The 72,089-nt window shown below is 40.2% G+C and overlaps 2 protein-coding genes and 2 pseudogenes across 2 annotated transcripts; 1 reads left to right on the forward strand and 3 right to left on the reverse strand.

Moving 5' to 3' along the window:
* Positions 1-4,789: 4,789 nt before the first annotated feature.
* On the reverse strand, positions 4,790-6,623 carry LOC131329218 (anthocyanidin 3-O-glucosyltransferase 5-like). Its single transcript, XM_058362305.1, has one exon. It carries the CDS (start codon positions 6,540-6,542, stop codon positions 5,115-5,117), a length of 1,428 nt encoding a protein of 475 aa, XP_058218288.1. The 5' UTR covers positions 6,543-6,623; the 3' UTR covers positions 4,790-5,114.
* A 15,352-nt stretch (positions 6,624-21,975) lies between these two features.
* On the forward strand, positions 21,976-24,741 carry LOC131329276 (G-type lectin S-receptor-like serine/threonine-protein kinase At2g19130; annotated as a pseudogene).
* Positions 24,742-33,807: 9,066 nt separating this feature from the next.
* On the reverse strand, positions 33,808-35,107 carry LOC131328621 (uncharacterized; annotated as a pseudogene).
* Positions 35,108-37,556: 2,449 nt separating this feature from the next.
* LOC131329329 (anthocyanidin 3-O-glucosyltransferase 5-like) lies at positions 37,557-39,390 on the reverse strand. Its single transcript, XM_058362419.1, has one exon. The coding sequence runs from the start codon at positions 39,297-39,299 to the stop codon at positions 37,872-37,874; it is 1,428 nt and encodes a 475-aa protein (XP_058218402.1). The 5' UTR covers positions 39,300-39,390; the 3' UTR covers positions 37,557-37,871.
* Between the last annotated feature and the right edge of the window lie 32,699 nt (positions 39,391-72,089).

Consider the following 72,089-nt stretch of genomic DNA (forward strand, 5'->3'; position numbering starts at 1 on the left):
ATGATAATTAGATTAAGATAAAAGTATAATTTTATAAATAAATACATTACGGGGCAGGTTTAGGGGTGGAGTCACCCCGAACCCGACTGGATTTTAGTATTTTTACCCCGACCCCAACTCGATTTCCGAAAAGGTGATGGAAAACCTGCTCCATTCGGAACGGGACGGATTCGGGGCAGGGCAGGGCAGGTCCGATTTTCATCTCTAAGTATAAACGAAGGCGTGAGATAGAGGATATTCCCATCCCCTTTACCTCTCTCGTTCGGGGAAAGTGGCCCTCCATTTTTTTAGGACTATACCACCTCTCATGGGAAGCCTTTTCTCGATTTTAATAAGTACTAGTTGAATATATCATTCATCAAGGTTTTAAATAATGGCAACTGTAAGTTGAAAATCATCCATCAAAAGTTCAAACCATCAACCTTTACGTATCGTACGTATGAACCGATACATACTAGTATTTTTGTACGGACTCAAAGATTTTGTATAGGTTGTAGCACGGCTTGATGGAATCCCACTAAGATTGTTGCATGCTTAGCCACATAATGGTTCAGTAAGAGTCTTCGCTCCTTCTCTCAATACTTACTTTCGGAAATTTTAGATGGTTGAGGTTAGGCCTGTCAATAGACTAGATTCGATCTGAATTCGATAAGACTCGAATCCGAAAGTGGTAATCTGAAAAATTGGATCTGAAAACTTTTTTACTTCAAAAAATTTAGCCAAAAAAAATTATTTTTTCAAAAAAAAATTTATTTTCCAAAAAAAATAAAAATAAAAATACAAGTTTAAAATAAAAATACAACATCTTAAACATTTTTTTCTCAAAATAAAAAATGTACAGTTTTTTTAAAAACTAAAAAAAATAAAATTTTAAAAAAGTTCGGATCAGATTGATAACGGATTTAATCCGATCCGATTTGAATTCAATTTGATCCATATATGAATTACTGGATTCGGATTATTGAGTTGACTTTATCGGAGTCGGATTTTTTGGATCAGATCCGATCCATTGACAGGCCTAGTTGAGGTGTTGTTGAAAGATGTTTTCACGCACATGCTTCTGCTTGCTCACGTGCATTATGTGACTTCGAATGGCATGTTATTCGTAGAAACACGAATAGACATGTCAAGTTTAGAAGTCAGGTTTTATCAAGAAATTTATTTTGATTTAAAAAAGAATAAAAGCTTGGTACAACTATCTTGTGGTATTTAAATAAAAGTCATTGATATATTATTTTTGGGATTCAGATCGTTTGTTCATAAATGGCTTTTTTAATCATGTATTTAAAAAATCAAGTTATTCCTCTCAAGGTACAACATACCTCCGCCCTTGATTTTTGTGTCTACTCTGATACCGCTACGTATAGTTCTTTGGTGATCTGAAAAATCACATGCGTACCGACTAATTCCCAATACGTATCGGTTTGTTTTCGGTTTATGGACCTACTACGATTGTTACAGTCGATTCTCTCAACGTGAATACTCTTGATACCGTCCGTAAAGTTGTGATACATTACGGATATATACTTGTCTCAGTATCGTTAACGTGTCCCGTTTCTTTTCTTTTTTTCTTTTTCTTGTTTAAAACCTTGCTTCCCATGGCTCTTGAGAAAAAAATTGCAATGATTAGGGAAGTGGGAAATAAATTTTTTTAGCATATGGTGGTTTAGGATTGTTGAAAGAAGCTTACACGAATACTGTATAAGAGAACCTATATTATAAGACCCCACATTTGTCTCATGTATTTAATTACATGCTACTCCTACATTTTTTAATATTATCACTGATTACCTAATATTCGCACGCGAAAACCTAACCTCAGAACAAGAAACGATTTTATTGGTTGGGGAAGCACCACGACACAGAAAAGTCATCACAAAGCGTCTAAAATTAAATAGTACTGTAGTAATTTAATAAGCGCGCAGTACGAAGGTCATACGTAATAAGTCACATAATTTACGCTCAGATGAGCTATACGGAATAAGAAGCGTGAAAGTGTTTTTAAAATATTTTTTTATTTTGTCAAGTGGTATAAGAGAATACGAATCGAAGAATTAAATAAACCGGAAACAACTCCATAACTCAACCCAACTACTAGTTCCATTAGGGAAGAAACAATTTCTTTCACAATTTTTCTAAGCCCAACGAAACTAGCTATAAGCTCCAATAGGGGGAGAAATAATCCAAACAAATATGAAGGGAAGAACAGTAATAAGCAGGCGGGAAAGATTCGAACTCCTGACATCCTGGTGAGACTCCTGGCCAACTAAGGTAGAATTAAGAGCGTGAGCATAGTGCGAGATTGGAGAGCGAGAGAGTTTAACTTTTGGAAGGATTCTATGTATAAGTGTCATACTCTATCATCAAAAAGTCTACCCGGACCAGTCTGTTTCATCATTTTTCACCGCAACGCTCAATTTCACTGTTCGTTTGGCAATTGGTGGTCCGAATTTTGAAAAACTCTTTCGATGAAGAGTTAAACTTAATCTCTTCTCCTTGAAAGTTTTTTTTTTTAAATTCGAACCGTCAAAATACTTTTGAATAGTAAGTGAGAGAGCGATGGAGAAAATGGTAAATGAGAGCGGTGGATGGGGATAGAGTTTCCCCATACCCCTCTATTATCGCTATACAAATGGACAAAACCTCTCCAGCAACCCATATTTTATTACACTTCAAAGTTCAAACCGTTCTCCGTTCCAGAAACCTTCTTAAAAAATAAGTAGCTTATTTCATATTTTTAAATTCAAAAATAATGTAAATAAAAAATATTTTTTTAATTTTTTTTACATCGTATAAAAGATCTCATCGAGATCTTTCAAACAAGATTCATAATGCATATTTTTAGATTTCAATAAACTCATAATTTTTAAGCTTGAAATTGCCTTCTTAAAAAATAAGAGCTTAAAACCCGTTCTGGTTAACAATTTTTAAAACTTGCACTCTCTGCAGATGCCCACCTGCGCTGTACGGTTGGGAGTTGTTCATTGCCGGCTCCATTAATGATTTATGTTTTCTTGTTTGTTATATATATATATATAGAGGAATTTTCAAGTGAGGGATCCCTCATTTTGTTAAAATGAGAGACTTTCATTTCCCGATCAAATTTTAAAAATCCGAACTGTTCAATGTGTGCAGAACGTAATTTTAAGGGTCTTCGCGAAAAATCAGCAAAAAAAATGACCGGGAAGGGCGTCATCCGAGCAGTTTTTTTTGAACCGTTCAATGAAAACTGCTCCGATGAAGCCCTCCCCGGTCATTTTTTTTGCTGATTTCTCACGGGGACCCTTAAAATCACGTTCTGATCACTTTGAGCGGCTCGGATCATCGAAATTCAATTGGGAAGGGGAGTCCCGCATTTTAATAAAATGAGGGATCCCTCACCGGAACCTAACTCTCTCTCTCTCTCTCTCTCTCTCTCTCTCTCTCTCTATATATATATATATATATATATATATATATATATATATATATATATATAAGGTTAATTTGGTGTGTAAATTATTTCTAACAAAATCAGTTTTCACTAGCTATTTATAATCTTTCTATTCGATTATTCCCCCCTCGGGCCTGGATGGTTTGATTTTAAAACAATGATTGTTATCAATTTACATTTCGTAAGTTTTGTTTAGATTTTCGTCGCAATTTTTGGAATTAATCATTTGTCTTGATGAGAGGAATCATATATGACGACATTTTGGACAAAAAAATACATTACCAGTTTTTTGGGTTTTTTTTGTCTTTATATACTACACTTCTTTTTATATTTTTGTCATAATTTTTTTAAGACTTCTTTCATCTTGACGAATCATTAATCCAGAAAATATGACACAAATTTAACCAAAATTCAAAAAAGACCAACAAAAATACAGAAAAGAACAATACCTAAAAGTTAGGGAGAACGGATTATTCAGGATCCGAGAGCCCTATAGCGATACTCACTACCGTCTAAAAGTGTTTTAAATGGTCCGAATTTAAAACAAACACTTCCCCCGCTTCCGATTGTCCACACACTAAAGCTTCCAAAGCTAACAAATCGGGAAAAAAATTTAGCGCCGAGCAGGCACTATGTAGTGCCCGAGCAATGCAACTCAGCCGTCCATTCGGATTTTGGACGGCTTAGATTTGGAGAGAGAAAAATGAGAGAGAAAGTGGTTGACAGAGAGGTGAGAGAAGGTTTTAATTTGGACCGTCCAACACAATTTTGGACGGCCCGGATGCACTGCTCGAGCACCACGTAGGCTTGCTCACGTGGTACCCACCCGGCACTGAAAATTTTCTTAACAAATCGAATCATACTCGTGATGGACGCCACAAGCCCCCAATTGGTAACTCCTGGCTCTCCCTTGTGGGAGATCAGGGTTCGAGCCCCACTATGGACAGTTTGTGGGTTCAGGACTATAGATAGCTTGTAAATCTTCTGTGGACTAACTCACTAACTTTTTCCACTAACCCCGTTAATGTATACAATATTGGAAAACAAAAACCCCATAAAGAACTTTGGATAAAGATTTACCTTTCTATTCGTGTGATGGATAGAAGAAACTGAAAAGAAAATCTGTATAGCCAGGGCCCACTATATATTACAGTGCCTCTTGCTCATACTATCTCAAGAAGCAAAATAATTTAACAAAAACACTTACAAACCCACCCCCCAAATAAATAAATAAAAACAATTTAACAAAAACATGAAATTCTTTTCACTAAAGACGATGCTCGTCAAAATGAAAACAAAAATAAAATAAATACAATGAACAAAACGAACGAAATGTAGATAGATAAGCAGAAACAATTAGATAATCAGATTTTTCCATAGTCTGTAGAGAATTTTGCCGAACAACAAATTTCAAAAGTCCATTTGTAGAAAAATAGAATGTGAAAATTATTTCTTCACTTGTGCTAGTAGGCCCTGGAAAAATTTGAAAATCCTGCGGTGCGAGCTGCACTGCAACCTGTACTGCAAGGGCTGTAAGGCTATTGATCCGGCCATTTATTTTAACGATGATGATTCCAATTTAATCTAAACATTTATTGATCCGAATCATCCATTGTTTAAATTAAAATCCAAGTCATTTCCGAAATGGCCGGTCGAATCGATTGCCCTACCGATGGCCACCTTAGAATTTTCTCGACTCCGGTCTCAGCTGGCTGTCTTTGATGACCTCACACAATGAATTGTAAGAGGACCCACCTTTGCTCAAGGCCTTCTCTCCACTGATTTTCAGCTCCTTGGCTCTCAACCTCATTCCTTTCCCCCTCTCAAACTCCATCACACTCCTCACCATCTCCTCTATCTCCTCCCTCCTCACCACCTCCTTCGTCGGCAGCACCTCCGGCCGCACCGCCACCCCCAGCTCCTCCGTCAGGAACGCAGCATTCATTCTTTGCTCGGCGTACAGCGGCCACGCAATCATTGGCACCCCATTGACTAAACACTCCAAGGTCGAGTTCCACCCACAGTGCGACAAAAATCCTCCCACAGATGGATGGTTCAGTATCTTCATCTGTGGGGCCCAGAGGGGGATGATTAGCCCCGAATTGCAGGTCCGGTCTACGAACCCATCGGGCAAGAAGTCTACAGTGCCGTTAATGGCACCGTTGCCCGAACTAAAAAATGACGCGTCCGCCTGTCCGTCGATGGGCGGGCGCACCACCCAAACAAACCTTTGCTGACTCATCTCCAAGCCCCAAGCCAACTCAGTGAGTTGCTCACCCGACAACGTTCCCCCGCTACCGAACGACACGTACAACACCGACTCGCCGGGTTGCTGATCGAGCCACTCCATCAACTCGGTGTTCGTAGCTTCCGGTTCAGCGGCCTTCGTAAGCGGACCGATAGGGTAGACCGGGACATCAACGATCGAACGCAGCGCGTTCAGCGATTGACAATCCTGATCTTCCCACGTGTTCAATAACATCCCGTGGGCAGACGAGTATTCTACGCCCATGCGAACGTACTCTTTGTACTGCTGGTCGTTCCGGTCCAACATCGGGTCAACCACGTCTTCCGGTCGAAGCGGCTTGCAACCGGGAATCCTGAGCATTTCCGTCTGGTCAACGTACTGACCGACGACCTCCCTGTCCAACACGTGGCAGTAGCAGGTGAGAGCAGCGAACCATGCATTCGATGTGATGTAAACGTACTTCGCCATGCGGAACTCGTCGGCGACCGGTAGCGACTCGGAGCCGAAGAGGTCGACGATGAGGGAGGTGGGGCGGGGGCGTAAGCTGAGGAGAGCGGAGCGGACGGAGGGTACGGCGGCGCGCATCATGACGCAGAGATGGGTGACGACGGCGGCGGCGGGGTCGAGGAGGGAGGAGACGTCGACGGGAGGGAGTTGGACGATGCGGAGGAGGTTCGGAGAGGTGGTGGCCGGGGGGTGGAGGAGGTGGGATTCGGCCGGGGAGGTGTGGGTGGTGACGACGAGGATGGTGACGGGGATGTTGTGTTGGGTGATGAGGCGTTTGGCTAGCTCTAGGACGGGGATTTGGTGGCCCATGCCGGGGCTGGAGAGGATGGCGGCATGGGGGGTTGGGGTTTCCATGGGTGGAGAGAGAGAGAGAGAGAGAGAGAGAGAGAGAGAGAGAAATGAATGTGTGCTTTGGAATACTGTTGGAGAGAGAGAGAGAGAGAGAGAGAGAGAGAGAGAGATGAATGTGTGCTTTGAAATACGGTTGAATTTATAGGCAACAGGAATAGAAAAATAATCTTTTCGTCTTTCTTTTTTTGGATAGGTATGGGGTGCATGGTTTTCTTTGTTTGGTTAGAATGGAGTATTTTGTTTTGTTTCGATATATATTAGTACTATTTTCGATAGTGCCAATACAAAAGATATACTAGGAAAAAATGTTCGGAACAAGTTCATTGAAAAACTAGCCAAATTGAGCAGTAGTACTACGTTTTCATGTCCTATTATTATTACTACTAGAAGAATCAATACTAGTGTACTTTGAAGAGTCCATATTCTTTTCTTTTTTTTCTTTTTTTTTTTTTATAGAGGATGGTTGTTCAATCTACTGTTTATAATTTGTAGGAGTTACACTTTAGACCTCATGCTCCAAAAAAGCGCAAAAAACGCTAGCTAGCTACACGATTGGGCCAAACCCCAAGATATAATAGCCTCTTTGAATGGTGACAAAATGTGAGATAAGAAAGAAGAGTCTTAATTTTTTCACCAAATCTCACCATTTTCCGTGAGATTGTGTGAAAAAGGTGAGCAGCCAATCAAAACATTTTATTTTTGTGCTTTACTCTCAATTTCTCACCAAATACTCAGTTTCTCTTTCTTTTTTGGTAGCATTAGATTGCTTCTTTTTTTTGTTTGGTCAAAATTTATTATTTTTCATGTCACATTTGAAAAAGACAAATATTTGCAAAATGCTGTATTAGTATTGAAAACGAGTGGTGGTGGGAAGAAGAAAAAGATCCAACTTTGTTTCTTGATCTTCCTACTGTTAGTGAGGTTTTCTAGAATACTGTATGTATTTTTAATGGTTAGTGATTGTGGCAAGTAGTGTCTTAGTTATACTACTAGTGTTTGTTCGTGCCTACGGCATTATGCACTCCAGTTGAAATTGTCCATCCTTAAGATACTTGCTAGCTAGTGACTCAAATACTAAATTGATTCATTAGTGTGTAGTATGTGATCCTCTTCTTAGTGACACGAAAAAGAATTACTCGTGCTTACGGCACTTACCAACTAAACTTTTAAGCTAGCTACAAAAAACTATTAATTTGCGTATAGGATTTTGGAATTGGAAGATCGGTGGCATTTATGCAATTACTACAAAGAATGTGAGTATTTACATTACATTTGCAGAGTTCCTTGGCGCAATTACTACAAAGAATGTGGGCACTTACATTATATTTGCAAAGTTCCTTGTCAACCCTTGAATCAAATAAATCTCAGTCCTTCTTTCAACTTGTGTTTATGTAGTCCCTATACCTTAGTGTTTTATTAGATAGATATATTCATTTTTTGAGAGATGCTAAAGACACATCACACTAGAAGAAAAATTGCATTGGCTGACGAATGAAAATCGTCACAAATTGTATGTTTTTCGTCACAAATAATATTGATGACGAAAAGTATTTGTCAACTAAAGGTTGTCGAGAATTTCTACCTGGTGACGAAATCTATTTTTCGTCACTTATAGTGTTTTTTGAAGACAAAATATTTCGTCACCAAAAAGTAAATAATTTGTGACGAAATTTATTTCCCCACCTATTTTGCTTTTTGACGATGAAAATTTTTGTCATCAATTATTCCTTTTGGCAACGATGGCGGCGAAAAAATTCGTCACCTATGGGTCACATTGGTGACGAAAATTTTCGTCACCAATATAAGAAATCGGTGACGAAATTTTTCGTTGCAAAAGATGTAAGTTTTCATATGGAAAAAAAAAATCTCTTTTTTGCTCCTGCTGGGTTTTGACCCCGAATCCCTCAAGTTTTTCGCACAAGCTTCGACCAAGAACAAGAGCAGGAAAAGAGACTGGAACAGGAACAGAATAGTGAAAATGTGTCGCAAACTGCTACAAATTCAGGAGTTATTATTTCTAATAATAACATACGTGCTTCTCAAGTATAAGGCATCAACCTCCTGGTTGAAAAAAGCATCACAAGTCAACAGTATGAAGACTCTTTGAGTAATGATGGGATTGATGATGAAGTTTCTGGGTACATTTTTGACTCACAAGAGCAGGAGCAGAACATGATTGATAAAGAATTGTAGAACACCATCATGGCAGGTAATACTCCTGGTATAGTTTATGATGATACTGGCGTACTAAGAATGAAAAAAATGACAGCGGAAGAGTCCAAACAATTGCAATTGATGTGGAAATATAATTCCTTTGATCCGCTGCGGAGGAATTAATAATATCAACCATAATTGCTAAGGCTTGGAGTAACTATGAAGATTATTTCATGGAACATAAGGGGACTAGGTAGCTCGGTTTAGAAGAGATTTTATCAAAACTAATAGAGGAAAAACAAAGGTGATCTAGGGCTCCCCAAGGTTGCACGTAGAGTAAAAAATTCAAATGTTTGGAAGGATATATATATGTGCTATAGATACTATGTGTGCTGTTATGGGAGATTGTGTCATCGAGGGTTTAAGTTCAAGGTCAATTCAGGAACAAAGATTAAATTTTGGAAGCATAGGGTGATGAGACTCTTCAAGCTGTTTTCCCAGGGCTTTCTATTTTATATACCCAAAAAGAAGCAATGGTAGTTGACATGGTGGATGATCAAAATCAAGATTTATGGAAGTTCCAATTCAGGAGAGTTTTGTATGATTGGGAAAGAGAACAACTACAGAATCTCGTGCAGTTGCTGAGTGGAGTACTTAGGACTTGGTGAAAATAAGAGTAATTTTTTGGGTTAAAGCATGCTGCAACATTCAAGTATAGTCTGTTAAGGATTTCAAGAGAAATCTGAGTGGGATTACTAGTGTATCCAGTTTTTGGAGGGCTAAAGAGTTGCTTTTGGATATATGCTGGTTATCCTTGATTTTGCTCCTGATGTGGCTGCTGAATAACGTGCACTCTGCTCTTGCAACTTCAACTTTAAATTTTCTGTCTAATAACTGAAATACCGGCCCTTAAACATGAATAGGTAAACTAAATAACCAAGTCATTTCTTCCTTTTCATATTTAATTCAATCGAGTTTGAAATATTAATGCAATGAAATTAGACTGATTTTATGTATGGAAAATATGTACAAGTACTTGATTGTTTAGTTCCCTCAATATCAAGGGCATGTCAGTCATTTTATACAGTAAAAACTAATGATGTTAGTGTCAACTCAACGGATTGGAGAAATCTAAACACTTGTTTGTAAATGGTGTAATTATCATAACCTTAGGAGAGGGTTTCTGCATTTGCCAGAATCCCGTAGGGAAGGGTCAGTGAAATTTATTCAAAAAGAGTTCAACACGACTCTACCACATAAGTATCGAAAATGCTACTGGTACAGCAATTTGTGCACAGATTGTGTTGTGGGATTCATCACGGGTCCCACAAAAATGATCTAAGCCATTCATTAAATGTAAAACATTTTTTCAATGTATCTAGTAAAAAATCAGCTCAATCCAATACCTATAAATGCTTGATCTAATTATCTAATTTTTCATTACCTGAAAATCTGAATGAAAATTTAGATGATTGGATCGAGTACTTATAGATATTAGATTGAGCTAATTTTCTACGGGAACTCTTGGAAAAATATTTTACATTTAATGAACGACTCGAATAATTTATGTGGGACCCGTGATGGGCCCCACCACAAAATCTGTACACAATCTATGCACATATTGCTGTACCAGTAGCATTACTCCATAAGTATACACGTACTCAAAATTCTTTTTCCTTCAAAGCACTATATATAGTGCGGTTCATAATTAGAGAGAATTGATTGACGGGATTGCATTAGTTATAGACAACAATTAACTCTAAGTGAAGCGTACACTGACTTGGTTAAAATTTGCACTAACCCTATTACGTGGGAATTTCTCATTTGCAGATACAAGTGTTAATAAGATAATGATACAAGATAAATACAACCATTATCAATCACAAGAATTATCAAGAGATAGGGATAAAACTAAGCATTATGTAACAAGCCCCCTCAAACTGATGCCAAAGGTGGTGTAGGGGTCAGTTTTTTTTTTTTTAAATCTGCGTAAGGGTCAGTTTGTTACGAAGAAATCCAAACCGGTTGAAGCAGGGATGGATGTACATGGGGCACGCGGGGGCATGTGCCCCCATTCGAAATAAAAATATTTTTTAAAAATATTTATGTATAAATTAGCATAATTATGAAAGTGTGATAATTTATAAACATACACACTTGTATATATCCCAAAAATACACATATAGAATTAGTTTTATGTCTAAATTTTATCATATGATGCGTTTATACTTATTACTTTACAAGCTGTTTGTCTATTTTGAGTTATTCTTTTTTGATTCTCTTTATTTTTTACCGTCTCGGAGAAATATTTTAAAATAAAGACATTAACAAAATTAGCTCGATCATTCTAAAATTTGTTAATGTTCATTTAAAACATACTTTAAAATTTTTTTCTGAGATTTTGTGCTCATTTTTACCTAATTTAACTTAAAGTACGCTTTATAAACTTTTGTAATTAGTAATGCATGCTTTAATTTTAAACGATCTTACTATGGTTGACTAAAAAAATAAACTTTCATCATTATAATTAACAGATACCCCCACTAGGGTACATTTTTGGATCCGTCCCTGGGTTGAAGGATAGACCCTTCACCATGATATTGACAATCTGATCTTTAGAGGAAATAAACCGGACATGTAAGTCCTTCCGATCGCGCAACTTTGTCACGAACAAAGTGGAAATCAATGCCCGCATGCATGCATGATATGCTCGGGCATGAAAAATTGGATATGAGAGTTCGGCAGCAGTACTGTCATCTATATTGGGGTGCTTAGTTATATTTTGAATGAAATTGGACAAGAGAAGTTGGTTGTAAAGAAATGAAGGGATGATTGATGCAATTAGTACAAAGGAGTCAAAGGCTTTAGGCTTACATTCATACAAGGAAAAGCACAACAATGCTTTATTTATGGGCGCTGCTATTCGCAGCCCTTTATTTTCTCCCGTAGCCCACTAAATTTCGGTAAATGGTTGTTGAAAATCATAAATAACATTTTGGTAAATTGCTGTTGAAAACAAAATTATATTTCGATAACTACATGTCGAAAATATGTTCAACTTTCGGCAAACATCTGTTGAAAAAAATATTATATTTCGGTAATTGGATGCTGAAAATATATCTCAATTTCGGTAACTAACTGTTGAGTATAATTGAAAATTTTTAACGGGCTATGGGAGTAAATAGAGGGCTCCGAATAGCAGCGCCCTTATTTATAGAGCTACACCACCGACTTTTTTTCTCTAGAAAAGTCTAGTTAAGCACATGTGCTTAATTACATAAAATCTCCCATCTTCTAGAATTATCTAATTCTATCCATGTGCATAAATACAAATATCTTCTACACACTTCTATTTATTTTAAGCTTAGATACTTATTCTATATTATTCTAGAACAAGATTAAAAATTATGTCTAACAATCTAATGCTTTGCATGCAATAGTGCATTGCTTGCAGGAGGACTAAGAGAGATGATTATTACCCAACTAAATATTGAACTCACCAGATGATCACCGATCGCCGACACACTCAGCCCAGTCGGCATCAGAGTAAGGTTGGAGAATCATTTGAGAGACTTGCGGGATAAGAGGAAACCATGCATGATCAATAGCGTGTTTGAGATACCACAGTACACATTTCGCGGCACACCAATGAACATTATCGGTGAACTACATTGGGTTGACTCACAGGTTACCAACTGGTGCGCACCCCAAGAAAAACACCAACTCAAAGAAATTAAACACCCTTTCCCTTTCAAGTGGGTATCATTTGACAAGTATATACCCTGCACACATCCAACATCTTATGACCCGGCCCCCGCATGGCAACCAAAACAACCATTTCCTTCGAAAACTCCCTTGTTTGATTCTAAAAGTGAAAAATATACACCATGTCTCTTTCACTCTCACAGAAATTGAAAACAAAAAATTTTGGTTGACTTACTAGAAGTGGAGTCAGAATTAGCCATCCCAAAATCACAAGGGAGCCAGAACTCAATTGCTCTGGTTTTGTACAAAACTGCAACCTAAACCTATAACCGGTGCATTTCTTCTGACCTTTTTCAAAAAACGCGGGCGCAGTTTCTCCTCAAAAAATGACCTCTCCAATCGGAGAATGCACGAGATATCTACCTAAACAAGTCGCCCCTCGAGGGGATCCCAAGTTAGCCCCAATGCGTTGGTCTCTAACTAGAAAAGTAAATAATTGAGCGAGAAGGCCTCGTTGCTTGTTTTATTGATCTTAATGCTTCCAGTTCAGAGGGTTTGCCTCACCACCCTTCAAGCGAAGTGTTACTATCTTCATGTTCAAAGACCAGTTTGTTCCTAATTGAGCACAAGATCGATTCCCCCCATGTAATAGCTAAATAAAGTAACCTTTTAAATGGATCTCTTTCCCTTCAAAACTTGCCCCAACTAGGCCAGCCACGATGGACCAAATTCGATCCGATTCCATAATGATCTAAGTCCAAGGATGTAAAAAGGTCTCAAGGTAATGGGTACATTACATATCTATTCATTCGTCTTGCACCACCATTCAACCTTTTTCCATCAAATGAACTCACATCACTGGGAATGGCTTTGGGACAATGGAATCTTCTTCTTTCATTCGCGAAGGCAATTCATCTTTTCGCTTTTGATAAATGCCAAAATATACATATTTTGGCCCTCCAATCTACATTTATTAGTCTTTTATTTTTGTTAATTGATTTTTATTATTTGTTTTTATGTTTATAGGTTGCTCGAGCCCATTGTCCGAGACTTTGGGTAAAAAGAAGAATTTATAGAAGTTTTGGATCAATATGCAAAGTCCTTTGAAGTTAAATGGTTAATGTCTTATAATGTGAAGTTCAAGGGCCTTTTATGTTATTAGAGATTAAAATTAAACCCTACTCCTATATTAGTCAGTGGAAGGTACTGACTTTGAAAAAGAGGTTCTGCGGCCGTGGAAAAGTTTTCGTACAGAAGAATAGGAAGAACGGGGCTGCCATTATTTAGTTTTCAAGTTTTGTTCAATTATTCGCACTCCGGTAATTAGTTTTAATTTCTGTTTTAATATAAGTTATTCAGTGATATTTTATTAATTGATATTTCTTGTTTATTTTTCATCTCGCGTAATAGAAGCATGATTCAAATTAGGGTTTATTGTGTTTCTTGTTCAATGCACAGTAAGTAGTCATACAGGTAGGGTCGAGGGGTGATTAGCACATCGTGACTAGTTTAGACATTGCTCATATTTTCAAATAATGAAAAAGACAATTTTAGATTGGTAAAATACTTCCCGCAGACCAACCAGGGCATTGTCGGAATCCATATGAACAGGAGAATGGGGGTCCAAAACTCATTATCCGCTGCGCATGGATAAACGACAACCAGAGGGTCTCGCATCTTGCGGGGTATCTTTTTCAATCGAAAGTTGGACGTTTTAAGAACACTTAATGGAGCAAGTTAATTCGAACTGGTTGCGAGTGCTATAAACCCTACGACCTTGCCTTTCTTTTAATTATTTGAAAAGAACAATCAATTTCGTAGGTTTTAGTTAATCTCAATCAATCAACAAGGAGTGGCTACCTAAGAGCCAGTTTAAATAAATAACAACCCGAATTTTTAGTCAGCACACATTACCGTTTCTGTGGATTCGACTCCGGACTTACCGGATATTGTGATACGTCGGTCTCCACCCTACGCTTGGGGCAACCCATTAATTTAGGATTAGAAAATCGTCAAGCATTTTTAGCGCCGTCGCCGGGGACGGTAACGTGTGTTAAGAATTCGAGTAGTTATTTTTTATTTATTTTCTTTTTAGTTCTTTATTATTATTTTTTTTTATTGTTGAAAAGAAAAAAAATGACTCATTTTGCTAGGTGCTATGGAGGTTATGCAAACAAATTTGATTGTTCAGTGTCACTTCCTATATTTTTATGATTTGGTCTCAGAAAATCATTTTTCGCATATTCATGACCTTGAGAAAGATTTTGCTAGCGATAGAGTGACTCTTTTATATGTATTCCCAGCATCTTTGAGTGGTAGTGCTCAAGATTGATTTAATTCTTTGAATCCAAGATTGACATGGAGTGAGATTATAATACAGTTTTTAAAAATTTTTAATCCCTCATATGAGACTCATATGCTTTTATAAGAACTATCAGATTTCTATCACCAAGATGATGAGTCTTTGTCACAGTGCTGGGAGCGATTTAAATTTTCCGTATTCTCTTGATCGAGTTTTAATTGTGAACTTGGAAGTTTTCTGGTTATCTTTTGTCGTAGTTTAAATCCTAAACCATGCCAGGTGGATTTTAGGTCTACTGATGAATTCCTGGATAAAAATGCTGAAGAGCCTTGGGATTTCTTAGATGAATTAATCCAAAAGCTCCAATTTTGTGAGTTGACTGAAAATTCTAAGGATACCAATTCTGATGCGAGGAAAAAAGAGGAAATAGAGCCGCTTCCTGAGGATACTAATTCTGATGCGAGGGAAAAAGAGGAAATAGAGCTGTTTGTCATTAGTGAAGGCTATATGCCTTTTGAGGAGTCATTGCAAATAGTTACACTGAATAATCAAGTACTCTCGGCTCTAGATTGTGCCACCCCTGCTACTGAGTCTCCACTTTTGCAAGAGTTTTTAAATGTGAAACTGATTGATTTTTGATCGAAGCCCATTCGGTAGTCGTTGAAGTTTACCAAACGGCCGTCAAATTCAATTATTTATTAACCGGACTACAACTAAAGATTTGCATAGTATAGCAAGAAAGTCCGAGTCGATCCACATGGAGCTTGAATATAGCTTGTTCGGATTGTAGATGTAAGGGTTTCCGGCGTTTAGGCGGCCAACTTTTAGTTTTCCTTTGAAAGGTGAGAATTGCCCTTATGAAAATGACTAGAAAAAGAGTTTGGACTAAGAATTAAAGGCGGCAAGGCAATGGAGTTACTTACGCCTGTAACTTAGACCATCCAACAATTCTCAATGAAAACATGGTTGAATCGCACGGCATAGGTTATCAACCGGAAGATTTAGCTATGAAAATGGTTAGACTTGATATAGAGTTTGAACAACAAGCTTAACACAAGACGTGACATAGCTCCCGGAACCATATGAGCGAGCACATGATCACCGGAGATTAACAACGCCAAGACTTGCATTCAAACTAAATATCAAGGTCAAGAACTAGAAGCAAGGTTTGGAAAGCGAGCAAGTTCTTTGGTTCTTTTGGCAAACACGAGGCGAGACACAGCTCACAGAATCATATGTGCAAGCATATGATCACCGGAGGTTAACATCGACAAGTTTTGTTACATAAAAGGCAAACCACTCACATTTTCAAACCAAACCTCAAGTCTTAAGTTGAGAAAGGCAAGATTAACCAAAGTCGCGAGGCGTTATTCACCTCATGGCCAAGCCTAAATGACTACTCACACATAAAGAAAAGACTAGAAAGCATGCTAGAATTGGAAAACATGTTAAACCGATAGAACCGAAAATAAACTTGATTTATACAAAGATCCAAAGCTTAGTTACAACATTAATACTTGAGAATTAAACATACAACCAATACCTTGAAGAGTTCTTGAAGAAATTAAAGCTTGAAAAGCTATGGATGAAATTATGAAAAAAAAAAAGACTTAAAGTAAAATGTATCTAGCTACCAAATGAGAGAGAGAGTGTATGATATTTATACAATCCAACCCTTCTCTCATAACAAATATCCTAGCACTTCCCAAAAGTAACAACTATTCCATAAATGGAAAGTTCAAAAAGCAGAAAAATCTGTCGGAAAGCCAACTGTATCCATACAACCAAAACGGTTGTATGGATACCGGGCTGTTAAGCTTGTGCTGGAAATGCTCCGTAGAAGAGCTGTATGGATACAACCAGAATGGTGTATGGATACGCAGAAATCTGTCCAAAATATAAGGCCACCGTATGGATACAACCAAAACGGTTGTATGGATACCGCCTTGTTAACTGCAGAAATGGCCCCTAGCTTCAAAACTTGGCACCTGACACTTCCGAACTTCACCCGATGCTTCGTATCTTGCTCATTAGAGAACGGTGGCACTTTGCCACTTGGTCTTGGAAGCTCGGACTCCCTCAAGGCATGTCCAAGGCATCAAAATCACCCTTGTTATGGCGTAAAACCTGAAACACCCTCAAACGAACCTTACGTGCAAAATCATTATAATAGCTAAATAAACACAAGTTAAAACAACATAAAACGGGACTAGTCGCACCAAATATCTATAATATTGGGTGCTCATCAATTTTCTTGGTATTAATGAATTTAATTTGGTTTATCATCCCTATCTTGTAGATTTTGTCAACAATTTGAAAATTGATCTAGTTTGGGCTGTACACTTGGTGGTATTTAAATATCTAAAACGAATTCGGCAAATGTGCTACTCGAAGTATCTTATCTTGTGGCATGACCGAATTCAATTCTTGATAAAAGGTGTAGAATGGAGTGCTATGTTCATTGTCTTAGATCTCGTTGGCATGATAAATGTTTGATACTTGTGTTTGGCTGCTCGTACATAATTTTTTTTTTTTGGTCTGGTATAGCCACCTGTTTCTCGCTTGAGAAATGGGGAGAAAAGTATTACCCGTGTCTTTCGCGTGAAGAAAGTGGATGTTTATTTATTTATTTATTGTCTTTCATTTTATTTTTTGCCTTATTTATTTCTTTTATTGATTTTTCTTATTGTCTTGGAGGTTAACATTTTGCAGGTTGTTTGATTCAAGTTGGGGGGTCTCCCTCTCTCTATAGTTTACTCTTAGCCCCTCCTTTTCGAGGTGATATCTCTCATCTTTTTTGCTTTTTTGTCTTATCTTTATTTTTCATACTTTTAATGCGGACATTGAATTGTTCAAGTTGGGGGGCGGGATCACTTTGTTCTTTATCTTGTTAATAAAAAAAATTAAAAAATACTTGTTGGATCCTTTCTACTTGAGACTTGAAAATTGCAATATTTACTTGTTGGTTGCTTGTGCTGAGAATCTGTAGGCATTCATTGAATATTTATGTTACATAGTAGTTCTTTTTGCTAGCTTGACGATAGGAATTTATCCTGGCATACACTCTTAGCATCTTTGCACTACAAATTTCTTGGACCTTGACTACTTGTGAGACTTGAGTGCTTTCAATGGCTAGATCAATGGAGACTTATGCCCATGTGAGCTTTAGTGCCTTACCTTTCTTTGGAATGGTGTCACATAAATTTTTCGTTTATCATAAAAAAAAAAAAAGGCTTAATCGTTGTTGATCTCATTATCTTTTGTTGTCAAGTGTTGAGACTTAATACATGCCTGTTATTTTATTCTTTGGGATTGGACCGTTACTTGGTTGTATTGCCCTTAGGAGAGGATAATAGGCCATCTTTGCTAATTGAGCCGGTTTGTTTCTTTTTCTTAAATACTTATCCTTGGGAGTCACATTGAGCCTCTTGCGTGAGCCTTTTTTTTGTTAAGCTTCAACAACCATATTATGTTGTGAGAATGACAAGCTAATCATGGGAAGGTTAATTTTTGAAGAAAATAGAGTAAGTGTATTCGAGAATGTTGTACTCGAGTTGCGGTGTTCTTCCCCATGCTAAAAAAAAAAGGTTGAAATTTGAAAAGAAAAAAAAAGAAGATGAAAAAGGAAGATACCAATATATTTCTTGCACGAAAATAAAACAAGTTGTTTCATTGTGGAATTGTGTGAAGGGTAAAGAATATGAGGGATATGGCGTAGTTGAAAAGAGTTGAAAGAGGGCGCACATTATTATTTGTCTTATGTGTTTTGGCCTATTCTCGAACACTTGATTATGTCTTACCCTAACCTTAAAACACTTTTCCTTACCTAATAATATAACCGAATAGAAGTCCTATTTGATCTTAGGGGCAATGGGTTGTGAATTGATGGATAGATATAGTCTCTAATGCTTGACATTTCCTTCATGAGATCATGTGTCTACTTTAAAAAGTTTTCTTTTCCTGTCTAAGTGTGCAGGGTACTTTGATTTCATATTGCATAATTTTCGCCTACACACATTGAGAGTTTATTAAATGCACCTTGTCTCGAGCGTTTTCTTTTGTTGATTGCATGACATGGTGAGAATTGAAGTCGAGACTCGGTCCGGAGAGAGTACTTGGTTATGGTTCACTTGTGGTTAAGGTCCTTACTCACACACGCTAAGTTTGGGTGCCATGATTTATTTCTATGTTTTGATAGCCTCTAAAACTATTTTTGCATATGTTATATTCTTGAAATTGGCATATCAATAAGTCGCATTGCAGGTTTTCGGGTTTCATGTGGAAAAGATTCATGGTGTTTTGTAGGTGATCATTACCGAAAATCCTCACGAGACTTCACTCGTCTTATCGGGGCTACCTGGGGGTTTAAAAGAACAATCGATTTTAATTTGTTTTCTTCAGTTGCATTTTGTTTTCTTTGCTCGAGACTAGCAAAGTGTAAGTGGGGGGGGGGGTGTGATAAGTGCCAAAATATACATATTTTGGCCCTCCAATTTACATTTATTTGTCCTTTATTTTTGTTAATTGATTTTTATAATGTATTTTTATGTTTATAGGTTGCTCGAGCCCGTTGTTCGAGATTTTGGGTAAAAAGAAGAATTTATAGAAGTTTTGGATCAATATGCAAAGTCCTTTAAAGTTGAATGGCTAATGTCTTATAATGTGAAGTTCAAGGGCCTTTTATGTTATTAGGGATTAAAATTAAACCCTACTCCTATATTAGTCAGTGGAAGGTAGGGACTTTGAAAAAGGGCGTCGCTATTCGCAACCCTTTATTTTTTCCCATAGCCCACTACATTTCGATAAATAGTTGTTGAAAATCATAAATAACATTTCGGTAAATTGCTGTTGAAAACAAAATTATATTTCGGTAACTACATGTCGAAAATATGTTCAACTTTCGGTAAACAACTGCCGAACATGCATTTTCGGTAAATAGCTATTGAAAAAAATATTATATTTCGGTAATTGGATGCTGAAAATATATCTTAATTTCGGTAACTAACTGTCGAGTATAATTGAAAATTTTTAACGGGTTATGAAAGAAAATAGAGGGTTGCGAATAGCAGCGCCCTTGAAAAAGAGATTCTGCGGCCATGGAAAAGTTTTCGTACAGAAGAATAGGAAGAATGGGGCTGCCATTGTTTAGTTTTCAAATTTTGTTCAATTATTTGCACTCCGGTAATTAGTTTTAATTTCTATTTTTAATAAAAATTATTCATTGATATTTGATTAATTGATATTTTTTGTTTATTTTTCATCTCGCGTAATAGAAGCATGATTCAAATTAGAATTTATTGTGTTTCTTGTTCAATGCATAGTGAGTAGTCATATAGGTAGAGTCGAGAGGTGATTAGCATACTGTGACCAGTTCGGACACTGCTCATATTTTCAAATAATGAAAAAGACAATTTTAGATTCGTAAAATACTTCCCGCAAATGAACCCTGGCATTGTCGGAGCCCATATGAACAGGAGAATGGGGGTTCAAAACTCATTATCCGCTGTGCATGGGTAAACAATGACCAGAGGATCTCGCATCTTGCGGGGTATCTTGTTCAATCAAAAGTTGGACGTTTTAAGAACACTTAATGGAGCAGGTTAATTCGGACTGGTTGCGAGTGCTGTGAACCCTACGACCGTGCCTTTCTTTTAATTATTTGAAAAGAACAATCAATTTCGTAGGTTTTAGTTAATCTCAATCAATCAACAAAGGGTGGCTACCTAAGAGTCAGTTTAAATAAGTAACAACCCGGATTTTTAGTCAACACACATCACCGTCTCTGTAAATTTGACTCCGGGCTTATCGGATATTGTGCTACGTCGGTCTCCGCCCTACGCTTGAGACAACCCATTAATTTAGGACTAGGAAATCGTCAAGCAGCTCTTCTTAACTTTCATGCAATCACTTGGATTAGCTACGCAATACTTTTTTCGAAATGGAGTTGGCCGAGCCAGTATAGCTATGTTCTTTGTGTCACTATGTATCACTGACTAAGCTGGAGGACTAAGCCGAGCTCAAGCTCAAGCTAGATCAAATTGGCCTGACAAGGCTTCCCTCTCCTATGAGAATTGAATGAGCTGTATACAAGTCAAGCAATAAATTGACACAAGGGTCAATCGACGGACTTTTGTGGTTGTGGGAGAATTAATCACCAAAAGCCAATTGATAAAAAAAAAATTATTATTATTGGGTTGATAATATCTTTTCTTTAGTCTTGATCAAAGTTGGTTGACTACAAAAGTCAAGAAGTAGCCCATTTGTTTATTAAAATCTAATATTATAAAGATTTTCTTGACTTTTACACTACAAAGCTCAATCCAAAAATAGCCGCAAAAACTGAATCCTTTGTTGCATCCACTAGAATAAAGCAGATTTGTGAAAGACAGAATGCCAGCATTGTCAAATGTTTGAAAGTCAGACATCCAATTTGTCGGCAGTCAAATTGCACAAGAATGGCTTCAGAACATAAAACAACAAAGGCTGAAAAACATTCCATTGCTATGCTACTTCTTCTCATCTTCCTTTCACTTAATTCAGCCAACTTGACGGCATCTAATTAGTCAACTATTGACTAGAGGATAGTGGCATATACTCCTCCCGTCCCCCAATAAAAGTACTTTCGTTCATTATTTCTTAAATTTTTTTAAATTTGGAGTCAAGAAATTTTAAAAATTATGCATAAAATTACGCATCTTTTAGTAGTAGACTATCATTTAGGAGCAGTGGAAGTATGTATTTTTTCTCTGACGAGGGTGTCTAAGGTGTTGTTTCGCTGTTTTTTTAAAACATTCTTTTTCAAAAAGAAGATGATTTCAAGCTCAAATATAATGAAAATAAAAAATAATTTTTCAATTTTTTTGCACCGTTTAAAAAATCTCAATGAAATTTATCAAACAAGATCCATATTGGTAGAAAAATTATTTGCGTAAATACATGATTTTTTAGCTTGAAATTACATTTCTTTCCAAAAAGTACTTTTAGCACTAAACTGTAACAGGGCCTAAGCTTCATTCATCTCAAATAGACCAACTATTTAAGTCTTTTAACACTTGAGTGGTCTTCTAGGATATGGAGGTGGCCTCAACCGATAGTGACAAATTCAACAATTGACCATTGGTTCACTCCTTTGAGGTTCGCACCAGAAACTTCTTAGTTAGGAAAACACGCTTGGCAAACAAGGACAATTACAACCAATTAAGGTTAGCTCATTGATCATGACTCTTTCATCTTCTACTAAGGTCAAGAGTTTAAATCTCCCTACCTACGTTTACTTTTTTTGTGTCTTCCTTACGATGGCCCCGTATAGATTGGCCAACACCAGAATTAATAGACGAGGTAGGAGTCGAATCCAGACCAAAGGCTTCCTGAGGCCTTAGTTGTCAGTTGACTATCCCTGCGCTCGTTGGTTTTCTATGCATACATATATATAGCGTGCACTTCTACTTCTTTTGTGCAGCTCTATGCAGAAAATGAGTCCCAAATACAACATTCAATGGCTCTTTCATCTTCTTGTACCCCTATTCATTATCTCCCTCAATACCCATCTCTCAAAAGGATCAGATACCATCTATTCTGGCCAATCCCTTGTTGGGAACCAGACAATAACTTCACGAGATGGAGTCTTTGAGCTGGGATTTTTCACTCCAGGTAACTCTCAAAACTATTACATAGGCATATGGTACAAGAGTGCACCCAATAAAACAGTTGTTTGGGTAGCAAACAGAAACCAACCCATTTCTAATCCATTTTCCTCAGAGCTGAAACTGTTTGGAAATGGAAACCTAGTCCTACTAGACCAGTCCAAAACCCGAATTTGGTCGACGAATTCAACATCAAAAACTTCTAATTCAACCATTGGTGTCCTTCTTGACAATGGGAACTTTGTCCTTAGAGAAAGATTGGATTTCTCTAATGTAATATGGCAGAGTTTCGACTACCCGACAGATACATGGCTGCCGGGTGGAAAAGTTGGATTCAATAGACTTAGTAATGAGAAACAGAGTCTAACTTCTTCGAAAAGTTCAGAAAATCCAGAAGGAAGTCCTTTTTCTCTTGAAATAGAACCAGATTCAAGCCACATATTGCTGTGGAATGGGAATGAGAGTTATTTCAATGAGAATGAGAATGAGAATGAGAGTTATTTCACCTATGAAGCCGGTTTTCCTACCTTTCTCACCCGGTTCATGCTTGATCTTACCGGGCAGCTCAAGCAGTATGTTTGGGGAAAGGATTTTCCCCAGTGGAGTCTGTTCTTGACTCGACCGTCCCCGCAATGTGAAGTTTACAACTTCTGCGGATCATTTAGTTGTTGCAACCAGAATGTACCGATCTGCGCTTGCATTGAAGGGTTCAGACAGAACAATTCGGCTGCTTGGCAATTAGGAGATCACTCAGATGGGTGTGTGAGGGAAACTCCTTTGCAATGTGATTCAAACAGAGGAAATGACTCAAATGACACATTTGTCGTGGTGGAAAATACCCAATTTCCAGGCAATTCGGAAGGAATAGTATCTGTGGGGAACGTAGAGGAGTGCCAAGTAGCTTGCCTGAGAAACTGTTACTGCTTATGCTTATGACAACGGGTGTTTGATTTGGAAAAATGCCCTTTTCAATCTACACCGATTTCAATCAAGTGATGGGAGTGGAAGAGATATTCATGTTAGAGTAGCAGGATCCAATGTGGTGGTAACTGGGACTAATAAGCCCAAGACAAAGACAAAGAAAAAGACTAAATGGATTGTTTTGGGGGCAACTGGGGTGTTTTTGACACTTTCTGGCATTATATTGGCAAGTATGTGGAAGAGGAGTAAGAGAGGTAAGGGGAGTGGTGTTGGGGCAGTTGAGGATTCTCTGGTGGTGTTCAAGTTTCGCAACATAAGAAACGCGACAAAGAATTTACGGAAAAGCTTGGGGAAGGCGGGTTTGGATCTGTTTTCAAAGGGACATTGCCTAATTCATTTGTGGTGGCTGTGAAATCATTGAAGAGCTTGAAGCGGGAAGGAGAGAAGCAGTTCCGCGCGGAAGTTAGTACCCTTGGGATGATCCAACACATCAATCTTGTTCACCTCAGAGGATTCTGCATACAAGGTACTGTTGGAAATTTAAGATTCAACCCTTCTGTTTTTTTTTCTGAATGGAATTCATCTAGAAACACACACACACGAAAATAAAAAAATTCCTGTCATCAATGTTCATCTTCTTTTGAATTTTAATTTCTTAGTGATTTTCTTGCATTGAGTAAATAATTTGTAGTTGATACATTCACCAACCTCCCCAACAGGTACAAAGAGATTTTTAGTCTATGATTACATGCCAAATGGTTCTCTTGAATCCCACTTGTTCAACAAAACTTCCAGTGTCTTAGACTGGAAAACGCGATTCAACATAGCAATTGGGACTGCTAGAGGACTGACTTAGCTCCATGAGAAGTGCAGAGATTGTATCATCCACTGTGACATCAAGCCCAAAAACATTCTATTGGATTCCGAAAACACCCCAAAAGTTGCTGATTTTGGGCTTGCAAAACTCATGGGGAGAGAATTCAGCCGCGTTTTGACAACAATGAGAGGAACCAGAGGCTACCTTGCACCCGAATGGTTATCAGGCGAATCAATCACAACAAAAGCCGATGTTTTCAGCTACGGAATGCTTTTATTTGAGATCGTATCAGGGAGGAGAAACAGCAAAATAATTGGCGAAGAATGGCATGAGTACTTCCCTTTTCGGGTGGCAAGTAAAATAAATGAAGGTGATGGGGTACTAATGACATTGTTGGATAACAGGTTGGAGGGAAATTGCGATGTTGAAGAGCTGAAAAGGGCTTGCAAAGTTGCTTGTTGGTGCATTCAAGATGATGAGAAGGATAGGCCAAGTATGGGGCAGGTTGTCCAAATTCTAGATGGAGTTTCGGAAGTAGAAAACACTCCGGTTCCAGGGTTCATTCAAGAATATTTTGGAGATGGCCAAATGCAGCCGGGCTTTGTTTTGCAGTCCATATCTGACAGCTCAAATCCGCGTCCATGAGTTCATGTTATCCATTTTATGAATGGTAAAAACTGGTTTAGGTTGACAAGAAGGAAAATTAATATGCACCTTCCTTCTGATAATAATTTCAAATTTTCAATTCTTACTTGTTTAGTGCAATTTAACTGTCCAAAAATGTTCTTTCTAGCATCATTTTGATTAACATCAGTAATATGTGGTAATGCCCTTGGTGCGTAATGCTTTCATCTTCTTTATAGGTAGTATGTCCTTTGCATTTTATTCATTTCTTCTGCAACTACAAGGACTTGATGTAGAATATATATCAAAGTATATTGTTCGAATTTTCTGAAAGGTATATATCGGTTCCATATAGATATTTATATAGAGTTTTTGAAAAAGAATTACCTTCATAAGAAAGAAAAGACGGACTATCATTGGGATCTGATCCTACATTGTTGCTCGCTACCTTCGTGACTCAACCCTATTACATAAGTCTATTCGGAACTTTTAGGAATTGGGACATCAAAAAAAAAAAAATAACGATGTGAATGATTTTCCAGAAAAGTTATACTAAGAAGAGGATCATAACAATTTGTGTGAAATACCTAAAGCCATGTTTTGGTCCTGAAAATGACCATGAAAATAGTGAAAACCAAAAGAACCTAAAACAATTCACATATATGCGGGTGAAACCCAAATCTTATGAAGCATTTACCACATATTAAGATGATGAATGACAGCATTATATAAATGAACAAAAGTGAATAAACAGAAGTCTGATATCGCATGTTAAAAACAACTGATTTATGGTTAATTACAAGGGAACAACGAAAATATAGGACATATATATATATATATATATATATATGGGGAGGGATCTAGGGACAATAAGTTTGCCAATATATTTGACACCAAATCTCAGCCATTGCTTTGGATGGCTAGGATTAAAAGTAAAAAGACTCTCTCTCTCTCTCTCTTGCCCCTTCTCTCTCACGCCTCACGCCTGTTCTACTCTCTCTCTACAGTATTCACGCTCCTCCACACAGAAACTCCCACCATCGACGAGCATCTATACGCTAACCTTCTGGCCTCCAGCTAGCGACAAATGGATTTCGACTGAGTGCTCTCAATTTTCGACAACCATTATCTCTCTCTCTCTCTCTTCAAAACAGAGATGCCATGGTAAAAAATTTGGGGCTTTTCAGGGTCGTTGGAGTTGGGTTGCTGAATCTGTAGTTCATCTTCTTCTTCAGGACCGATTGTTGCTGATTGTGGAACCAGTGCCGGCCGCCGGAAATTGAATATCCACGTTGGAGTTAGAGGCTGTCATGACTCCGATTACAATAACGGCTTTTGCGAAGCTTGATTTTTTTTCTTTTCATTTCTAGGTTTAAGCGTTGTTTGTTGTAATTTTTTTGCCTCACATTGGTTTGTGGAGTTATGGCTTGCCCAACAGGTGTTTGATGTAAGTTCTCAGAGAAAATATACTGAATTTTTTTGACAAAATATTTGGTTCTATGTTTGCCCCAATTTTTTTGTTTCTTAATCCTAACACAACACAGCGTATCTTTCCAAAAAAAAAAAATTTATCAGCCTCCGTATCCTTCAAACAAAAATTTATGGGCACCGTATCCTTCTATTTGAAACAAGAAATCACCAAGAATTACCTCACCAAGAATTAGGGCTTAGATTGGGGATTTCAAAAAGGCGTGAGAGAGAGAGATAGTTGTCGAAAATCCAGAGCACTCAAGCAGATTTGATTTCTCGCCGGAGGCCGGAAGGTCAGCAGTCATTGACGGTGGGAGTTTTCGTGGGAGCAGTTGACAGTGGGAGTTTTCGTGGGAGCAGCATAGAGAGAGAGAGAACAGAGAGAACGGTGGAGAGAGAGGAGATCACGTGAGAAAAAGGGGCAAGGGAGAGAGAGTGTGTCATTTTTACTTTTAATCTTAGCCATCCAAATCAATGGTTGAGATTTAGTGTCAAATATATTGGCAAACTTATTGTCCCTAGATCCCTCCCCTATATATATATATATATATATATATATATATATATATATATATATATATATATATATATATCACGAGTAGGTTATATGCCATTTTTTGGTAAGAAAGGCCAGAATAGAAAAGAAAGACGTCTCCGCAAGCTTAGCTTAAGGAGGGAAGATTTGCTTTGCACCTCTGCTGACATTTTAACAGGAAAAATGTAGTTTAAATGAATGCAGCCAGTCACTGTTTAAGTAATTTAGGTTTCTATGCTATATGATAACCCTTTTGTTGCCATATATTTGTTGGTACCTTGGTGGAACTAATCAATATTGGAAAGTTGGTACCTGTTTGTTTCAATATGCCAGAACAATTAATATTGCAGTACTTCTTTACGAAGTGAAATAACAGTACGTTAGATTTCATTAGCAAAATTTGCTCAAATCGAGGATTAGTCGAGATGCATGTAAACTGGCTCGGACACTTGAGTTATCAAAAAAATTCCCCAAATATCACGTCAGTTCTGGTAAAGTGGGCATGGAACTGAAGTGGTGGAATCTTTGTTGTCATGTTAACTGATTCCTAACTATACTATCGTTCAGAAACACGGTATTAAATGTAAATGCCATTTCAGTTTACACTTCTCTTGACAATATACAAGCAAGGTCAAGATCATTTGATTTTTCACATAACTCTTGCATTTCAACGGCTACCTACACGAGACGACAACATCAGAAAAGAAAAATTTGCAACGGTGGTGCTGGTGCTAACGTTATTGAATCAAGAACATCGATACAAGATAATTACATACAGCACCCCCTTTACCCTTGGAAATTACTTGTGGAACTTTAAACTCCCATGCATCAGGTTCGATGTCGAATTCCCATGATTCTGCTGGCAGTACAGATTCCACGTCGCTCATGGATCCATGAACAAACTCTTTCAGCTTGCTGGAGACCCGTGGTGCAACAACAATATTCTTCTAAAATTCCCCCGCCTACGCAAGAAAAAGGAAGAAGGAAATTGAATGATTTTGCAACTTCTAAAAGTAATGGTTACAAACACACCACTTCCATATACAATATACAATATATATATATATATATATATATATTGTGTCTATATACACACAGTCAGTCTCAAATGAGGTGGTCCGCATTTTAACTAAAATGTGGACCTCCTCATTTCTCTCATTTTCTGATCGAATTTCGATGATCCGAATTGCTTAATGTTTTCAAAATGTGATTTTATAGGTACTCGTGAGAAATCGGCAAAAAAAATGACCGGGAAGGGCTTCATTCGAGCAGTTTTTATTTGAACCGTTCGATAAAAAACAAACAAAAACTCCTCGAATGAAGCCCTTCCCGGTCATTTTTTTTGCTTATTTCTCGCAGTTACCTTTAAAATCACGTTCCGAACACATTGAGCGGCTCGGATCATCGAAATTCAATCAGGAAAGGAAGGTCCGCATTTTATTAAAATGAGGAGGTCCTTACGGGAGATGGACTCTCTTTTTCTCTCTCTCTCTCTCTCTCTCTCTCTCTCTCTCTCTCTCTCTCTCTCTCTCTCTCTCTCTCTCTCTCTCTCTCTCTCCCTATATATATATATATATATATAGTTAGGTTCCGGTGAGGGATCTCTCATTTTATTAAAATGCGGGACTTCCCTTCCCGATTGAATTTCGATGATCTGAGCAGCTCAAAGTGATCAGAATGTGATTTTAAGGGTCCCTGTGAGAAATCAGCAAAAAAAATGACCGGGAAGGGCTTCATCCGAGCAGTTTTCATTGAACGGTTCAAAAAAAAATTGCTCGGATGACGCCTTTTCCGGTCATTTTTTTTGCTGATTTCTCGCGAGGACCCTTAAAATTACGTTCTGCACACATTGAACGGTTCGGATTTTCAAAATTTGATCGGGAAATGAAAGTCTCTCATTTTAACAAAATGAGAGATCCCTCACTTGAAAATTTCTATATATGAATATATATAAAGTTAGGTTCCGGTGAGGGATCCCTCAATTTATTAAAATGGGGGACTCCCCTTCCCGATTGAATTTCGATGATCCGAGCCGCTCAAAGTTATCAGAACGTGATTTTAAGGGTCCCCGTGAGAAATCAGCAAAAAAAATGACCGGGAAGGGCTTCATCCAAGCAGTTTTCATTGAACGGTTCAAAAAAAACTGCTCGGATGATGCCCTTTCCGATCATTTTTTTTGCTGATTTCTCGCAGGGACCCTTAAAATTACGTTCTACACACATTGAACGGTTCGAATTTTCAAAATTTGATCGGGAAATGAAAGTCCCTCATTTTAACAAAATAAGGGATCCCTCACTTGAAAATTCCTCTATTATACACACACACACATATATACAGAGTCCACTTTCCGTAAGGACCACCTTAACTGAATAAAATGCGGACCTCTCTTTCCCGATAGAATTTCGATGATCTAAGTCGCTCAATGTGTTCAGAATGTGATTTTAAGGGTATCTCGTGTGAAATCAACAAAAAAAATGATAGAGAATGGCTTCATCCAAGCAATTTTTGTTTGTTTTTCATCGAACGGTTCAAACAAAAATTGCTCGGATGAAGTCCTTCCCGGTTATTTTTTTTGCCGATTTCATTGAGGGTACTCTTAACATCACATTCTAAACACATTGAGCGGTATGGATCATCGAAACTCGAATGGGAAATGGAAGAAAAGAAACAAAAAAATAAAATTAATTATTGCTTTCCTTACCAAATCTCTTTCTCTTTTTTTTTTAGTAATATCGATTAATTTTTTCTCTCTATCTCTATCTTTATCAAGTTGGATTAATACACTTTTTTTATCTACAAAAATAACATTTTATTAAGGAGAGAGGAAAATGGATTTCCAACCAAGGTTGAAAGGTACAGCCAGATGGGACAAGCCCATACACTCCAAAGGGCAAAGTGCAAAACACCTAAAGGCCTTAAAGCCCAAATATTACAAATGAAGCTCAAAAGCACCGGATAATCTAAAAAGCCCAAGTATTATAATTCATCACAAACAAATGAACCTAACCCACCAAAGTGGCCCAAACCTAGTCCCTAAAACCCAAAACAAACCCTAATGATGCAAATCTTTAACCCGCCGCCCACCACTGCATACCAATCAGACAGCATCCAAACCCAAACCGCCGATCATCCGCCTCTGATCACCACCAAGCAGCCTCTGGTCAACCCAAACGGAGAAAGAGCAAGTTGGATTACTCTTCGTTAAAATAGTAGCCATGAGAGATTTGAAAAGAAACACAAAAGGAAAACCTAATTATTGTTTTCCTTACCAAATCGCTCTCTTTTTTTTTTTTTTTGTAACATTTTCTTCCTCTCTCTATTTCTCTCCAACTTGATAAAGTTAGGGAGAGAGAGAGAGAGAGAGAGAGAGAGAGTAAATATTACGGGGAAAAAAGAGAGATTTAGTAAGGAAAGCAATAATTAGTTTTTCCTTTTTTTATTTCTTTTTCTAATCGCATGACTATTATTTTAGCGGAAAAAAAATTGATGACGATAAATGCTTGCGACCAAAGATAGTATTTCTGGGTGTCTAGTTCGAAGCGTAGGGCTCTCAAGTTGCTTGCAGAATAACTCGATAAGTCCGAGGTCGAACCACAGAGAACAGTTTATTGGAGTGAAAAGCTTTATCGGGCTGTATGGTGGTTTGTAGCTGTAGGTAGCCAACCCTTAATTTGGTGATTTTCAACTAGGATTTCCTATTATAAGTTACAATTATTGATTGCAAGTATCTAGACGGGAGACTCAGGCCAAGGGTTTACACCACATGTAGCCTAAATAATTCAATAATCTCACTAAATTACACAATCAAGTCCCACAGGTAATTTGAGTGCTTGACCGGAAGACTATGCTAGTGTGATCGAATTCCTCTAAAAAGTTGGTCGAGCCCTCAAAAAGACAGCGACCCAAGTATTATACGTGCCAGAGTTGACTGTCGACGCATAATCAAAGGCTTAACACTTTTGAGCTTCGAATCGATTTAAGGAGAAATTCAACCACCCATTCACATACAATTGATTTTAACGGTGAGAATTATCGAATTACTTAGGCCATAGGATGGTATTCACCCTAGGGCCGAGCCTATAATGACTACCCCTCCATTGACAAAGGACTTGCCAAAGAAAGGTAAAAAACTACTAAAAACATAATTAATTATTTAGGTAAGTAAGATCGGTACTAGTGTGTACTAAAAAGATGTGTACGAGAGAGTTGGCCAAAGACGCTCAACTTTCATTCTCAAAGGAATCCACAACTAAGACTGATCTTAGATTTGGGTTTGGTGTGAGAAACAACTGAGTAGTTTGCGAATACTCACAACCGAACCTCAATCTTTACTTTTTAAGAAGGGCAAATTTTCATAGTCGTCCCTGTAGTTTTACGGTTGTCTCACTTTCGTCCCTCTAGTTTCAAAGTGCTCTAATTTCGACCCTGTAGTTTGTTTTACGTTCCAAATTGATAAAATCGTTAACATCGTTAACGAAACTAACGGAAATTGTGCGAGACAGAGAAATTGGGTTCGGATAAGAAATTGTTCGTGACGAGTATCTATTTCAACAGCCTCGAGTTTGCCGCCCTCTTCGGTGGTAGATAACTGGCATTAGGGGGGATGAAGAGAAGAGACCGAGGGATAGATCGGAGATTCCAAAAACGATGAGTGAAAGAGAGAAGGGGAAAAGATGAGAACGTGAAATGAATGCGTGGAGAGAGAGAACACGTTATAAAAGTAGTGGGAGAGACACGCTTTGAAAGAGAGGGCTAAATTGTCAAAAAGCTATTAATGTCGTGGCAACATAAAAAACTTCCGTGGCATTATCGGCTCCCTTTTTAATATTATCACTGATTATCTAATATACGCATGCGAAAACCTAACCTCAGAACAAGATACCCATTTTATTTTTTGGGGAGGCGCCACGACACAGAAAAGTCATCACAAGCGTCTAAAATTAAATATTTAATAAGTAGTATACAAAGGTTATATCTAAGTTATATAATTTGCGTGCGTGACCTAAATGTGGGACGAAGAGCGTGAAAGCATCTTTGAAATATAGTACTTTTTATTTTGTCAGGCGGTAAGAGAATATATACACATGTATAAGAATTGAATAAAACTGAAAACAACTCCACAATCACTATAAGCTAAACTAAACTACTAGTTCTTTTAGGGAAGAAATAATCTATTTCACAATTATTATAAGCCCAACCAGACTATAAGCTCCGGAGAATTAATCCAAACAAATACGAAGGGAAAGAACACTCATAAGCAGACGGGAAATATTTGAACTTTTGACATCCTAGTGAGACTTCTGGTCAACTGAGGTAGAATTAAGAGTGTGAGCGCAGTGCGAGATTTGAGAGCGAGAGAGCATAACTTTTGGAAGGATTCTATGAATAAGGGTCATACTCTATTATCAAAAAGTCTACCCTGACCGATTTGTTTCATCGCTTCCCACCACAGCGCTCAATCTCATCGTCCTTCTCGACAAGTAGTGGTTCGAATTTTGAAAACTCTTTCGAGGTAGAGTTAAATTTAAACTCTTTCCTGAAAGATTTTTTTAAAATCCGAACTGTAACGACCCTGATTTTTGGTAAATAAAAATTTCGTTAAATATTTAAATTTTATTTTAATTACTTGGATTTGCTACTAAAAATTTCTTTTTAATTTTTATAATCCGTCATAATTAGATTTGAGACTTATAAAATTATATCTTTCACGCCGAGCAATCTAGTCATTTTCTAAAAACAAGTATGCTTATAAAAGCACTTGTATATTTTCCTAACGAGTTAGATAAAATCTTTAAATTATATTTCTTGGCTAGAAATCCTACTTGGCGAGTAAGGTTAGTTTCCAACCGACTTGTTGGACAAACCAAACTACCATTTCTCCTAGTTACACTTCCCGAACCCTAATTGGACCTTTTTGATCGTCTTGGAGCCTTTTGAACCCCCGAACCCTAATTGAACCCTTAGACTTTTAGGGGTAATCATTATATCCCATGACAAGTCATTTCAAACCCTAATTATGACCAATATTCCTTTACCCCTTGGACCATAATTGTTAGGGGAATTTTTATCCCTTGGATATTAGACCTTTGACTTGCCAATAAGCATGACAAGACAAGTCATACATAGAATCCCATCATTTTGCTTCTAAAAGAATCAAGACTAGCCATGCATGCATGCACACCTATGTCCTAGCCTTAAGCCTAACTATCTTAGGTTTTACTTTCCTAGATGAATATATACATGTACTTATATACCTATATATGTCTATACATAGAACAAGAGAGAGAGAGAGAGAGAGAGAGAGAGAGAGAGAGAGAGAGAGAGAGAGAGAAAGGGCCGGATGGAGAGAGAGAGAGAAAGGCCGAATGGGAGAGGGAGGTGGAGTGTGTGATTGTGTTTTGGACACTTACACAAGCAACCTTAATAGCCCTAAGCCTATTTACTACATGCCAACCCATTCTAGTCTTCCAAAGTACAAAGCTAGCCCATGATTATATTCTTTCTTGCAAGCAACCTCCCCATAGACTTGACAAGCCATAAAACCCTTCATGATGGCCTAAGATTTTGCCTAAATTGGAAAAGACAAGTCATGGAAGACATGACATGATTGAAATGCATGAAATGACAACTCAATGGAGCAAAATCCATGGGAAAAGGGAGAGGGAGGGGGGCCGGCCATATGGAGGGAGAAGGAGCTCAAGTGTTGGCTATAAATAGCACCCCATGCCTTCCATTCAACTCACAACTTCACTCATTTGCCATTTCCATTTTCCAGACAGCTTACTGCCCTTCACAAATCTTTATTTTTCTCCTGCTTAAAGTAGTTTTTAGAACTAACTCCCTTTGGGAAAGTTGTAGAGCACTTCGAAATCTTCAAGTTAGACCCAAGAACCACCCCAATCGGTGAAGAAATGACAAAGATATTGGCATCCGAAGTTCAGTAAAAATCTCGGATTTCCATTTCCAGACAGCATACTGTCTCCTCCTTTATCACCATTTTTCTCCTACCTAAACTAGTTTCTAGGATCAACTTCCTTCATGAAAGTTGTACATAAATAAAATTACATAGCCATTACAATAATGCTTAAAAACGAGACTTCAAACTACAAGTTCCTATGATTGGCTATACATTTGCCACTGGTGCTCAATTAAATCCGCTTGGAGTTGAGAATGAGATGCCCTATCTCTTATGCGGTGATGTTGCCGGATTAACTCCATGAGTTCAGTGGTTCTATCGTGCAATACTTCCACAAGAGGAGTATGGTCTAATGGATCAAAGTCAAGATTAGCTACTCCATTATGATCTCGCTCATCCTCAACGATCATGTTGTGCATTATTATGCAAGCTCTCATAATGTATTTAAGTGTTTTACGATGCCAAAACTGTCCTAGTCCTCGCACAATTGCAAATCGTGCTTGAAGCACTCCAAAAGCTCGTTCTACGTCCTTTCTTGCGGATTCTTGGAGTTGAGCAAAGAGTTTTTTCTTATTTCCTTGTGGAGATGAAATTGTTTTCACAAATGTCGCCCACTGTGGATATATACCATCAATCAAATAATATCCCATATCATATTCGTTACCATTAATGTTGAAATTGATTGGAGGAGCACGCCCCTGAGAAAGCTCAGTAAACAATGGAGACCTTTCAAGCACATTGATATCGTTATTAGCCCCAGGCACCCCGAAAAAAGCATGCCATATCCAGAGATCATATGATGCCACAGCTTCTGAAATTATTGTTGGTTCACGAACATGACTGGTATACATACCTTTCCACGCAGCCGGACAATTCTTCCATTTCCAATGCATACAATCGAGGCTCCCCACCATCCCTGGAAATCCACGGCATTCATTAACCGCTAGCAATCTAGCAATGTCGGCGGCATTTGGTGACCTTAAATACTCTTCAGAGAAAACTTCATTTACTGCTTTAACAAAAAAATTTAGGCTTTTGATTGCAGTGCTTGCTCCGATCCTCACATATTCATCCACAGAATCAGCCGGAACGCCGTAGGCTAGCATCCTGAGTACGCCAGTAATTTTTTGAAGAGATGACAAGCCAAGCTTTCCGGCACAATTTCTTTTCTGGGCGAAGTATGAGTCATGCTCTACTACCGCATCATGAATGCGAAGAAAAAGAGAACGACTCATCCGAAACCTCCTTCAAAAAAAGTGGGGAGGAAATATGGGCAATTCTGCAAAATAGTCATCAAAGAGTCTTTTTTGCCCGCCAAGAGTATCACGATTGATAACAGTGCGACGTTGGCTTAAGCTCGAACTCCCCTCTCCATTCTGTTCTTGATACCTTGCAATTGCTTCTAATAACTCCAACTCATTGTCAGAGTCGGAAAAATCCGAGTCATTCATTATGAGATCACATATGCGATTGGGCGCCATGGATAGCTGATGAAGGAGCGAATAAATGGATTGAACAAGGAACGAAGTAAATCTTTTTCTCAAAGAAAGAAGGAGAGCAAAGGTTGAATGATGGTTAATAAGAAGACAATGACCCGTTTTGTAGGTGGAAAATTTTACCGTTGGAAGCTTGAAAGAATCATCCCTGGTGTAAATGGAAGAAGTTGCAGCAGCCAGCAGGTTACCGTTTGGAAGGAGGAAACAAAAAAAAAATGAAAAAATACATATTTTAATAAGTCATAGGTAAAATAGAGATGGTTTGTGTAGTTCTGACACAAAAATTGCCTAGGTAAAATAGAGTTATGGGTTATTAGGTAGCTAAATTACCTATTTCTTGGTGTACTTGCTTACACTCTCTGGTGCCCACCAGCGCTGTACAGTTTGAGTTGTTGATTGCCGGCTAGCTCCATTAATGATTTACCTCATGCTTAATGAAATTAAATAGGCATCTTGTACGGGAGATTTATTTAGGTGCACATCCATGTGAATTTAAACACTTAATGTTTCCATCTTAAAGTTGTCTTATTACCCATTATATCCCTAATAATGTATTTATGCATATAGAAGATAAAATCTAAACTGGGAATTCATTCCCATAATTTCGGAATCAACACAGGAAACAAATCCCCTATAATACTGATCTGGCGCCAATCGAAGCCTCACCGTCCTGGAGCTCGGCGTGCTCCTACGCTTGGGTATCAGATTTTGGTGGTTTAGATTTTTCTTTATTCTTTTTTTCTCCTGGGGTTCATGTGCGTTTTTTCTAGCTGTCATATTTGGTTTTTGATCCAGTCTCAGCCACAAAAAGGCTTGTTTCAGTTGTCATCGTGTTGTTCGGCCTTGTGTAGCTCTTCAAAATGCGTCATGTTGCGCTTGCCCATGGGCCTCTCAGTAGTCTTATACGTTTTCGAGCCATCTCAGTAGTTTTATACGTTTAGATTGTGTCACTATCGGCTTCCATCCTCTTAATTGTTGCAACCGCCGTTACCGAGATATCGGTTTAAGGTATTATGTTTTTCGATTTTTGTCATGTTTGTGAATTAATGAAGGTTTCATCTACCTCATTTGAAACCTACACTTCTCAAAACTTGTCATATTTTCTGATTTTTGTCATGTTTTTTATTTGATCATGTTTTGTTCATCTACCTCGATCGAAACCTACACTTTTCGAAACTTACCATGTTTTCCGATTTTGTCATGTTTTTTAAATTGATCTTGTTTTGTTCATCTACCTCGATCAGGTTTCGTCATGTTTTGTGAATTGATCATGTTTTCCGGCTTACACATTCGTTTTTGCCAGAGTCGTGGTTTTTTTTTTTTTTTTTTTAATTTTAGGGGAATGGAAATATGAGAGAGAAGATTAGGAGAGAGAAAAAATTCAAAAGATTAGGTGAGAGAAATGTTTGAAAGAGGAGAGAGAATTGAGATAATTAGAAAAGAAAAAAAAAAGAGTAAGATTTGAAAAATTAGGAGAAAGAAATGGTAGTTTAGGATTTAATTGAATTTGAGGATGAAAAGATAAGTATTTAAACACATTAGGATGAGCACCTAAATAAGTAGGGCAAAAAGGATGGCTAATTAAGTTCTTTTCTTGTTTGTTTTATATATATAAGGTTAATTTGGTGTGTAAATTATTTGTAACAAAATCAGTTTTCACTAGCTATTTATAATCTATCTATTCGATTTTTTTCCCTCGGGCCTGGATGGTTTAGTTTTAAAACAATGATTGTTGACAATTTACATTTTCGTAACTTTTGTCTAGGTTTTTGTTGCAATTTTTAGAATTAATCATTCGTCTTGACGAGAAGAATCATATATGACGACATTTTAGACAAAAAAAAATACCAGCTTTTTGGTATTTTTTGTCTTTATATACTAATTTTTTTTTTTTTTTGCCGTAAATTTTTTTTTTTGAGACTCCTCTCATTGAGACAAATAATTAATCCAGAAAATATAACATGAATCTAACCAAAATTCATAAAAGACCAACAAAAATACTGAAAAGAACAATACCTAAAAGTCAGGGAGAATGGATTATTCAGGATCCGAGGGCTATAATCGCAACTGTTCAAAAGTATTTTAAACGGTCTGGATTTAAAACAAACACTTCCCCCGCTTCCAATTGTCCATGCACTAAAGCTAACAAATTGGAGAAATTTTTCGGTGCTGAGCGGACACCATGCGGTAAATAGAAGAGCTGAAAAAAGAAATCTGTATAGCAAGGGCCCACTATTTATTACAGTACCTCTTGCTCATACTATCTCAAGAAGCAAAAGAATTTAACAAAAACACTTGCTCCAAAAAAAATTATATATAATTTAACAAAACATGAAATTCTTTTCACTGAAGACGATGCTCGTCAAAATGAAACAAAAAATAAATAAATACGACGAAGCAAACGAACGAAATGTAGATAGATAAGCAAAAACAATTAGATAATCATATTTTTTCATAATGTGTGGAGAATTTCGCCGAACAACAAATTTCAAAAGTCCATTTGTAGAAAATTAGAATGTCAAAGTTATTTCTTCACTCATGATAGTAGACCCTAAAAGAATTTGAAATTAATCCTGGAGTGCAGCCCGCACTGCAAGGACAGCAGGGCTATCGATCCAGCCATTTATTTTGACGTCGACGACTCGAATTTAATCCAAACCTCTATTGATCTGAATAATTCATTGTTCAAATTAAAATCCAAGCCATCCCAAAATGGACGATCGAATCAGCTGCCCAACAAATCGCCGCCTTAGAATTTTGTCGACTCCAGTCTAAGCTGGCTGTCTTTGATGACCTCACACAACGAATTGTAAGAGGACCCACCTTTGCTCAAGGCCTTCTCTCCATTGATTTTCAGCTCCTTGGCTCTCACCCTCATTCCTTTCCCCCTCTCAAACTCCATCACACTCCTCACCATCGCCTCTATCTCCTCCCTCCTCACCAACTCCTTCGTCGGCAGCACCTCCGGCCGCACCGCCACCCCAAGCTCCTCCGTCAGGAACGCGGCATTCATTCTTTGCTCGGCGTACAGCGGCCACGCAATCATCGGCACCCCATTGACTAGACTCTCTAGGATTGAGTTCCACCCGCAGTGTGACAAAAAACCCCCCACAGATGGATGGCTCAATATCATCATCTGTGGGGCCCAAAGCGGGATGATTAGCCCCGAATTGCGGGTCCGGTCCGCGAACCCGTCGGGCAAGAAGTCTACGGCACCGCTAACGGCGCCGTTGCCCGAACTAAAAAATGACGCGTCCGCCTGTCCATCGATAGGTGGGCGCACCACCCAAACAAACCTTTGCTGACTCATCTCCAAGCCCCAAGCCAATTCAGTGAGTTGCTCACCCGACAACGTTCCCCCGCTACCGAACGACATGTACAACACCGACTCGCCGGGTTGCTGATCGAGCCACTCCATCAACTCGGTGTTCGTAGCTTCCGGTTCAGCGGCCTTCGTAAGCGGACCGATAGGGTAGACCGGGACATCAATGATCGAACGCAACGCGCTCAACGATCGACGATCCAGATCTTCCCACGTGTTCAATAACATCCCGTGGGCAGACGAGTATTCTACGCCCGCTCGCACGTACTCTTTGTACTGCTGGTCGTTCCGGTCCAACATCGGGTCAACCACGTCTTCTGGTCGGACCGGCTTGCAACCGGGAATCCTGAGCATTTCCGTCTGGTCAACGTACTGACCGACGACCTCCTTGTCCAACACGTGGCAGTAGCAGGTGAGAGCAGCGAACCATGCATTCGATGTGCTGTAAACGTACTTCGCCATGCGGAACTCGTCGGCGACCGGTAGCGACTCGGAGCCGAAGAGGTCGACGATGAGGGAGGTGGGGCGGGGGCGTAAGCTGAGGAGGGCGGAGCGGACGGAGGGTACGGCGGCGCGCATCATGACGCAGAGCTGGGTGACGACGGTGGCGGCGGGGTCAAGGAGGGCGGAGACGTCGACCGGAGGGAGTTGGACGATGCGGAGGAGGTTCGGAGAGGTGGTGGCCGGGGGGTGGAGGAGGTGGGATTCGGCCGGGGAGGTGTGCGTGGTGACGACGAGGATGGTGACGGGGATGTTGTGTTGGGTGATGAGGCGTTTGGCTAGCTCTAGGACGGGGATTTGGTGGCCCATGCCGGGGCTGGAGAGGATGGCGGCATGGGAGGTTGGGGTTTCCATGGGTGGAGAGAGAGAGAGAGAGAGAGAGAGAGAGAGATGAATGTGTGCTTTGAAATACGGTTGAATTTATAGGCAATAGGAATAGAAAAATCATCTTTTCGTCTTTCTTTTTTTGGATAGGTATGGGGTGCATGGTTTTCTTTGTTTGGTTAGAATGGAGTATTTTGTTTTGTTTCGATATATATTACAGTACTATTTTCGATAGTGCCAATACAAAAGATATACTAGGAAAAAATGTTCGGAACAAGTTCATTGAAAAACTAGCCAAATTGAGCAGTAGTACTACGTTTTCATGTCCTATTATTATTACTACTAGAAGAATCAATACTAGTGTGCTTTGAAGAGTCCATATTCTTTTCTTTTCTTTTCTTTCTTTCTTTTTTTTTTATAGAGGATGGTTGTATATGAGATTAAATTCTTTACACCATCGGTGTAAACATTTGTTTCCTCCAAATCAATTATATTGCGCCATGTCGCCATGTTTTATTGCTTGGGACTACTGTTTTACAACGTGGTGCAATGTAATTGATTTGGAGGAAACAAATGTTTACACCGGTGGTGTAAAGAATTTATTCTCGTTGTATATATGTCAGTATTTGTAAGACTACTAGAAGGATCAATCTACTGTTTATAATTTGTAGGAGTTAAACCTTAGGCCATCCACAGTGGTATAATCAAATGTTAATTGTTTTTAAAGTTAACAATGTTTGTGTAAAAGATGACTCACAATGGTATAATCAAACTTAGCAACATCCTTAAAAATAATCAAATTTTAGGTTTTGGATAACCAAAACTAGCAACATTTTTCAATAATCAAAAGCATTTTTAAGCTTTGGATAACCAATTATAGGCTGTGGACCCCTTATTTTGGTTATGGACTAGAAGCGACCATTGTGAACCTCAACATTGGTAAGCTTAACAACCTCTTAAATGAATAATCAAAAACTGATGTGTCAACTTTTGATTATCCATTTTTGATTATACCATTGTGGATGGCCTTAGATCTCATGCTCCAAAAAAGCGCTAGCGCTACACGATTTGGCCAAACCCCAAGATCTAATAGCCTCTTTGAATGGTGAGAAAATATGAGATAAGAAAGCAGAGTTTTTTTTCATCAAATCTCACCATTTTCGATGAGATTGTGTGAGAAAGGGGAACAACAATCAATCAAAACATTTTATTTTTGTACTTTACTCTGAATTTCTCAGCAAATACTCAGGTCCCGTTCCAGAAACCTTCTTAAAAAATAAGCAGCTTATTTCACATTTTCAAACTCAAAAATAATATAAATGAAAAATAATTTTTCAATTTTTTTTGCATCGTATAAAAGATCTCAATGAGATCTTTCAAACAAGATCCATAGTGCATATTTTTAGATTTCAATAAGCCCCTCATTTTTGAGCTTGAAATTACCTTCTTAAACAATAAGGACTTTTTTTGAGTTCTGAAACGAGGCCTCAGTTACTCTTTCTTTTTTGGTAGCATTAGATTGCTATTTTTCTTTGTTTGGTCAAAATTTAATATTTTTCATGTCACATTCGAAAAAGACAAATATTTGCAAAATACTGTATTAGTATTCAAAACGTGTGGTGTTTGGTCAAAATTTAATATTTTTTCATGTCACATTCGTAAAAGACAAATATTTGCAAAATGCTGTATTAGTATTCAAAACGTGTGGTGGTGGGAAGAAGAAAAAGATCCAACTTTGTTTCTTGATCTTCAGGGGCGGAACGACATGTAGGCAAGGGGGGTCCATTGACCCCACTCAGTGCAACATTTCTACAGGGAATACTCCCTCCGTTCCACTTTGTTCCGCCTGTTTTTTTTTTTGGACGTCTTAAAAAATTGTCTATATCTCACAATCTATAATATTTTATCTATTCAATATGGATCTTGTTTGATAGATCTCAATTTATTTTATTAAACAAAAGTGTTTGAAATCATAAAAAACATTATAGATTGTGAGATATAAACAATTTTTTGGGATGTTCCAAAAAGGAAACAGGCGGAACAAAGTGGGATGGAGGGAGTAATATAGTTTTGGGGGTATTTTTGTCAATTTGCCCCATAGAAAGTATGTTTCCCCAAACATATTGCCCCAAGACCTCAACCAAATTACAAATCTTGCCCCATGGAATATTCCATACGTACAATTCACAGGCTCCACTTTGTAAATTGCTTTTCCCACCCCCCCTGACACCACACCCCTCCCGGTCCTACATCTTTTTTCCGTTTTTACCCTCCCTCAGCCCTTTTAATTACCTCTCTCCGCCATTTTAATTTTAATTGGTCCTGGGCTCTGCTAGCCCCTAAAACGGTAACGTTTGGGTTGAAAGAACAAATTAGTAAGAAAGAAAGAAAAAAAAATATGTGTATTAAACCTATTGTGTAAGAAAGAAAGAACAAATTTTTTAAATGTAAGAAATAATAGTTTGATTAGTAACATGGATTGAAAATTGAAATACTTATTTTTTACACCGTTTATATATTAAAACATAGTTAAAAAATATGTGTATTAAAAAATTTACTACGACCATTTAGGATGAAATATTTGGAAATTGAAACACTTATTTTCGTAACTATATTTTTTAATCTATAAAGGACAAAAAAAGAAAAATAAAACAGTCGTATAAACATGATCAATTGAAACACTTTTTTTTTTCATAATTATTTTACAAAGCCTAGAATTAGACTTGAACCTATTATTAAAGAGAAAAAAAATTCAAACTAAAAAGAAAGAAAATGATAAAAAATGAAAAAAAAAAATCAAACCGGAATGGAAAGAAAAGGAAAAAAAAGAAAGAAGGAAAGAAACTGTAAAGAAAGAAAAAAAGAAAAGGAAGAGAGAGAGAGAGAGGCGGGGGTAATTTCGGAAAAAGGGAGGTGGGGCCGGGGGGTGTGTGTGTCAGGGGAGGGGGGAATAGCAGCTCTCCTCCACTTTCCCCCCCCCTCCCTCTCTCTCTGGAAAACATTAAAGAATAGCGTACCGACCCTTAGGAGGAAAGCAAGTTTTCATGCGACTTTGACTCTTTCTCTCTCACTGTGATCTTGGGAAAGAAAAGCAAGTTAACTTAAGCAACAAGAAGAAGGTAAAAGTCAAATCTCCTGTAGTTTCAAAACCCTAAATCTAGACTAATCTAGACCCTTAAGAGGAAAGCAAGTTTTCATGCGTCTTTGACTCTTCCTCTCTCTCTCTGATCTTGGGAAAGAAAAGCAAGTTAACTTAAGCAACAAAAAGAAGGTAAAAGTCAAATCTCCTGTAGTTTCAAAACCCTAAATCTAGACTAATCTAGACCCTTAGAAGGAAAGCAGGTTTTCATGCGTCTTTGACTCTTTCTCTCTCACTGTGATCTTGGAAAAGAAAAGCAAGTTAACTTAAGCAACAAGAAGAAGGTAAAAGTCAAATCTCCTGTAGTTTCAAAACCCTAAATCTAGACTAATCTAGACCCTTAGGAGGAAAGCAAGTTTTCATGCGTCTTTGACTCTTTCTCTCTCACTGTGATCTTGGGAAAGAAAAGCAAGTTAACTTAAGCAACAAGAAGAAGGTAAAAGTCAAATCTCCTGTAGTTTCAAAACCCTAAATCTAGACTAATTTGGGTTAAATTGATTATATTTAGATTGTAATGACTATTTTGTGGGTTTTCAAAACCCTAAATTTTTTGTTGTAAAGAGTGTAAATTGATTATACTCCATGCATATCTCTCACTCTGTTGTACATTATAATGATTGTTTTTGAGGTTGTTCAAAACCCTCTTTTGTGGGTTTTTCTCATTTTGTACGTATCTCTCACTCTATTGTACATTGTATGGTAAAAGTCTAAAAGATACCCCGTGGTCCGAAATCTAAATTAATTTGGGACAGAGTTAATTATTTTGTAGACTGTGGCTGTTTTTGGGAACACTATAGACTGTTTTTTATATAAGACTGATTTATTTATTTTTATCCCTATAGATATGAGATAATAAACAAAAGGATCTCGTAGAATCATCAACTCTTACAAGTAACAATGAGTCTTCGAAACAAAGTCGTAATGAACGGATATGCAGGTGAAATTATAAAAAAATAGATATCTCATTTTAGTGAAATGATACGTAATGGATGGATATCTTTTTTTGGTTATATATTAGAAATAGATATCTCATTTTGGTTATTGTTCTATTATTTTGGTTATCTTCCGGACCTCCGATTCATTGTGTACAAGTGCAAAATTATTAATTATGTGTTGTAGATGTTTGACGGCTTGACCCCAGTGCCCTAAAATTCTGGGTCAGCCACTGTTGATCTTCCTATTGTTAGTGAGGTTTTCTAGATATATAATTTTAGTTTCTCCTTTTCCGACCTTTTTTTTTAACTAAATTAATTATTCTCGAAGACTGTAAGTACTTTTAATGGTTAGTGATTGTGGCAAGTAGTGTCTTAGTTATACTACTGGTGCTTGTCCGTGCCTATGGCATTACGCATACCGATTGGAATTGTCCGTGCCTAAGACACTTGCTAGCTAGTGGCTCAAATACTAAATCGATTCATTAGTGTATAGTATGTGATCCTCTTCTTTGTGACACGAAAGAGAATTACTCGTGCTTACGGCACTCCCCAACTAAACTTTTAAGCTAGCTACAAAGAACTATTAATTTGCGTATAGGGTTTTGAAATTGGAAGATCGGTGGCATTTGTGCAATTACTACGAAGAATGTGGATATTTACATTACATTTGCAAAGTTCCTTTGCACAATTACTACAAAGAATGTGGGCATTTACATTACATTTGCAAAGTTCCTTGTTAACTCTTGGATCAAATGAATCTCAGTCTTTCTTTCAACTTGTGTTTGTGTGGTCCCCACATCCTTGTGTTTTATTAGATAGATATATTCATTTTTTGAGAGATGCTAAAGACACATCACACTAGAAGAAAAATTACATTGGCTGACGAATGAAAATCGTCACAAATTGCATGTTTTTCATCACAAATAATATTGGAGACGAAAAAAAATTTGTCAACTAAAGATTGTCGAGAATTCCTACCTGGTGACGAAATCTATTTTTCGTCACCTATAGTGTTTTTTTGAAGACGAAATATTTCATCACCAAAAAGTGAATAATTGGTGACCAAATTTATTTTCCCACCTATTTTGCTTTTTGACGATGAAATTTTTTGTCATCGATTATTTCTTTTGGTGACGATGGTGACAAAAAAATTCGTCACCCATGGATCACATCGGTGACGAAAATTTTTGTCACCAATATAAGAAATTGGTGACGAAATTTTTTGTTGCAAAAGACGTATGTTTTCATATGAACAAAAAAAAATCTCTCTTTCTTGCTCCTATTGGATTTTGACCTTGAATCCCTTGAGTTTTTTGCACAAGCTTCGACCAGGAACAAGGGCAGGAAAAGGGACTGGACCAGGAACAGAATAGTGAAAAGGTGTCGCAAACCGCTACAAATTCAGGAGTTATTATTTCTAATAATAACACATGTGCTTCTCAAGTACAAGGCATCAAGCTCCTGGTTGAGTTGAACCCAAGTGCAGTCAGAAAAAGCATCACAAGTCAACAGTATGAATTCGACTCTTTGAGTTAGGATATATGGGATTGATGATGAAGTTTCGGGGTACATTTTTGACTCGCAAGAGCAGGAGCAGAACATGATTGATAAAGAATTGCAGAACACCATCATGGCAGGTAATACTCTTGGTATGGTATATGATGATACTGCCGTACTAAGAATGAAAAAGATGACAGAGGAAGAGTCCAAACAATTGCAATTGATGTGGAAAAATAAATTTTACTTTTTCAAAAAGTATCTTTTTGAAAAAGAAAAAGTATCTTTTTGAAAAAGAAGGTAAATTTTAAGATTAAAAATCATGTATTTACGTAAATAATTTTCCTACCAATATGGATCTTATTTGATATATCTCATTTGAAATCTTTTAAACGGTGCAAAAAAAATTTAAAAATTATTTTTCATTTTCGTTATATTTGAGTTTGAAATTACCTTCTTTTTAAAAAAATTTTTTTTTGGAGAAAGTGGAACGGGTAATTCCTTTGCTCCACTGCAGAGGAATTAATAATATCAACTATAATTGCTAAGGTTTGGAGTAACTATGAAGATTATTTCATGGAACAAAAGGGGACTAGGTAGCTCAGTTTAGAAGAGATTTTATTATCAAAACTAAGGGCATCCACACCTCTCTCTCTCTCTACTCCCTCCTTTAAGTTAAAGTAGCAAGCCAAACTTCAAAAATATCCTTTCATCAGCCTCGCTTGTAGCTCTTTACTTTAACCAGATTTCTACAAATGCTACAGTGCCTCGTGCAAAGTCCAGAGCAACTGTTCATTTGCTACTTAGTATTTTAATAGTTTTTATTTCATCGTTCATGCTTATTTTAATGTTCATAGTTATTTTAATATTTTCATTGCACTGTGCACACTAGTTTTAATATTAAAAAATATGGTAGATAGTGAGTAAAGAGTGAGAGTAAAGAGTCTGATGTTGTATAATTGTGAAAAACTGAATAACTAAAGTAGAAAAGTGATTTTTGAGGATTAATTTGGTCCAAAATCAACTGAGGCTGATGCGGATGCTCTAATAGAGGAAAAACAAAGTGATCTAGGGCTCCCCAAGGTTGCAAGTGGACTGGGGGAAGCTGCTGTGCAGCTTCGTGCTGCGCATCCTTTGGAGAGCCTTGCTGGAATCGGTCTAGCGATCGGAGACGTTCACCGCGTAGAGCTCATCGAGTTCTACGTGTACGCCAAAAATCAGCTTGATCAAATATTGTTAAGTGCCTCATCAGAATATATATAACTTGAAAAAAATAAATCCTAATGGATACAAAACATTGGATCAAAACCACTGCTTCGCCTTCAAACCTCGCCTTCAAATATAAGGTTGAAAACCCCAAGCGTAGGGCTAGATCGTCGGTAGCATAATATCCGGAAGTCCGGGATCGTACCCACAGAGAATTCGAATATAGCTTAATTGGATTGTAGGTTTTATATGGTGGATTGTGGCGTTTAAGACGGCCAACTTGGTTTTGCTTTGAAACGATGAAAATTGCCGAGGCAAAAAACTAGGAAAACGCCTAATTAACTTAAAGGAGGCAAGTCTAGGGATCGTCTAACCCTTGACTTGAGCCGTTACCGGTTCTCAATTATAACTCAGGCGGGAGTCACGACCGCGTGCTCACGCCCGGAGGATTTAACTGTAAAAGACTACATTTATCGGAAGATGTGATTAACCGGAATTAAATCAACCTATTTTTGCTAATGTGTCTAACACGTAGGGGGCCACGAGACCTCAATATGTCGCTTGCCAAGACCGCTTGACTAAACTTCATACCAAGGAGTTAACACGCCTCGCTTAGACCAAAAAGGCTAGGTTAATGAAATTCCGAAAACCAAGATTTTAAGCCCGAAAGTTTGAGAACCAAATAACCACCTAAGTCCTCGGGAAAGATTACCCCGAGACTTGGCCTATCAACTACTCACACATAGCTAAAGCATGGAAGAAAGCATAAAAACGAGACATGACTTTTAACCGATAAAAATGAAAACAAATTTGATATTATAAAAGATCTAGTCCGTAGGAACAACTTTAATAAACGAGAAATTAACGAACGAGAATTACTTACTTGAGTTCTTAAGGAAATAACTTGAAAAGCTTAAAAGACCATTAATGGGGGAAAAATAAAAGCTATTAAAGACCTTTCTACAAAAGGGAGAGAGGAGACTCCTATTTATACACAATGGGTTCCTCTCTCCTCAAATATCTAAAAACATACTATAAAAGGCAAGTATTCCATAAATGGAAAGCCCAAAAAGTAGCAAAATATCTGGCCGAAGGCTCTCCGTATCGATACAGAATAAGCAAAGTATCGATACCACATCGTTAAGCTGAAAAGGCCAATCTCCCGTAACAATCCCGTATCGATACAGATTATGGCCGTATCGATACGGGAAGCTCTACTTGGAAAGGTAACAAACGCGTATCGATATGCCTTAAATCCGTATCAATACGGAATGCTTATCTCTGGTTCTTCAAGCCAGCCTCCCAATCTTGACACACGACGACCGTTGGCTTGCCCGATGCTCCTCGCCTTCATTCTTTGGTCACTTTGGCACAAGTTCCACCGAGCGATGATTCTTGAATTAACTTGGGGGTTGACTTTGCACTCAAAATACGCCTTTTAAGGGCGTTTTGCCTGAAACACTGAACAAACTACCTTACGAGCAATATTGACTAAAAACGACAATAATAGCTAAAAGCACTTCTAACTAACGGACTTAAGCACCACGATCAAGCAACTTAGGTGCGTATCACACCCCCCAACTTGAGCGTTGCTAGCCCCTAGCAACAAAATAGAAACTAAATGAAATCAAGAACGCCTGACCATCCTTCCGACAGAGCTACTTAGCACCTACTCAAACTGCAACTAATTGGCAAGAGTTAAAATAACTTAATTATTCCAAAACAACTCGCAGCCAACAATTGAGCGATCATCTAAATATTGAGCAAGTTATAATCAAGTATCCAAAACGAGCGCCAAAAGACAAAAGACGGATACGAAGTTATAACTTAACCAATTCCAACCAATGTAACCATATCCCACAAGAAAGGTGCTCGAATTAGGCACTGGGAACAAAAATACCATGCCTTATAAGTGGAGAGCACCATTAAACAGAACTTACGACTAAACGATTGAAAACTGAATTGCCGAAAGAAAGCATGCCACAGACTAAATATACTAACTATCAGGTAATAAATCGAAATGGAATCAAGGCATATTAAAGATCTACTAAGGGCTTCATAGCATATATTGACCTTGGTTTTAAATCAAAGAACGGTTAGCAAAATAGGATGGCGGCCATATACTAGCTTGGTTCAACTACCTTTGGCCGCCTCCAACTCCAACTACCAAGTCATAGGCCACATGCCGGCCTCAACAAAAACTTACTAAACTATTAAGTCAGAGTTAAACTAAACCAAACTAAACCGAAATAAAAGATAAGAGGTGGGCTGTCAACCACCAAGCACCCCGACCAAGTTGAGGGATTTCCAACTACTCCACCGACCCTACTCGTCATCCACAAACACTGGCTCATCCCCAGCAAAATCATCGCTGTCCTCATCAGGCTCCTCGGGCGGTGGTACATATTGCTCACTGGCTTGCCCCACTCCTTGGCTCAGAACCCAGTCTAACTTATGATCAATCTTCCGCTGCCTCCTTGCATTGGCTCGGGTCTCCTTTTTCAGTTTCTTCAGGCATCCCATAGTGGCCACCCCTTGGCAAAACAACAATTTGTTCCAAGCAGCCGACTTTGCACCCTTTGGTGGCAAAGTAGTCAAGTACTCCCCACGTGGGGCAACAGCAGCAGTAGGTCGGGACTGAGAGATACTCCGGGTGAGTATGGAACTGTTAATATCCCCCGGATTGAGCTTTTCATGCTCCGGAAACTTGGAAGCGGGAACCTTCTGAGCCAAACACATAACGGTCACCAAACATGGAAAAGGCAACCTAGAGTTGGTTGGGGCCTTGGCTTTGAAGTCAATCATCTCCTGAAATATAACCTTTGCCCAGTCACACACTGTAACGCCCCGAATTTTGGGTACGTTAAATAAAACATTTTATTGAAATAAAAGCTGAGTCTGGCTCTTTATTACAACAAAAACTTAAAAGAAGTACTTTTATTACAAACGGGGGGGAACTAAGGTTCCTAACTACTGCTCCGCTTATTCTTCCATCCGGGCTAGCTCTTCGGCTCCAAATGCCTCCAAGGTGTAAAGTTCACCCTGTTCATCGATGAGGTCTGACATATTATACCGGCGTCGCCACCAATATAATAAGTCAGGGTCACCAAAAAGGCAACACCGTGAGCTTAAACGCTCAATAGAATAAACCAAACCCTCTAACCCTTAACTTATAATAATACAACATCTAGTCAAAGATTTCCACATAGCATGCTCATCTAACAACAACACATTCGTATACGATAAACCATCAACGTTGGTGTCCAAGATTTGTGAGTTTCTCCTACGTGACTCCTCGTAGACCGTGTCAACATTTTCCACATTTCATAAACATATCACCTTTTCAAAAACTCAATTTTTTAACACACCCAACCTCGGTTCCGCCGTTCCGGACTCCCGAGTATCCTCACAATGGTTCCGCCGTCCCGGGCTCCCATTGGCACACATTGCATTGGCTCCGTAACGCGGATAACCAAGCACACACCCAACCTCGGTTCCGCCGTTCCGGACTCCCGAGTATCCTCACAATGGTTCCGCCGTCCCGGTCTCCCATTGGCACACAAAACACACACCACACAAAGGGCTACAACGTCCGGCCACTTTGTGGTTTCCAAAACATTTCACACTTTTCAAAACACGCCCTTTTCATAAACCACAACCTAAGTGTCATGTTTCTACTTCCTTGATTTCCGTGTCTCGTTTCTCATGCATAGACTCCGCGGTGGGACTTTTCACATACGATATCATTCCTTGTATTATTTAATCTAACAAGATCATACATTTCAAACTACGTGACATGCTTGAATCACTTAATAACAAGTCATCATGCATTTCATACACTTCCAACAAAAGATAACCTTATCTACATAAGCTTAGTGATCAAAGTTACTTTCAAATGAACTTATTTTAGAGTTATGATACAAAACTACTTTATACTTAGGAATAGAGATAAGGAATTCCTACACTATATTTGGGGTGGACGATAAGAATATTCTACCTTGCTTCTTGGCGGTAGTAGTCGGCTAAGAAGATTCGATCGTCGGTTTTGGATTTTGGCGGCGTAACGACGTCGGTTTGCTTCGAAAGGAAGAGAGTTGTACTTTCTCTTCCTAGAAACAACTTCCTAATTTAACTAAGTTACTTTAAAAGATCTAACGGTGGTTTTGGGAGGTGATTTGGTGGTTTCTCTCAAGAACACTCAATAACACAAGAAAAGAAGAACTTTGGAAGCAAGAACTCTTGAAATTTCTAGAGAGAAGTTGGAGCAATGGTTTGAGGTGTGAGTTTAAGCTTGGAATGAGCTTCTATTTATAGGCAAAGGCTCTCCCTCTCTCCCTCTTGGCCGGCCCCTCTCTCTCTCTCTCTCTATGTCACACTTTATTTCACGTGTCAAGGTTTGATTGAAAGGTTGGAAGCTAAATTAGTAGGCTTGCATGGCTATGTTAGTCCTTGGATGGGATTCTTGGAAGATATGTTGCAATGGAGGAGACATGGGTACAAGATTCTTGGTTTAAACAAATGAAATTGGTACAAAGGAGGACAATGGAGGAAGATATGGAAGATATACATCTTCAATTTTTGAAAAGATGAAGAATCACCAAGTACAAGTCACATCTTTCTTCTTCTTCCTTCTTTCTTCCTCTTCTCTCTCTCTCTCTCTCTCCCTCTCTCTCGGCCTCTCTCCTCTCTCTCCCTCACGGCTCTCTCTCTCTCCTCTCTCCTCTTCCATGTCCTAGCTATATATATATGTATAAGCATGTACAAACATGTAAGAATATAAATAAACAATAGGTACTTTTGGTACTAAGAGCAATTTAGTCTTAAAGGGTCAAGATTTCCCCAATAAACAATTATAAAGTACGAGTACTTTAATTAATATAATAATGTACTTTTGTACTCCCGGGAATCTTAACAAAATATTATTTTAATGGGATAAGTACCTTGGTTGAAAGATGAGCCTATTACCCAATGGTTAATAGAATCCCTAATGGTTATTATCCAAGGGATAATAAGGTACGGGTACTTTAAATATTAAACTATGTTTTTTGGAAGAGACTACATGTCCTTTTTGAAAATACACATGTGATATATATATATATGTATTTACCAAATAAAATAAAGAAAAGGCTTTTGTCCAATGGGTAAAGATTACCCTAATGGTTATTATCCAATGGTCCATAGTTACTTGGGTACTTTTATTAGAAAAAATAATCAAAAGTACTTTTCAAATGTCATTTCTTTAAAAGATCAAAGTACTTGTTTAAATCTTTCAAAATCCTTTTAAGATAAAGAAATGGGTTTCCTTTATCCAATGGATAATAGTTCCCCTAACAATTATCGTCCAATGGATAAAGAATAAAATCAAAATAATAAAAGAAAACAATTAAACCATTTCTAGTCTAGGGTTCAAAAAGGTTCAAAAGGTTCAAAAGGTTCAAGATGGGCAAAACGGTCCATCTATGGTTAGTGATAAGTAACTAGGTGACTTCCTAGTTTGGTTACTCCATCGAGTCGGTTAGAAGCTAACTAGGCTTGCTAGGTAGGGCATATAAGTCAAGAAACGATCTTTGAGGGCTAAAGTGCAATTAGGGTTTCTAGTCGAGAAATACGATGATAAGGCGATCGATTGTTTGAATACAAACCACAAGGAAATCAAATAAGAGAATCAACGAGCAATTAAGAAAAATTAAGAAATTTCAAATAACAACGAGATTTTTATTGAACGAAAAATCGGAGTTGTTACACACACCACATTTGGATTCATGAACGCGTGAATCATTCCCCCCTCGTAACTATCCGGCTTGTTCTCCGTCCCCCTCGGGTTGAAGTTGTGGTGCACTAGTTGATTAACGAGCCGATAAACTTCCTTAAACTTCCCAGGCACATGAGGGAGACTCGCCTCCCTAGGATTTTTGTACAATTCCTGAACAACGGTCTCGTCCACCACATACTCCTCATCGGGATAATTCACATCATCCACGGGTGGTTGGCGGTAATTCAAAACCCGTGCAATAAACCCTGAAGTCACCTCGATAGTAATCTTCCCAATTTTTGATGTTACCTTGGCATCATCCTTCTTCTCATCCTCCTCAGGCGGAATTTTCATGTTTTTGTAAAATTCTACGACAAGCTCTTTGTTGTAACTAGGGTTAGGGGCAAGGTAGTAAGACAAACCTTGGTCGCGGATGCGACGAACAAACGGATTCTCGATACCAAGGTTGTCGACGTCAACATGTCGTTCATTCTTGAACCCCCGGTTCCGAATCCCTTCTTCCCATTTCTTTTGAGTTGCGGCACGAATTTCAGCCGCCGTCCTCCTCTTAGCCCGACCTCGCTTTTGCGGGTTCGCAATCATTTCCTCCTCCTCCTCCATTTCCTGCACTATCTCCTCCGCTTGTTGCGAAGAAGAAGCCGGAGCCTTGCCCTTAGAAACCACAGTCTTTGTTCTCACCATTGCATGCAAAACCTACCAAACAGAACAATATCCCAAATCTTGAAACAAAATACTACAGAAAACAACCCAGATTGCAGCCAGGAACGCGCAAATTTCAACAAAAACAGGCGGCCAGACAGAATCCACAACACATCTGAGTTGTACTACACAGATTCTGCTTCTAAACTTAAGTACACAAATGGTAACTTCGCCATGCAATTCCAGTCCCAAAACCAATCAAAATTTCAAAAATCTAGGAAACAGGGGTTCATGGGTGATTTCGGAAGTTGGGGTTTAGAAACATGGTAGGATGGTTCAAAATAGCAATGCATGGCAATATAGTGGGTAATCAAGGTTTGGAGTTAATATAGAGGAAGAACAATGGGAGATGATGCGCATAGAGAGAGAGAGAGAGGATTTACCTTGGTACGAGTAGGATTTGACTTGAAATCCTTGAAAACCTTTGGAATTCCTTGAAAGCTTGGAGTTTTGATGAAAGATTATGGAGTTTTGGGGTTGATTTTGGTGTTTTTGGGGTTGGGTTTCGAAGAGCTTGGGCGGTTATGGAGGGTTAGTGAGAGAGAATGGAGTTTGGGAAGATGAAGAGGCCGACCTTAATAACTGCAGATTTCGATTTTAACCCACGCGTATCGATACGGTCCAAAATCCATATCGATACGGAGCTCTCTGATTGGCCACGAAACAAACGCGTATCCATACGCCTTACAGGCCGTATCGATACGGGTAGCTTATTCCAGAAGTTCAACTTTGCCACCCGATAGCCAATGCCGACGCCCAGAGCCACCTTTAAGATACACCCGGAGCCTGTAAACCTGAAGCCAGCCCCAGCAAAGCTTAAAACCAACTTCCAACCATCCATCCAAACATCCGGTTTCCTATGGATAAGAGTGAGACACGGACTATGCTTTATTTTTAAAGGACAATGAGACTCTCTTGTGGTTTTAATCAAGCAAAGATGGCCTTGTATCATTTCTTACATATGCCATAGATTCCGAAGCGATTTAAAATAGATAACGAACATGTTTAGGCATGACATGAGATTAAAACCTAACTAAGAATATACTGAGAACAATCAACGGGATATGGGTCAAACCTGCTCACAACACACTCAACACTTAATTTCTCGCCCTTTAGCATGCATACGAGTTGGACAGAACAAGTTTAACAAAAATATTTATACGAACTCTTGCCAATTAATGAACTATTGACCAAGTGCTAAGTTGATCCATTCTACTAACTTGTAATAACGGAAGGATTGATCTACCAAAAACGAAAAATTTAAACAAAAAGCATAAAACATAAATATCTGATTTATGTCCCTCCCCCCAACTTGAAATATGCTATGCCCTCATAGCATGGAGAACAACAGTAGGGAAAAAGGAACAAAAGATCGTACCTACATGGGAATGTCAACCCCCTTATACCTCGACCAAGTTGGAGGTTTTTACGTCACCGGCTCCGTTTGTCATCCGAACGGCTTCCAAGGTCGACTCCTTCGGCTCTTCCAACGGAACCACAGCTAGTCACACAGGATCATGGCCAAAACTTTATTGGACTAACAACCGCGACACGTAATCGCACCCATGCTTAGGGCTCCTGAATGCCTCAATCACTCCGACGTTAGATCCAATCCACCAAGGCTGGTGTGGTAGCACGTACACCCTGCAAAAGACTTAAGCTCGAACTACCTACTAAGAGCCAAATGACATTAGAACAGCCCGGCACGTGTTATCCGGGCGCCAACAAACATATATACAAAGAAAAACAAAGGACACCACCCGATTTTCACGCAATCTCACGAGTCATACTTTTCTTCCCGTGTCTCACCAAGTAGGCAAAACGCGGGTGGCTATACTAGACCATCAAAGTTGTTACATCATGCCTGAAGTAAAATTCACCGCTTGACCTTGCCAAGCAATTAAGCCCAGCGTTCCCTATGATCGAAACAAAGTGATGCAAGACAGAGCCTAGTGCCAAAGCCCGGGAATATCAAGCCGCACCCAAAGACCTAAATTGCCCCCGATAGGGACATATCTGGTGAGCATGGATCGTTAACGGCAAACTACGACAAAGAAGGACTAATTAAAGCCCGATACAATGATGCGTTGGTGAAATCTTTTGGTGAGAAAATCCCAAAACATGAGAAATAAGAACAAAGCAGAAACGCAGTATTTACAAATGTACAAATATACAGAATTTAATATCAGAGCTCGGAGCGTCCAAGTCACAGCTGAACTCCGCCAAACAATGAAGTCCAGCGTCCCCTAAGATCGTAACCAGGCAGGCACAAGATAGAGCCAAGTGCGGTAATGGAGCACGGGAATATCAAGGCCTAACCTAAGATCTATACCGCCCCCGTTGGGGCTAATCTGGAAGACGTGAGTGGTTCACTGTGAATTACTCCTATCAGAAAAGCTAATGAAAGCCCTATGTCACTGATATTAAAATTGCCCTTACTAACCGGAGTTGGGCACACGATCCGTTTTTTAGTAACGGCGTGCAGAGCTACATATACCCAAGTCAATGGAGGGTACCCCCTACCCGGGGGCCGGGTCCGACAAACAGTTAAGTTCAGCGGTTACGCTTTCGCTCCCCGTGCAAATTAGAGTAACACAAGCTAAAACGAGGGGCCATCCGTGTAAACGGGATCGGCCAAGACCTCATCGGGCTCGCCAGCTTCAAAGCCACCAAGGAAAGGCTTAAGCCGCTGACCGTTAACTTTAAAAGAGGAACCGTTACGCATGCTCTCTACTTCTATTACCCCGTGAGGGGACACATTTTTGACAACATAAGGTCCGGCCCAACGTGAGCGCAACTTCCCGGGATGCAAGTGCAATCGAGAATTATACAACAAGACTTGCTGACCGGGCTCAAAGTTTTTAATCACAATCTTATTATCATGCTTGGCTTTGAGTTTAGATTTGTAAGTGCTAGAATGGTCGTAAGCATTGTACCTCAACTCCTCGAGTTCCGTCAATTGGAGCTTGCGGCGGGCACCGGCTTGTACCATATTGAAATTTAGTTTCTTAATGGCCCAATACGCTTTATGCTCAAGCTCGACTGGCAAGTGGCATGCTTTCCCGTAAACCAACCGATAAGGTGACATTCCCAAGATAGTCTTGTACGCAGTACGGTAAGCCCACAAAGCATCGACCAAACGAGTTGACCAATCTTTACGGGTAGGATTAACCGTCTTCTCCAAGATATGTTTAATCTCTCGATTTGCAAGCTCCGCTTGGCCATTTGTTTGCGGGTGATAAGCCGTTGAGACTTTGTGAATGATGGAATACTTCCGCAAGAGGGCCGCAATGGATCGGTTGCAAAAGTGGGACCCTTGGTCACTAATGATAGCCCTGGGCATACCAAATCGCGCCAAAATGTACTCACGGAGAAATTCAACGACCACTTGGGCATCATTAGTACGAGTGGGGATGGCCTCCACCCATTTAGAGACATAGTCAACGGCCAACAAGATGTAGAGGTACCCAAAAGATGTAGGAAATGGCCCCATGAAGTCGATACCCCAACAGTCAAACACTTCAATAATCAAAATGGGGGTAAGCGGCATCTCATTACGTCGCGTCACGCACCCCAGAAGTTGACAGCGCGCACATGCCCGGCAGAAAGCAAACGTATCCTTGTACAATTGTGGCCAATAGAATTCGCACTGTAAAATCTTAGCGGCGGTCTTTTTGAACAAGAAATGGCCGCCACAAGCCTCCGTGTGGCAAAACTGGATAACACTATGTTGCTCAGACTCGGGCACACAACGGCGAACAAGTTGGTCGGCGCAATACTTAAACAAATACGGGTCGTCAAAAGAGAACCGTTTCACCTCGGCCAAAAACCGACGCTGCTCCTGCAAATTCCAATGTCCAGGCATAAGACCGGTGACTAAGTAGTTCACTATATCCGCGTACCATGGAGCCGTAGTGATGGAGAACAGCTGCTCATCGGGAAAGGAGTCACCGATAGGAATGTGCGATGTATGATCTTCGAATTCTAATCGAGATAAGTGATCGGCCACAGCATTCTCGACACCCTTCTTGTCCTTAATAGTGAGGTCAAACTCTTGTAGGAGTAAAATCCACCGAATCAAACGCGCCTTGGCATCCTGCTTCATAAAAAGGTACTTGAGAGCCGAATGATCGATGTACACGGTAATCGGAGCCCCCACTAGATAAGACCAAAACTTGTCCAACGCAAAGACTATGGCAAGCAACTCCTTCTCCGTAGTCGAATAGTTCATTTGAGCCTCATTGAGCGTCTTACTTGCATAGTAGATAACGTACGGCTCTTTCCCTTTCCTTTGGCCCAAAACAGCTCCAACGGCGTAATCACTGGCGTCACACATGAGCTCGAAGGGCAATTCCCAATCCGGAGATCGCACTATAGGTGGAGAGGTGAGACTAGACTTTAGCTTGGCAAAGGAGGCCTCGCAACCCGACGTCCACTCGAACGGCACATCTTTGGCGAGCAAATGACATAAAGGCCGGGCAATTGCACTAAAATCTTTGATAAACCGCCGATAGAAACCGGCATGCCCCAAGAAAGATCGGATATCCTTCAAACACTTTGGAGTCGGAAGACTCCCAATCAAATCGATTTTTGCCCGATCCACTTCTATGCCTTTCGAAGAAACAATATGGCCGAGTACAATGCCTTCGGTCACCATAAAGTGACATTTCTCCCAATTCAGCACTAGGTTCTTTTCCTCGCACCGGGCTAATACTAACCCCAAGTTGGTAAGACAAGCCTCAAAGGAGTCACCAAAAACTGAGAAGTCGTCCATGAATACTTCCATAATTTTCTCCACCATGTCACTGAATAAACCCATAATACACCGCGAGAAGGTACCGGGGGCGTTGCAAAGCCCGAACGGCATACGACGATACGCAAAGGTCCCGAATGGGCACGTGAAAGTAGTTTTCTCTTGATCTTCCAAGGCCACCTCAATCTGATTATAACCGGAGTACCCGTCTAAAAAGCAGTAGAACTTGTGCCCGGCCACTCTCTCCAAAATTTGATCGATGAAGGGAAGGGGAAAATGGTCCTTTCGGGTATTGGCGTTCAGCTTCCGATAATCAATGCACACCCTCCAGCCAGTCTGAACACGCATTGGAATAAGCTCATCCTTGTCGTTTTTCACCACAGTCACCCCAGACTTCTTTGGCACCACTTGTATCGGGCTCACCCACTTGGAATCCGCTATCGGGTAAATAATGCCAACATCCAACAATTTAAGAACTTCTGCTCGCACCACATCTGTAGGTGGACAAATTCAAGTAGTGCTTTGTACAGCACTGGAATGCAGCGGCTTCACGTGTCTCTTGAACGTAACCCTAATTTGCCAAAGAAATCCTTATCCTGCAAAACAGACAAGGAGTGAGTGCACCTTTGCCTCTCGTGGCAAAGGCCCTCCGATGCCTTTGTTAGTCTTTCGTACTAGTGATCAAACCCTAATTATCAGTAGGAAAGCAAATAGAATGCAGTGTATTGCGTACCTTTTACCTTTAGGTTTACCTCTTATTTATAGATTTGCGTATGCTTGCTGGCCAAGCATCCGTGTTGCCCTAGGATTCCTAACTCGTATAGGAATCCCAGGATATCAAGGATTCTCGTTTCCTTTATCGGTTCATTACCTTAATCCTTGTAGGACTCTTTTCCATATCAAGCCGAACATCCCATATTCGTTGGGTATCTTTCTTAGATCCTATATTCTTGGGATCTCATTTTCCTTTAACGGAATATCAATGATTCTGGACCCTTCGAGAATGTTCCCTCAAATAGGACTTCTCTCTCTGTTTGGCCATCTCATGGCCGAACAGACGGTCTGGACCAGTTACTTCACGTGTTACCGGTCCTAAGAAAACAATTTGAACCATATCCTTTCTAAGGAGCTCTCCTCTTGTTCGGCTCTCTCTTGCCGAACAAGTTCCTATGAACAGTGGCATCTCATGTCATGTTCCTTGTATTTGGTCCTAATAACGTCTCATGTTATTGCACCGAGAATCGTACAACCTCTCTGGACCATTGACTTCTCATATCACTGGTCCACAGCGCGTTGACCCCTTTTTTGATCGTGCTCGGGCTTATTTTGTACCTGTTCGGTAATACCTCCCTACAATTGCTCCCCAGCTTTGCTCGTTTATATTTTACTCAGATGACGAGTAAAGCTTTTTACCGAACAAATTCACTTTGTTTCTGCACCCTATTTTACATATTGGTGCAATGTTGCATCACGTTGCTAAGAAAAAACCATCTTTTCTCGTGGCCGTCACAGGCTTTTAGCCCTAACCTTTACACGCGTCGACCATCGTATTGCGTTTCATTAAATACGAACAGACGTGTTTATGGGAAAACGGAACGCTCAAAACGGCGTCTGGGGTGACGTTTCACGTACGCCACCTACTTTTAGGGTATTTTTGGGTTTTCGTCCCATTTTTTTAAAAAACCCCAATCTCTCTCTTAGACTCCTTCTATAGGAAACAAACGGTTCAAGCTCTTCCCCGCCATTGAAGCTTTGTTCATCGTCTCAAGGCCTCTTCTTTTCTGCTCTCTAGGGATTCCATCGACTATTCTCGTAAGTCATCACTTCTTCTTCTTACAACTCCCTTTCTCTAGTGGATTGTTTACAATCTCGTTTTAGGGTTTTATCGTCCTCTTTCTTTATACTTCAAAGAACCCCAAAAGTTTTTCTGGTAATGGGGAGATTCCGTAGACACTGTAATACTCCTCAAACCATGGCAAGTTTTAGATCTCGATATGGGATTCCTGACAACGTAGCTACTGTTTTGGCTCCTGAGGATGCCATTCGCGAAAGCTTCGATTTCGACACACTTCACATTCCAGTAGTAGCCGTCGTCGAAGGCGGAGTTAGATTCCCCTTAGCCCCTCTACTCCGCCAAGTTTTAGCGTATTACAGGCTTTCGCCAATGCAGGTTTCTGCTAATTTCTTCCGAGTGGTTATGGGTATAAATACCCTAAACCAAATGTTAGGGACTTCTCTAGGCTTGTATGATATCCATCATCTATATAGCATTTCCAGAACTGGGGACGCCCTTACGTATTATTTAAAGAGTAGGGATTCTAGAAAGAAGCTCGTTCTCGAACTCCCTGACTCTGCTCGAGGGGATGATGACGACTTTCTGATCGTTACGGGCAACTTCGAACCCAGAGACGAGGACGACCAAGTGATTGGTTTTCATGCCCCTCACATATTCGGGAGCCCACGTTAGTGCTCTCCCTTAATTTCATTTGTTTTGTCCTATTTCATAGGAAAAGCTTTTTCGTGCTTCAAATTGCTTATGCTTTGTTTCAGCATCAAATATTAACCGTGGTTATAACATTATAACCCCACAAGTTCACATAGCTGATATCAGACGAGCACTCGCATTCAACGGTGAAGGGACATACCTTGCAGGCCGAGCAAGAGCAGGTCAAGTACTTCTCAGCTACAAAGCTTCATACTGTGGGTTTATTGATCGGCGAACCCGAGCAGCTGATAACCCTGCAGTAGCTGGTCCTTCAAGACCAGTTCCCGAACAAGAAGAAAGGCGTTCTCGGACACCTCCGATCCCTGACGAACCAATCCCTCTTGCTGAGGAAACTTCCAGTCCCTCATCCAATTCGTCTTCCAGCGATCATACCCTCTCAACTTCAGAGATGAACCGGCCGATTGACCTGGGCAGCCTCCTCACCATTCCTGGTCGAGGTCGTGGTCGGGGACAAAATGTTCAAGGTCGTGGTCGTCGTCCCCAAACTCAAACAAGTGCTCCCCCAGGATTTTCTCTTGAAGAGATTGAAGCCCTTCACCGTGAAAAACGTCAACGAGTGGAGGAAACCCAAGAAAGACCTCCAACATCCTCTTCATCTCCTGCTCCTGTCTGGGCTCCTACATTCTCGCACGGGAGCCGAGCTATCACTGCTCGGGACAGTGTTGAGTCAGAAGGCACTGCCCTTGCCCTGTCTCAAGCCTTTCTACTGCCAGGAGATATGCAGAAGGAGGTGGCAAGCTCTCCTGACAACCCTCTGAGCTCATTCATGTCTCACAATGCCAAGGTGAAATTTTGCTTTGTAAACCATAGTATACCATTTCGTTTGCTTAATTGTGTTGAATGTTTCTAGGTGATGCAAAAAATGGTGGCCATGGCTCAAAAACTTAGCCAATCTGAGCCCCAACGTGCCAAACTGGTCGGTGAGAACAACAAGCTTCAACGCACCATCATCAGGCTTGAGAGAGAAAGAAACCAAGCTTTGGGAGAAGCTGATGGACTTAAAGGACAACTGAAGGGAGCTGAGGATAGCTTACATCAAACTCTGAAAGAATTGGAAGCGAGCCAGACGGAAGCCAAAGCTGCTCTAGAGAAGGGGTATAATGAAGGAATCAAGGTGGCCACGGAAAGCTACACAAGCCAAATGCCTGGGATACAAGACCAAGTCTGGGTGGCCTCTTGGACAGCTTGCCTTGCCAAAGCTGAGATTCCTGAATTATCTCCTCTCTGGACCAACATTGAACTACCCAGTGCTGCTGGTCAGGAGGAAGATATTGCAGAGGAGTTGATTGATGAGCAGGTGGTGAACGTGTCTGCTGAGCAACCTGTTTCTGTAGTGGAGCCTCAGATTGATATGACCAATCCTGGCCAAAAGGAAGCCAGTGATGGTCAACGTGGAGATGAAAATACCACTGATGATGTGATTGCACCAGCAGCTCCTGTAATTGCTCCTTCTTCTGTGCAAGATCTTACTGAAGATGAATGAGCTCTGCCTTTCTGTATATCTGTGTTTGGAATTATTCCTGTCAAGATACTTGTTCCACAGCACAATTCTATCATGGGTGGTTTTGAAATGTTTAAGTATTTCGTTCTTTATGTAAGTTGTTCGTACTTTAAATCGGCTAAAGTGTCACGTACTTTATGCATATATTCGTATGCTTTCCAAGTTTGTGCATATCTTCGTATGCTGTGGACTGTTTGTGCATATACTCGTATGCTGTAAAGTTTCACGTACTTTATGCATATATTCGTATGCAGTTTTAAGTTTCTCGTACTTGGATATTTCGTGGTTTTTAATTTCCACACAAGTGTTCTCACACTTTAAGTTTCACGTACTTTGGAACTTCATATAAGTGTTTCGTACTTGCGTTCTGTTTAAGTATCACGTACTGAAATGGATATCTCATACCCTGCTCCCCAATACGAATGAGGGAAAACAAATGTCGGAATTCGTATTTAAAACAAATACCAAGAGAACAGTAGTTTATACTAAGAGAATAACTTCATTCAAAAACTGTGAAACCCAAGAGGGCGTTACTCGTACCCCTTGTAGCTAAAATAACAAAACTGAAACACAAGAGAGTTTTTCGCAACCCTCACACAATCACGATGTGCATAAAGAAAATTTGTTCATATAAAAAACTTTCTTAGATTATGGACATTCCAAGGTCTTGGCACTGGGTTCCCATCCAAGTCTGCCAATCGATAAGCCCCAATGCCTGCGATTTCTGTAACCCGATATGGGCCTTCCCAATTTGCCCCTAGCTTTCCCTCATTAGCTACTTTAGTATTACCGAGCACTTTTCGTAGCACAAGGTCTCCAACACCAAACTCTCGTGGGTGTACATTCTTGTTATAACTTTTGATGAGCTGCTCTTGGTATGAGGCCAAGTGCACCAAGGCCCGTTCTCGTCGTTTCTCGGCAAAGTCTAACTCAATCTCCAAGGCTCTGTCATTTCCTCCACTTTCAACCAAAGTGGTCCTGTTGGTCGGCAGACCTATTTCTAATGGAATAACAGCCTCTGTTCCATATGCTAATGAATAGGGGGTCTCTCCCGTAGACCTCCTAGGCGTTGTTCGGTATGCCCATAGGACCAATGGCAATTCATCGGGCCATTTCCCCTTTGCTTTATCCAAACGTTTCTTAATCCCATCAAGGATTGTTTTGTTTGAAGCCTTTGCTTGTCCGTTGCTTTGAGGGTAAGCTGGAGTCGAATAAAAATTTCTTATCCCATATTGGGCACAGAAAGTTTTGAATTTCTTCTGAAATTGCGACCCATTGTCTGTAATCAACGAATAGGGTACCCCAAAGCGAGTTATGATGCTTTTCCACACAAACCTTTCTATCATAGGTTCAGTAATCTTGGCCAACGGCTCAGCCTCAATCCACTTAGTGAAGTAATCTGTTGCAACTAATAGGAATTTTCGATTCCCAGTTGCCTTGTGTAGTGGACCCACTATGTCCATTCCCCATTGAGCAAACGGCCAGGGACTTGTCAGCGGCACCAGGTCCTTGGCTGGTGTTCGAATCATTGGTGAAAATTTCTGACACTTCTCACAAATTTTTACGTACACCTTAGCATCTTCTTGCATGTACGGCCACCAATACCCTTGGGTGATTGCTCGGTGGGCTATGGACCGACCACCAGCATGGCTTCCACAAGTTCCCTCATGAATTTCGTGGAGGAACTTTTGCACCATCTCAGGATGCACACAAAGCAAGTAGGGTCCTGTAAAAGACTTCCTATATAGTTTTCCCTCTGGGGATAACCAGAACCGAGCAGATTTTGTCCTGATTTTATGTGCCTCCTTTTTGTCCAAAGGGAGTACTTCATCTCATAAAAACTCCACTATTGGGTCCATCCAACTTGGTCCTTGGTTCACGTCCAAGACCATCTCTACACTTCTGCCAATGCTCGGCTCAGTTAAATACTCTACGGCTATTTTTCTTTTAAACTCAGATGGCACAGCTGCAGCTAACCATGCCAATGAATCTGCATGAGCATTCTTTCCAGAACTTATCTGTTCAATATACACCCTTTCGAAGGTATCGAGCAGATCTCTGGTCACCTGTACATATGCCGCCATCTTCTCGCTCCGGGTTTCATATTGCCCGGACAGTTGATGGACTACAAGCTGTGAATCAGAATACACCCTAACTCGTTCAGCTTTTAGGGTTTTTGCACTTCTCAAACCAGCTAAGAGCGCCTCATACTCTGCCACATTATTTGATGCATTGAACCCTAGCCGAACAGATAATTCTAACATTGACCCTTCAGGGGGTAAAAGCACAACTCCAATTCCTGAACCGGTATTGCAAGCTGACCCATCAACAAACAGCTTCCATTCCAGGGGATCTTGTTCGGCTAATGCCTGTTTCTTCGTTACAGGAGACTTTGCTTCACACTCCTTTCTCGTAGGAGGCAGAGGTGCAACCGCAGGTGAGAATTCTGCCACAAAATCCGCCAACACCTGGCCTTTGATTGCTGTGCGCGGCTGATAGTCGATGTCATATTGGCTCAACTCAACGGACCAAGTTGAGATCCTTCCCGAGAAATCTGCCTTTCGGAGCAATGATTTTAATGGGAACTCAGTGTAAACCACAACTTTATGGCTCTGGAAATAATGTGGCAATTTTCTAGTTGCTGTCCTTAGTGCTAGGACCAATTTCTCGAGGGGCAAATACCTTGTTTCGGCATCTAACAAAGTTTTGCTCACATAATAGACTGGGATTTGCTCGGATCCCTTATCCCTTAAAAGTACTGCACTTACAGCATGCTCAGAAACAGCTAAATATAAAATCAGAGACTCACCTGTTTCTGGAGTCGAAAGAAGGGGAGGAGAGGCCAAATATCCCTTTAGATCCTGAAAGGCTTGTTTACATTCTGCTCCCCATTCGAACCCTTCCCTTTTCTTTAACAGCTGAAAGAAAGGTCTGCACTTGTCACTTGATCGGCTAATAAATCGATTAAGAGCTGCTGCCATCCCAGTTAATCGTTGGACTTCTTTCGTTGTCCGAGGACTTTCCAGATTTTGTAAGGCCTTTATCTGGTCGGGATTTGCCTCTATTCCCCTTAGAGTTACAAGATGGCCCAAAAACTTTCCAGAGCCGACTCCAAACGCACACTTCGAGGCGTTGAGTTTCAACTTGTATTTCCTCAAAATCTCGAAAGCTTCTCTCAAATCTGCAATATGGCCTTGCCCAGATTTACTCTTTACCACCATGTCATCTATGTAGACCTCCATAGTTTTGCCAAGCAATTTTCTAAACATGATGGTCGCCAGTCTCTGATACGTTGCCCCTGCATTCTTCAATCCAAAAGGCATGACATTATAACAGTACAACCCTCGTGGTGTAATAAAAGACGTCTTCTCCTGATCTGGCCCAAACATTGCAATTTGATGGTATCCTCGATATGCATCGAGAAAACTCATCCGTCCATATCCTGCTGTTGCATCCACCAACTGGTCAATCCTTGGAAGAGGAAAACTGTCTTTAGGACACGCCTTGTTTAAATCTGTGAAGTCAACACATACACGCCATTTTCCGTTCTTTTTCTTGACGACAACAGTATTTGATAGCCACTCTGGATAATAAACTTCCCTTATTGCCTTGGCTTCCAACAAGTGATCTACTTCTTCAATTACAGCGTCAACGTGCTGTACGGCTGCCCTTCGTTTCTTTTGAATGACCGGTTTATGCTGTGGATCTATATTCAAGTGATGGCAGATAACATCTGCATTCACCCCAGGCATCTCCTCTGGTGTCCAAGCAAATACATCGACATAGGTTTTCAACAAACTAATCAGTTCATTCTCTTCCTCTTCTGGCAGTGATTCCCCAATTAGAAAATACTTATCTGGATCAGTCTCGTTGATCGGTGTTTTCTTCAAATCCTCAACTACCTTCTCGGTTGGGTCTTTTCCAATATCCTCAATGGTCGGCAGATCCGGAATTTCCACAGTATTAACATGGTGGGCATTATGGACTCTTTTTATGATGGATACCAAACATTGTTGAGCTATCTTTTGGTTACCTTTGATGTGCTCAATCCCATTAGACCCTGGGAACTTTACCATCTGATGGAAAGTTGAAGAGACTGCCCTCATCTTGTGCAACAATGTCCTTCCTATAATCACGTTATAGGAAGACGGTACATCCACCACTAAGAAGTCGGTTCGTAGCACCACTGTCCCAGCCCGAATAGGCAGAGTTACCTTGCCTAACGGCCAAACTGCTCCTGCTCCAAATCCGACCAATGGAGTTGCTGATTGTACCAAATCTTCTTGTGTGAGCCCCAGTTTCTTGAACGCATCGTAGTATAGCACTTCGGTGCAACTCCCTGAATCCACCAGGATTCTCTCCATATCATATTCCCCAACTCGTAGGGTTATGACCAAAGCATCATTGTGAGGTACCTGGACTCCTCCCAGATCTTCATCAGTAAAAACTATGCCCTCGTTGCTTGCCCCTTCGTTGCGACCTCTTTTCTTCCCCAACTGCATTACATGCTGGTCATGTTTCACTTGTCTCTGAAGCAATCTCACCTCATTTCTCGTATAAGGTTCGGCCAATCCATGTATCATATGGATTATCCCTTTTGGATTCTGTTCGTAATCCAATTCCATTGCCTTGTCTTTATCCTTGGAATCCTCTTGGATAAATTCTTTGAGGTAACCTCGTGAGACCAAATTATCAAGATGTTGTTTAAACATCTCACAGTCCTCTGTCATGTGACCCCAATCCTTATGGTAACTGCAGTGTTGGTTCGTAGCACGTTTTGCATCTTTATTCCCACCAAGAGTTGGGGGCCATTTGAAGTATGGTTGATTCTTTATTCGATAAAGAATCCTGTAAATGGGCTCTTTCCAAACCGTGTTTATTGAAAAGAATGACTTGGGATCCGGGGCTTGTTTATCCTTGTACTGCTCTTTCTTCGCCTGCCCATAATCTTTCCTTTCACGAAAGGTTTTGGGCTCTGGCTTGTCAGCTTTCTTTGTAGGCCCCTTTACTTGCTCGGCGGCCAACTTTCCATCCTCTCGTAGGATGTCATCCTCGTTCCTGGCATGCTGCTCAATCCTCTCCATTAATTTTGCCAATGTCTGCACGGGACTCATGTTTAGAGACTGACGCAGTTCCCCCCGAACAGGTAAACCCGTTTTGAACGTGGCTATTGCGTACTCTTCACTACATCCTTCAATTTCGTTGAAGGTTTCCCAGTACTTCTTTGCATAAGTCGTGATCGGCTCGTCCTCTCCTTGTTTCATAAAAGAAAGACTCTCAAAGGTTTTGGGAGCTTTCCTGCTCGTCAAGAACCGTGCAGTGAATTCCTCGGCCAATTGTACCCATGTTCGGATGGAGCGCGAGCCCAATTTGTGGAACCATGACAGAGCAACCTTTCCCAAACTCGACGGGAACATCTTGCACATGATTGCATCATCCCCTTCATGCATAAACATTGCTTGCTGGTAATGCTGTATATGGGCCACGGGATCAGCTTCTGTCTCGTAGAGGATGAATGTCCCGTGCTTTACCCTGGTCGGCAATCTAGCCTCCTGTAACTTTTTTGCAAAAGGGGAGGATGCTATATTCTGCAGTGCTTTCCGTGCTGCTTCCCGTGCAGTCATGGCTTCATCCTCTGGTCCTTTCTTGGATCTAGTTCGTTCCCAATCGGAATCAGGTCTCTCGTACCTGTCCCTATGATGTTTTCTACTCCCTTCTTCTTCGGGGGTAGAACTCCGACCTCTGCTTCTCCTCTTTCTTGGAGATACCCTCCTTCGCTCGGGTGTTCGGATCCTGCTCCTCCCTTTTCGTGGAGAAGTTTTATGTCGCCTCGGGGTCAGACTTCTGCTTCTGCTCCTCTTTCCTCGTGAAGGAGCCTTTTGGTACTGTACCAAAGCGTATTCACTGCCTCTAGAATTTCTTCGAGATAGTCCAGAGTCCTCCGGATGTTCTCTGATTCTCTCTAGTTCTCTGATTTCATGTTCTCGTTTTTTGATCAAACGAGCATACTCCTCAATTTCTCGTCTCTTTTTATCAAGAACGTCTTCGCTACGGAATACACTTTTGGAGTGTGCAATCGATTCATCCCCTCGATGGGATTTAGTCCTTCTCGTGGACTTCGATGCCGTCTCTCCATCTCTATTTCTGGAGTTGCCGTGGATAGTAAGGGGGTGGCCCTTACTCGTGGTCCTTTTGTGTCCTCCTTCGGGCTTTCTCGGAGCCCCGGGTGGAGACTTATCCCCTCCTCCAATTAACACATCCTTTGGGTCGTGTGGCGTTGCTGGCTCTACTTCCACCATGGTCGTATTTCAAAGGGAACTCTTTCGTTTCCCACAGACGGCGCCAATTGTAGGTGGACAAATTCAAGTAGTGCTTTGTACAGCACTGGAATGCAGCGGCTTCACGTGTCTCTTGAACGTAACCCTAATTTGCCAAAGAAATCCTTATCCTGCAAAACAGACAAGGAGTGAGTGCACCTTTGCCTCTCGTGGCAAAGGCCCTCCGATGCCTTTGTTAGTCTTTCGTACTAGTGATCAAACCCTAATTATCAGTAGGAAAGCAAATAGAATGCAGTGTATTGCGTACCTTTTACCTCTAGGTTTACCTCTTATTTATAGATTTGCGTATGCTTGCTGGCCAAGCATCCGTGTTGCCCTAGGATTCCTAACTCGTATAGGAATCCCAGGATATCAAGGATTCTCGTTTCCTTTATCGGTTCATTACCTTAATCCTTGTAGGACTCTTTTCCATATCAAGCCGAACATCCCATATTCGTTGGGTATCTTTCTTAGATCCTATATTCTTGGGATCTCATCCTTTAACGGAATATCAGTGATTCTGGACCCTTCGAGAATGTTCCCTCAAATAGGACTTCTCTCTCTGTTTGGCCATCTCATGACCGAACAGACGGCCTGGACCAATTACTTCACGTGTTACCGGTCCTAAGAAAACAATTTGAACCATATCCTTTCTAAGGAGCTCTCCTCTTGTTCGGCTCTCTCTTGCCGAACAAGTTCCTATGAACAGTGGCATCTCATGTCATGTTCCTTGTATTTGGTCCTAATAACGTCTCATGTTATTGCACCGAGAATCGTACAACCTCTCTGGACCATTGACTTCTCATAGCGCGTTGACCCCTTTTTTGATCGTGCTCGGGCTTATTTTGTACCTGTTCGGGAATACCTCCCTACAACATCCTTCATAATCGGGTTTAATCGTCGTTGAGGCTGGCGAGAGGGCTTAACATCCTCCTCCATGTAAATGTGATGAGAGCATAGAGATCCATCTATTCCTTTGATATCGGCTATGGACCATCCAATAGCCTTTGAATGTGTCCTCAACTTAGAGAGTAATTGAAATTCCTGAAGTTCGGTGAGGGCGGAGGAGATTACCACCGGGTATGTTTGGCCTTCGCCAAGATAGACGTACTTGAGGGTATCCGGTAGTGGTTTCAACTCAAGCACTGGGGGTTCCATGCTAGACGGAACGGCTCGCTTCTCAATAAAAGGCAGCTCCTCAAATTTTGGGACCCACGGGGTTATACCACACATCTCCTCCTTATCTAACAAAGAGCACAAGTACGCAGCCTTAGGGGCTTCAAGAAAATTGGCCTCGGCAGAAGTCAGTGCGAGTTCCAACTGATCTTTGCAAATAAACGTAGTGACGTGGTCTTGAACAAGTGAATCGACCATGCTTACTCCGCACACATCCTCGTCATCGCCCAATTGGCTACCGATATGGAACATGTTGACTTGCATCTTCATGTTGCCAAAACTCATGTTAAGGCGGCCATCCCGGCAATGAATGACGACGTCGGATGTTGCCAAAAACGGCCGGCCAAGAATGATTGGAACGGACGATTGAGCTGCCGGTACCGGGCACGTATCAAGAACCACGACGTCGACTGGGTACACGAACTGGTCAACTTGAACAAGAACATCTTCGACCACCCCTTTGGGAACTCGAATACTCCGATCTGCCAGTTGTAAAGTCACCCGAGTTGGCTTCATCTCTCCCAAACCAAGTTGTTCATAGACCGAGAACGGTAGGAGGTTTACACTTGCCCCCAAATCGAGAAGAGCCTTTTCACAAACCTTACCCCCGATGGTGATGGATATCGTAGGACAGCCCGGATCATTATACTTGGGCGGAAGGGTTGACTGGAAGAGTGAGCTCATTTGTTCAGTCAAGAACACCTTCTTCTGCACTTGAAGTTGCCGTTTGTGAGTGCACAACTCCTTCAAAAATTTGGCGTATGATGGAATCTGTTTAATAGCGTCAAGCAAAGGAAGGTTAACCATCACTTTCTTAAGAACTTCATAGATATCACTGTTCAAATTCGGCTTGGCAGGTGACTTAAGTCGGTTAGGATATGGAACGGGAACAGTGAAAGCGGGCGGAACCTCGACTTCTTTGGCTTTTCCCTTTTCTTCTTCTGTAAGAACCGGTTTGGGAGATTCCCCATTTGGCACTGTGGGCTTTAATAGTGCCGGAAAAGGTAACAAGATTTGCGCAACCGGCAGCTCCACTTGAGCATTATCAACCGTCTTCCCACTTCTCAACGATATTATGGCCTTTGCTTGCTCGGGGAAAGTCACCGAAGAGCCTTGTGCAAAATGTTGGCCTTGAGGGTTTGGTTGAGGTTGGGTAGGTAGTTTTCCTTTCTCTTGTTGCAAAACACCGATAGCGGTTGTTAATTTACCCACTTGATTCCTTATGTCGTTCATCGCTTGGGTAGTTTGCTCATTAGTGGTCGTTTGCATTTGACAGAATGCATTCAGAGTATCCTCCAGAGAACGTTGTGGAGGTGGGGCTGGTTGCTGCTGAAATTGATTTTGCCCTTGGAATTGGCTCGGTGGTATGAATCCTGGCGGGCCTTGAGATTGTGTCGGAGGAAAACGTGGCTGACCCTGAAACTGAGATTGGCGCCATGTTTGATTCTGAGAAGGAGGAGGACCTTGAGAAGTTGACAAGCCGGCCTCATTCTGGTTACTCCAACGGAAAGCCGGATTAGATCTCAACCCCGGATTATAAGTGTTGGAATATGGATCCCAACGTTGATTCAGTGCACATACTTCTTCAGGGAGTTGATTATAGTGTTGTCGAAGGGTGGGGATGGTATGACAGTTGTCGGTCGAATGACCCGTAGTCTCGCAAATGACACAAACTTCTTCCACTTGGCGAACCTCTTTCACCTCTTTCACTTCTGTCGCTTCTTTCGCTTCTTTTGCTTGGACCGAATCTAGCTTCATTCTGTCCAACTTTAACGATAGCTCATCCAACCGCGTCTCAAGACCGTTCTGCTCATTCACTGAAAACTTACCGGAGCCTCCCGGTCCTTGATTTCTCATAGCTTGGTCACCCGGATCAATGTATTGCCAAGTTTGAGCTCTTTCGGCCAAAGCATCTAAGAATTCCCAAGCGGCGTCGGGGTCCTTTCCCATAAAGTCACCGCTCCCCATAGTATCCAAAAGCTGCTTAGACTCCCGATCACAACCCAAATAGAAATAGTTGATCACAAGATACATGGGAAAATTGTGGTGTGGGACAGCTGCAAGCAAATCCTTGTAACGCTCCCAATACTTGTAGAAAACCTCCCCATCTTTTTGCTTGAAATTTTGAATTTGATCCATGAGGAGCTTGGTTCGGCTGACCGGGAAGAACTTGGTGGTGAACACATCTTGCACTTCCCCCCATGTGAGCAAGGAGTGGGGCTTCAAAGAATGGAACCACTGCTTAGCCTTGTCCTTGAGCGAAAAGGGAAATAGCTTCAGGCGAGCTTGATCTAGCTGACCCGGCCCGGTCACAAAGGTGCTAATGATAGTTTCGAATTCCCGAATGTGGGCATAAGGATCCTCCAATTCACGCCCCCGAAACTCTGGGATAACCCGATGGTACTCTGGCTTGAAAGCAAACGCATTGGCGGCAATGCAAGTGGGAATGGCTATGGGGGAGACGTGTGGACCTCTTTCTGGCGTTAAATAATCGCGCAAAGTGCGAGCTGCTGGTTGATCTGCCATTGGGCTTAATGGAGGTGATAGCTAGCGAGATGCAGATCGATGTAGCCGATTCGATAAAGGGCTACGATAGATATTGAGCATACAACCTGCACAGTCCAATAAAGCAGACTAGAGGGGCTATGCCGCCGCCTCGTTCACAAACAGTCTCGTGGGGTTATGCCACCACCACGGCTATAGAAGCAATAATAAATTGAAAGTAAAAGGCAATTGATGCTCGACTAGCTTCGTTAAACCTCAAGTCGAATTGGTGGCTCAGTTAGAGGTATCCGCTAAGCCGAGCTCAAAGTACACAAAGGAAAAATAAACGGAGTACTTACAATGGTTTGTCGATCCTCCAAATAAGCTATAAAAGAAATCCACGGCAACGGCGCCAAAAATGCTTCGCCTTCAAACCTCGCCTTCAAATATAAGGTTGAAAACCCCAAGCGTAGGGCTAGATCGTCGGTAGCATGACATCCGGAAGTCCGGGATCGTACCCACAGAGAATTCGAATATAGCTTAATTGGATTGTAGGTTTTATATGGTGGATTGTGGCGTTTAAGACGGCCAACTTGGTTTTGCTTTGAAACGATGAAAATTGCCAAGGCAAAAGACTAGGAAAACGCCTAATTAACTTAAAGGAGGCAAGTGTAGGGATCGTCTAACCCTTGACTTGAGCCGTTACCGGTTCTCAATTATAACTCAGGCGGGAGTCACGACCGCGTGCTCACGCCCGGAGGATTTTACTGTAAAAGACTACATTTATCGGAAGATGTGATTAACCGGAATTAAATCAACCTATTTTTGCTAATG

This window comes from Rhododendron vialii, chromosome 6a (assembly GCF_030253575.1).
Source record: "Rhododendron vialii isolate Sample 1 chromosome 6a, ASM3025357v1".
NCBI classification, from domain to species: domain Eukaryota; kingdom Viridiplantae; phylum Streptophyta; class Magnoliopsida; order Ericales; family Ericaceae; genus Rhododendron; species Rhododendron vialii.

Coding starts and splice junctions, on each gene's coding strand:
- LOC131329218 (XM_058362305.1), bottom strand. CDS start 6,542: ATGGAAACCCCAACCCCCCATGCCGCCATCCTCTCCAGCCCCGGCATG.
- LOC131329329 (XM_058362419.1), bottom strand. CDS start 39,299: ATGGAAACCCCAACCTCCCATGCCGCCATCCTCTCCAGCCCCGGCATG.